The sequence below is a fragment of the Squalius cephalus genome (genome assembly GCF_949319135.1).
Source record: "Squalius cephalus genome assembly, chromosome: 20".
Lineage (NCBI taxonomy): Eukaryota > Metazoa > Chordata > Actinopteri > Cypriniformes > Leuciscidae > Squalius > Squalius cephalus.
In genome coordinates, this window is record NC_137141.1 from 6,555,818 (window position 1) to 6,627,906 (window position 72,089).

The following is a 72,089-nucleotide window of genomic DNA, read 5'->3' on the forward strand; positions in this document are numbered from 1 at the left end:
CTTTCGTTTGGTTGTTGGCTTATTTGTGTCATTGAACTTTACGTTGATCATTTGCCAGTTCCGTCTCCCACGTTTTCCTGAGCCTTTAACCCTCTGAGGTCGGCAAAGGCGCCGGTGCGTTTTGCTGGATTTTCTTCACATTGTAGCACAATAAACTTAAATTACTCCGTCATTTATGGTCATACAGAAAAAAGAAATATGAAAAAAGAATCTGTGAGATGTCTACTTTTGTATGTGTCCACTTACAATCAAATCAAAACATTGTGCTTTTGTAAAATAAAGAAAATATACAGGGTGTGCTCCGTCTCTGTGAACTTTTTTTTCTTGAGCACATCTATAAACTGAAACAAAACTCAGCGAATACTTGTCACACATTTATGAGCCATATATCTTTATAAACATTTAAGTGTGTACTTTTAAATGATCGGATTCAAACTGAAAACAACTATTCTCTGTTTAAGTAATTTGTATAAAACCAACAAGATGTCCAGTTTCTCAACCCCTTGCTCATTATTTTTCATTTGACCACGCCCACACTCGCAAAAGAGATTGACATGCAAATCATCCACGCATCACACGAACGCGCTAGTTACCTCAAAAACAAAGCACCAAACTTCATAAGTCTCTGCTTTTCGTCGAGTTTGGAAGACACGCCGTGAGCTTACATTGGATTTACCTCAGAAGAAGAAGAACGCGATTTGAAGACAAGAAAGATATAAGGCAAGAAATTCTTAATTATATTAGTTAATGTTATTGTCGCATAAACTTCACATTGCAGTTGAAGTGTTGCTAGATACAGTATATGGTGAATATTATAATATTTAGACCCGTGTTTACTGTTAAATAATGTGTTTGTGGATATCTGATCAAACGTAGACATGTATAATATGGTAACCATAATGTTTCATATTTTGGAGCGCGCTGTGCGTTTGAATGTTTCATATTCAAAACGCGTTGTGCGTTTGAAAAGCAAAACGCACCAAACAATAGCCTAGGCTTCATGTTTTTACTCCAATCTCATTTCATAACATCATAACGAATGGAAACATTTGAAGTAACATATGATAATCAATATATTTTTCTCTAGCGTAGTTGTTACTGAAGTGTTCCATTTTAATGATTTATAGGCTGCTATAGGTTATTGTTATTATTATTATTATTTTATGCAGCACTGTGCGTAGCCTATGCCTACAAGACACAACAAACCTGGTGTTCATTATTTATTGTTGGAAACATTTGTGTGTGTGTGTGTATTCTGTGAATTTTAAAAAGCAATTTTAACCAGAAAAATCTAAAATCTAAAATATTCCCAAAATCATGCAGCCCTATAGTGTCTCTTGATATCAGCATGTTCACAGGTTTTATTTTTTTACAGGGACCAGATCCCCCACTGATGAGTCCCGCTGACTTCAACATTCTCATGAGTCTCTGTACATGAACATGGTAAAGTGAAAATCAAACACCTTGGAAATGAAAGGTATGTACAATGTTTTTTAGGAATGGCACAAAGGTCTCTGTCTTTGGATCATTGTTTTCAATAATGTGCTTTTTTTGTCATTTGTTGTGTATCTTTGAATTATGTCGTGTTGTAAATAAATCCAAACAATCAAAAAGCCATTCTTTTTTAAAACTCAGGTTGCTCAGAATGATAGGGCCTGATAGCTCCTAATAGGGCCATTGGGGGAGGGACTTTGTCTTTCTCAGGTGTGAAAATCCATAAATATTCAGGATGTGTTTATGCCTACTGGCATAAAGCTTTCTTACACAAAACTTTTTTTTTTCTTTTTTTTTCACAAACCATGCATAAATGTCATTATCTCAAAACTACAAACTTTTACATACATGCTGCTGACATATTATTGTAGCAGAGTTTGTGCTAAATACAGTGTAATCAGACTTTAGCCATGAATATGTCACACTCACAAGTAACAGAAATAAGCACAAATGTCAGAGCATGTCAGAACCCCTCCAGGGCCCAGAAAACACCTCAGACCCCAGAGGGTTAAACCTTGCAACAAACTGCTCTAAATTTTTTTTTTTTTTTTTTTTAATTCTGGGGTAGGCAAGGTCACCAAGGATCCATCTGTTGTATCATTCATTGCACAGGAAACTTATTTGTATTAAAGATTATGATAAAATTGATCATTTTAAAATATTTTCTTCAGTAATAACTAATTTTGAGATCATACTGCAATCCAGCTCAGTACAAGTAAGAAATGGAAGCTTCCAAATAAAATGTAACGTTAGGCCTGTCGGAACAACTTGGTTTCTGGGTTGTCTTTTATTTTGAAGCACCATTTTTAATATCGCTTAGGTCTACATATTTAGAAAAATGCTATTTTGACAGTTGGAATAATAACAATAACCATCGTCTTTGTCGTTTTTACCTTTTATTTCGTGTAAAAATCTTTTTCAGAGACAAAACGTGAAATTGGTAGTTATCTTTTATCTCGTGTTAAATGTTGATGCATCTGATGGAAAACGTGGTATTTGTACATTTTCTATCGGGCTAACATGGCTGTCTGAAGTAAAATGAGTCTTTTTCACCTTTTCTCCCCGGTTTCAGCTGTGTAGTTATCTTTTATCTCGTGTTAAATGTTGATGCATCTGAGGGAAAACGTGGTATTTGTACATTTTCTATCGGGCTAACCTGGCTGTCTGAAGTCAAATGAGTCTTTTTCACCTTTTCTCCCCGGTTTCAGCTGTGTTTCTTACCGAGGTAAATGTGTCTCCCCTCCGCCTCAGCCTCAGAGAAATTCGCGCCCTTCAGTCAACTCGCTCGCGCGGTCTCCTGGGTAACGGTGCGTATGGTAACCATTGTAAACAACGCGCCCTACAGCACTGAGGTGAACAGCGAACAAAACCAGCCATGGCTGTCTGCAACACCGAGTATTTCGATCAGATCGGAAATATTCAAAAGATCATACACGAACGGTAAGAACGCTGTGTACTTTTTCCTTTTGCTTATTCACAATAAATGCTGTATTGTCTCGATAAAATGTTTGGAAATTGAAGTGGGCCTTGAATGAAGCAGCGCGGTAGATTTCAGCTCTCGCGGACTGTAGCGTTAGCAGCTGTCTGGCTCGGTGAGCAGGAGAGTGATAATAACCAACGGGACAGCGGTGAACGACTCTTTGTAGCTTTTGAAATAACAAGATTTTTTAATAATCACCCGTGATTTAGCAGTGAGCTCAAGTAGTATGTCGGATGTCTTATCTCTCTTTTGGATATCGCCTTTTTCATAATTACTGTATTAGGATGACAGTAAGATTCAGTAAGTTAGCCTATATCACAATATTTGTTCTTTTTCTCTTTAGTTTTTGTGAGGGATGTAAAGTTATACTAAATGTAAAGACGTAAAGAACTATTACTGTAACTTACTATTATAAAGTTCGTCAATTTGGTAACGCTCCCTGGATTCATCTAACGTTACTCAAGCTATTTATTTCATCGATGTAGTTCTTTTTTCTTCTCCTTCTTTATCTAATTTAGTATTCGTGGAGCTGAATGGAAGAATTGTTTAACACTTACTTTTTTTTACAAGTTACTTTTTTTGTTTAGGGAGAGAAGAAGACATGAACTGGAAGAAAAACTGTTTGCCTACTTAAGATCAGAGGAAAGACTGTAAGTATAACAGTAGACCCTTATATTATGAAATTAATAGTAAATATCAAGAAACCTATATATTTGAATGTTTTTAAATATTTATTTTCTGCTTACCAAGACAAAATTAAAAAACAGTAATATTGTGAAATATTATTACAATTTAAAATAACTGTTTTCTGTTTGAATATAAATGTAGCCTAATTTATTCTATCATGACTCCAGTCTTCAGTGTCACATGATCCTTCAGTCCAATATGCTGATTTGCTGCTCAAGAAATATTTATTATTATTATGATCAATGTTGATTTTTTTTTTTTGTAAAATTACAACAACAGCATTTATCTGAAATAAAAAGCTTTTGTAATATCATACACTACCATTTAAAAGATTGGGGTCAGTAAGAATTATTATTATTTATTTATTTTTGGAAAGAAGTGAAAGAAATTCATAATTTTATTCAGCAAGGATGCATTAAATTGATCAAAAATGACAGTAAAGACATAACGTTACAAAAAATTATATTTCAAATAAATGCTGTTCTTTTGAACTTTCTATTCATCAAAGAAAACTTTTTTCAGCATTGCTAATAATCAGAAATATTTATTGAGCAGCAAAATCAGCATATTAGAATAATTTCTGGAGGATCATGTGACACTGAAGACTGGAGTAATGATGCTGAAAATTCAGCTTTGATCACAGGAATACATTACATTTTAAAATATATTCAATTAAAAAAAAGTTATTTTAAAGTGTAATAATATTTCACAATATTACTGTTTGTTTTGTATTTTTAATTAAATAAATGCAGCCTTGGTGAGTGTAAGAGACTTCTTTTAACATTAAAAAAACATACCAATACCAAACTTTTGAACGGCAGTATATATATATATATATATATATATATATGGAGCAAAAAATATCAATACATTTTCAACTTGAAGGCAATCCATGCATATATATATATATATATATATATGCATGGATTGCCTTCAAGTAGAAAATGTATTGATATTTTTTGCTCCATACAGTACTGTTTCCCGTTTATGTATCTATCTACCAACATTGACTTTCAGATGACATTTTAGGGATTCTTTTACAACCTGAAAGAGGTCAGAACGAAATGTTTTACTACAGTATTACATTTATTGTGCTTTCACTTTTTTTTGTTTATTTGTATTTTATTTTATTGAGTCTATATTGTTGTGACATACGTCTTTTGTTGCTTTTATTGTTTCACCCATATAACAGGCTTTCTCCGAAAAATGGTTATTTCAGGATAAATAAGTAGACCAATACACTCACTCATTGATGATTTGGGGTCATCTGTTTCTGGTTAAGTACTTGAGGCCAGTTTGTTTTTATGATGGCTCAATTAAATGCATTTATAAAAATAAAGAATTTTGATATGGGGCCATGATGGTCAAGGATGTGTGAGAGGTTAGTAGATCAGCATTTATCATTCATTTTAACATTTCATCCATCATTATCCATTTTCGCCCTTTGCTAGTCACAAAACTCCATCTTAGCTGTGGAGAATCCATTAGTACTACTGTAAAGTGGCTCTTGACAAATATGTAATTTTTTAGTTTGTCCAGTAATATGCACAGTGAGGAGCAATTAGTAATACTAATAAGCTTGCATTAACCTATTTATAGTAATGGTTGACCTATTTGTTACGGGTTTCTATATTTATTTTCATTAATGCAAAGTCAGTGCAGCCTTTTTCTGTGCAGAGAGTAGAAAAGCTGTCCGTTTCACGTCTGTCTCCTGCTCACAGGACGAAGCTGAAGTGTGCCAAGATGCGCTGCTATTACAAGGAGCTGCACGAGAGAGAGCAGCAAGCAAAGACACGCAACCTTGAGCTTCTGGGGAATGTGGAAAACTTGGCATCGAAATTGAAAGAATTCTCCATTGATTGTAGCAGGCTGCTTCAAAAGAGGGTAACAACCTTGGACGGCCGAATCTGTCCCAACATTCATCATATGTGCTTCTTAAAATAGTACTGACTCTGTGTCAATTGTTATGCTTATTTCACAGTTTGTATCTTTGAATATTTACTTTTGTTATGGTTTAGACCGAATACATCGCTTTATCATTCCAAGCTGTGTTTTGGTTGTTTTTGTAGTTTCTGTTATTCTCATGTCAAAGCACATGTTTGCATTGTTCTGATCATAGAGGTGAAATGAAATGTGCAGTGACCCAAATGATAGCTGCTCGTTACCAAAAATGTTAGTGTAGTCTGAATGTTTGCATTTCCCAAAACTAAGGCATTATTTTGAGGCACTGATCAGCCCACCCCCCACCCCCCACACCCACCGACATATATATTGTCAGAGCCTCAATTAGACCATTGCCATAATCCTGTAATTGTCTGTCTAATTGTCTTCCAGTGTTTAAACTTTCACACTTATTGTTGTTTGGGAACAATCATAAACACTCCAGTACTCATTTATCACTGCACGCAAATGAGAAAAAGAAAACAACAGCTCCGTCAGATTGTCACTTAAAACTGAACAGTGCTCCACAGCTTAATATCAAATTAGACAAATTGTTTAATTACACTACCACAAATTAATCGCCCTGTATTCAGATAGTGAAGTGCCACTGAATTTCCCTTTTTGTGAAAGAAACCCGTGTTCCTCCTTTTTGTGCGTGTTGTGTTTTGTTTTGTTGCTGCAGTGGTAGCCTAAAATTGCAATTGTAAGAGATACCTGCTAATCTAGCTGCCAGTCAAAGAATATCACTTTAATTTCTATTACACTAAACTGAACTTGATTGCTTAATTGCTCAAATTCATACCGTCACCTCATATCGTAAAGCTCTCATTTCTCTTTTCTTCCCTGATGATTTTTCATTCACACTCTGATTTTAACAATGCTAATATTTGTCTGCTTGTAACTGCACGGACCACTTTAGGTGTTATCGTGTGTAAATGGGAACTCTGGTCTCTTTTGGGAGTGCAGATATTGTCTTACGAGAATGAAGTGGGAGGTTGGAGGTAATCCCAGCGCCCTCATCTCTGCCACTGGTTAACTCGCCAAACTGATTAAGAGCCTTGGCAGGCACTATTAAGGGCACTCACAAAGGAATACACACGCTGATTGGTGCTACATTTAGGGGCAGAAACATAATCTTCCTCTTCCATTGCTTTGTTTGTAATGTTTAATGAAATAAGAGGTTATATTGGAATTTCGTAACTGTGGTCACTTTGACTGCCATGTTATTAAGCCAGTGCCGTGTTACAACTAGTGTTTATAAGCGAATATTTTTTGTCGTTTAGATCGTTGCAACGATCTGTGTTAGTAATGATTTGACTTGAATTCATTTCAGTTGGAGTACAAGAATCATATTACCAGACTGAAGAAAGACAAGAAGAAAACGGGGAGCAGGGGGGAATCCGAAGCGGACGAGGTAAGAGAAAATTATCATGTCATCTATGGAAATTACAGTTCAGTGGGGAATTTACAAAGCTATCTCTGTGCCTTTGATAAAACTGCAGTGCTGTGATGGGATCCAATGGAAGTGTGTCTTTTTTTTTTTTTTTTTCAAAAGAAGAGAGTTGAGAGTTGTAGAGAAAAATACCACAACCATTATTCAGCTCAGCCTCCCTCTTCAGGAGACACTTTTGACAGTTTATATGGGGTATCAGTGTTCAAAGGCCACAATTAATTTATAATCAAAAGCAAATTGGAAAGTGCTTGAAGTAATTACTGTTTTTCTCAAATGACTGCTTTGGTTTAACAAAGGAGTATCACAGTCTTAAAACAAAATGATATTACACATTTTTAAAAGGCCGTTTAAAATTAGAAGAAAAAAACACAAATGGAAAAGAGTATTTTTAAAGACTCTTACAGCTAATGCAATCCAACTGATCATGTGTCTTATTTTTCTTTGTGACAGTCTGCGGTATTGCACATCACACGTACGACAGCTAAAACAATATGCGTCCAAACTCTTTCTGTCAGTCCCTCGAATGAAAGTCGCTGTTATGCAGATTGCTCAGCGGTGGTCGTGAGGCTGTTCATTTTCCCTCTCGTATCTGTAGTGCCGCAGGTGTCTAATCCTGGCTGCTTTTGCCCGAACCGACAATGTAGTTCAAGCCCGTGGCTGTAGCTTTCCCTCTCTTCAAGCGACTCGAGCTCTCTCGGATGAAATGTGGAAGACAGCTCATAATGACTTAGAGCATTCTGTCTAGAGCAGTCACTTGTGACTATGCCGTACCCCCCCCCCCCCCCTCCACAAATCCCACCCCCCCTTCCAGCCTGCCGATATTGTAATGAGCAGAGATGGGAGGAATCACTCCATTATGCATAGACGCCACCACTGGCTGCGTGCATGTCCCCGAGGCTGCAGCATTCATTAAGGGGAGCTTACCAGCCTGAAAGCTGGGAAGCCATGATAACGGGATATGATTTTCATATTTAATATATTCCTTGGAAGAGCAGGCGCGTGCCGCAGATTGATAGAAGAATCAATTGCTACTTTAGCGAAACACTTTCTACTTTGCCCTGCAGCTAGCGATGGAATCACTCAGCCAAGAAATTAACTTTTCCTCTCACTCCATTTCTTTTTTCCTTTTTTTTTACTTCCACACTGGATCTGCCAGACAGACCGCGTGGTTTACAGTGGATGTTATTAAGCAGCTAACGGGTTGGTATTTAAGACCCTTATCAGAAAAGAAACAGAAGCCATGTTTTTTTTATTTATTTTTTTATTATTATTATGTGTGCTGATTTTTTTTTTCTGTACCCATCCACCACTCTTCCTCCATAGTGCAGTATTTCTGTCATGAAACAGAGTTTAGGAGCATAGGATTGTTAATAAGATTAAAAGTTAAGACACTGATCTCAGTGCACTCAGCTGAACAGACAGTTGGAAGAAAATCTAACCTTGACCAAAAGAAATCATAGTCGGTCTGTATAAAGCTACAAAAATGATACTTTGAAATGTTTTAGATTAAAGTTTATTTGAAAAGAAGCCACTGTAACTTGATTTGTCAGGGTTGAGTTTTGGGGCCAAGGACTAGTGGAAGTAAAGCAATGAGAGAATGATATAGCAGCCATTTAGCTCCCACTTACTGGCAATGAGGTATCCTTGACCGGCCAATTAATTTTAGCACTTTGTAAATGCCTTGACTCAATGTACTTGACATGCATTTTTTTGTTTTTCTGCAGTTTTACTTCCTTTCATTTTCATGAATTTAGAAAAGTAGTATATCACATTTTTACAGATGTATTTGAGAAATATTAAACTTTTTACATTGGTTAAATATTCCCAAACTCTTCCCATGAGTATTCAAACGGACATGCGTCAAAGGGTTTGTTAGTTTACCCAAAAATGAAAATTCTCTCACTTTTGTGTTTTTCTAAACCTGTATGACTTTCTTTTTTCTGTCGTACACAAAAGGAGATGCCAGGGTATTCACAATATACAATAGAAGTGCATTGGGACTGACTCTAAGGATCTGTGTAATATTCCAAGTATATCTTAACTGGTTGCAACATACCAGTTTGAATGTGCAGAATGAAGGTCTGTTTATAACACAAACCTATCATATGGTTTTAGAAGACCCGAAATAGTACACAAATCTTTTATAATTTTGAGATGTTTGATATGTAAGGGATAATGTAGAGCGAGGCGGTGGTTATAGCGAATACAACCCCTACAGGCTGATCAGGACCCCGACGCGAAGCGGAGCATTGAATGAGATCCCATAATAATTTGATGTAGCTTTACAGTTCTAACGATAAATTCGATATTTTATTATATGATATGATTAATATCATATTTTTAAATATGATGATTTCATTATATCATGTCGTGATTATCTCTAAGGTGGATTCCCAACTTTATATATGATATTTACCATCCGAATCTAACCATGTCACGCGATCGTGTCAAGGATCAGCCAAAATTCCACATGCATCTTTAAATGCATTTTTTTAGAAAAAGGTGAATTTTTGTGCCATCTAGTCCATTAAAGGATAATAAAGGAAAATGCGCCTTTTACCCCGGTGCGCCTTTATGTATGCCAGCATTATTTGCATAGTGCATAAACATTATATTGAACACTTATCGAACTTTTGTTATAATTTTATAGAGGAAAATTATGTCAGGATAATTATAGTCATCGTTCTTGCGCCTAGCCCTAATTGCCATCAACTCCTGTCTGCCACCACTTATATCTACCATATCTATTGTTTCACTTGAACAGCACCTGAGCAGGTTCCAGCTCCCCAGCACACGCGGATCATCACAGAGTGCTGTCATCTTCACGGGTCACCAGACCTCCAGCCGCTCATCAAGACATGATCAACGTTCACCATCTCAGACAGAGCTGATGCCTAATCATCGTTCACTCTCTCCTCTACAAAGTGGCCTTTGTATGCACTCCCATGTTTCAAAAGCCAGTGGCACTGCCATTTTATCTGATAACATTCTAAACTCAGGTGATTTCCTTGAGGACAAATGTTTGAGTGACGTGCATGAAAAGCAGATGGAGTCTGATTGGGACTTCTCTCAGAGGGCAGGAGAGCAGCAAAGATGGGAAGAACGAATCTTACCTCACGTGACCCTGAAAGAAGCTGAAGTGTCCTCTCTATCTGTGACCGTGAAGAAGCCTGCGGACATTGTGTCATTAAAGCGGTGTCCGACCCGCAGTCCTTCCCCAGATACCACCGATCCAAGAGATTCCTCACAGTACATGAACTCTGGAGATGAGGATGAGGAAGTGTCTGCAGAGGATGAAGGTGACTCTGTTCCAAGACTTCAAGATCATCCAGGTTTGAAATTCCTGCTCAGTTACTTTTAATTCCACATTGTTAGTAAACAGATGTATTGACATGACTTGCCAAGTTTCATCAATGTTTGTCACTTTTTAAATTGATTAGCCCAATTTAAGAATTATGCTTACTCATCGTGGTCTTATACACATTTCAGATCACACTAACAGCAGACGTCCCAGCATTCTCAATCCAGCTGGTAAAATTAAACCAGACCTCTCGATGCAGACGGACAGTGATGTTTCAGTTTCACCGAGTCAAAGTGGGCATGACACCTGGAGAGGAGATGATGTAATTCAAGAGGAGAGTGTAATACCTATTCAAACCAACAGTGGCACACATGAGCAGGTCAACACACGGCAGTATGGAAGGCCTGACCCTCTCGAATCCCCCAACAGGTACAGTTGCTTGGATTGCTCGACGGTTTTCTCACTTCTAAAAGCAGATAGAAACTACAGACCTAAAGACTGGCCCTACTGGTGCGTTTACTGCACAGTAACAGATTTCTTATTATGGATGCAATTACAGTCTCGTGTTCACTTATCTAAGTACTGTCATATAGATGCACCTGACTATTAGGCTACTCTAGTTTAGAAGAAATGAAGTCACAATGAAACGGAAGCAAAATTGTAAAAGATTAAAGTGCCATTTAAGATATTGGTTTCCCTTTAAATTATTATTGTTTGTCTTGCCCGATTGATAGTATTTGCATAAACCTAAAGAATTTAGTTTTAAGTATATTTTGTCATTTTTTAGAGGTGTAACGGTTCACAAAATTCACGGTTCGGTTCACAGTGAATGTTGCTGATTTGTGGACGTAAAGCCTATAACTAGTTTATTCATGGCACAATGTTTCTCCTGGTTTCCACGCCAGCACTGTTTGATCTGCTAGAGATCTACAGTTAATAACGGAGAAATTTGAATGCTTCTCACTAGATCTCGCAGCGATGTTATTACTTCTGTGACGAATTCAAATGCTTTCTTTACTGGATCTCTTAGCGCTGTGTAGTAACAGTGTCGCTTGATCAAGATCGTCTCGCGCTGCACTGATAAACGGTCCGTGAAGCACAAAAGTAGCGCAGTTTCATTACGTTTGACATTTGATGTTGGGCAACGTTGTGTGGTCACGACTGCTAACAAAATTTTGGTCACACCGGCAGTAAAAATGGTCCAACGAATCGTTTGGTTTGTAATGCGATACCGAACCGAAAGCCTCGTACCGAATGGTTCAATACGAATACGTGTATCGTTACACCCCTATTGTTTTTACTTGATAACAAGATATAAATAAACAAATAAAATCTTTTTTTGCAGCATGTTGTAGTAAGCATGTTGAAATCACTCAGCTAATGCAGTCAGTAGTAGAGTTTCTACTCAAACCACAACAACAGGGAGGTTTTTTTTCTCTGTGTGTGGTTTTCTGGGATGGGGGATGCGTGTACATGTGCACATCATGGGTGTACAGATATAATGAACTGGGGTTCTGCAGCCAACAACCTCACTCAACGGGGCTCAATTGTGGCTTTAGGACACCTTGTATGGGCGGCTCAGACCCTGAATCCAACATTATTGCCCTAATCCCAGATAATGCTGTAAGGGAGCAATTTTCTCCTCGGGAGATTTGACCCCAAGTCTCAGGAGACTCAACTATTTCTTGACTTCATAGAATGTTCTGAAGAATGAAAGTGTGGGCATCATGATGGCTTCGCTCAGACAGATAGTTAGTAGGTTTGCATGATGTGCATGGACTTATTCTATTTATAGTATATATGCAATACTAGTTATAATATATGCACAACATAAATATGTACTCATCTCAAATGGACATAGAACTTTTGAAAGTAAACTGTTATGTAATCTTATGATAAATTTTAAAATACAGGTGTATTTAATAATGTAATGTAAATTCTAAAAATACAGGTGTCATATTAAATCTATAATTGAATGCCCATATAAAAGCTGGGCCATTTGTATTTGCATTATAAAATGTACTTGATAAATTTAGGCTACATGCATGTCTGAATACTAGAGATCGATTTTTTTTATGATTAGCCACTTTCCGACCAAGTAGTTACAGGAACTTAGTTATAGGAACTGTCCACTTCTAAACAGTTCTAAGAACTACTCTCCCCCAAACTCGGTTTTGCTGTTTGCGTTCGCACTGGCCAAGTGGCCATAGGAACTGGTAGGAGGGGTAAGGGAGTGACGCTTGTTGTTGCGACTTTTATTTTGACAGCGCGGCGGACCTTTATTTTGATGGCGCAGAGAACGCCAGAGCAAACAATGCTCGCATTCTGTGTTCATTAGTTAGCGATCTGTCTAACAGTACTGTTTAACATGTTATTAGATAGAACTGTTATACATAGAAAGTAGACAGTATATGAAAAAAGTTATTAGCCTATGCCGTGTGGTTGATGTCCAGTGTTGCTAGCTGAGCAGAAATATATTATCATATTTGACTTGGTCTCCTCTGTTACGTTGGATTTTCTCTTCAGCATAAAGGTTTAGAGGCCCATCTATCACAGTTTTCCATGTTTGTATAGTTAGTTTTTGGAGTAAATATATAATCTGTGTGTTTACATAGCTGTTTTAAAAATGGCAGGACGGTCAGCGTACACTAACGTCACGAGTAGTTCCTATAGTGCTGGTTTAAACCCTACTCTGAAGTAGGAGCTAAATTAGTTCCTCCAAATGGAGTTCCTAGAACTAAAATCGTTCCTAATCGGCGTGTTCGCAGGAACATCCGGGTACTTTAGCCAATAGTTCTAGGAACTGTGAAAAGGTTCCTCCGGTCGGAAAGTGGCTATTGATACCAATACAGATTATGTTTACACGCCTGTTTGATAATATGCCAAACAGATTTTTAATCCTTTTTGTTTCTAATTTCTCCCTCTTGACACAATATTGAATCAATTTTTTGGGGGACTTATAGGGGACTATATCTAACTGTAGCTTTTTGTGTACCTCAAAATGAATAAGTAACTAAGAGTGTGTTCACACTTGGCATGTTTGGTTTGATGAAAACAAACTCTGGTGCGATTGCTCTGTTAGTGCTGTTCATTTGAATACAGTAAGTGTGAATGCTGCCATCTGAACCCTGGTGCACACCAATCAAGCGTACCGAAACTGCTGAAAAGATAGGTCTCGCTCCGCTTCCAAATGAACTCTGGTGTTATCTGCTAAGGCAACACAGATTAAAGACAGCTAAACGAACCAAAAACGGAACATGATGTCACAAAATGTGACCCTAACAAGGTCAGAGTGCTCAAGCATACCCATTTTTTCTCATCATTGTCACGATGTTGTCCATCACAGTTTGGTACAGGCATCAGAACCGCATCTCCTCGCAGCAGATCTTCGTTTGTGTGTGTGACGGAGGGATTCCTGCCGCTGTTTTGACTCCTTTGCACATTTTATAAGCTCTTCACAAGTTCTCAGCTGGTCAAAACTGTATCATATGTGGCTACGAAAATACAGCGAGTGCATTTAGCCTCGAACACAGCTTTGTTTTGGATGTTCGGTAACTTCAGTTGCAAAATATATGTAAAAAGCTGACTAATCAGGTTGTGAACATATCCCTATGACTTTAGGTTTGATATCTTTAGGTTCGGTGTTAAAAATGCCAATGTGAACTCCAAGCAGACCAGGACTAAATGTTTTTTTTGTTTTTTTTCTTGGTCCAGACCAAACGAACCAAGCGAATCGAACTACATGTGTGAACACACCCTAACTACTGTTTCCAGTAAATGGCAATGCTTATCGGTAGCCTCGATATTTAAGAACCGATTAAGTAGAAAAGTGTGAGTACTGGTTAAAACATATTGGTCAAACGGATTAGCTGTCTATTTCTACTTTTTTTTTGTTTTTCTCCAGTTCCACTCAATGTAGAGTATAAGCAGAGTATAAATAAGATTTGTAAGATTTGCCAATGCATTGTCCCTTCAACCCTATCGTAAAACATGCTCATGTGGTTATAGACATCACATTAGAAAAAGAAAACATGGAATGACATGCAGCATTTAAAACAATGTGTCATGACGAACTTCATAACCCTCCAGGACAGTATATTTTAAGGTTTATACTAATTAATCCAGCTATATCCTTTTTGCTCTTTATTACTTATTTTATTATTTCTGTATTGAATAAATAGATTAATGAAGCCTGCTTAATTAATATTGCCAAGTTTACACATGGAGTGGATTATCCACTTTAATGAGTTGGTTGAATACATATTTAGCACAAAGGTATGCATGCAAATTCTGCGTTTTTGGCAGAATACTTTGTTTGCTTCATGCATAAAGGCCCTGTGATCAAATGAGATGACTATCAAAACAAACAACCCCTTCACTTTAGATGCTAATGCGCATACAAAGCCCCAGTGGTTCCCTATGGAGGTGATTGTAAAGTGTTTCCTAGTAATTTAAGACCTTTCAATAGATTAAAATGACATTTTATTGAAACAACCCACCAATTGGGCTACTACGCTTCCTGCCGTCTGTTAAATGAATATGGTTTGTAGTGACCTCTCTGGCATGTTATTCGTCTTTGTGAATGTTTGCTGTTAAACATGAATGTGAGAGTTTTTTTGGCCTTGTGAAGAGGCCTGGCTAAGAACAAAGCTCTTGTAACGTAATTGTGCGTGTAAGCAAGAGAAGGAGAAACCAATAGTATCAATCGTAGCATTTAGTAAATACTGTGTCACACATTTTGTGATGCGAAAGTGGAGTCAAGGCTATCGTGCGCTCAGGTCTAGAGAGGAGAGTGTATCATTGTATTCTTTCGAGCGTTCCCTTCATGAGGCTGTCCTCTCAGCCTCTCATATGATGGTACGAGTTTGTGTTTTCAAAGATCTTGATGTGCTTCAGTTGATCTTTCGACTAACCCATTGTACTTCTACCTTTGTAAAAGGAGAGACCAGCACTAAAACACCCTGTAATGGATCCGTTGTCAAGCCCTTTCAATGATGCCATGATGCTGCTGTATCTTCACCGATTGATTTGTTAATATATTTGTGTCTCAGTTTGTGTCATTTTCATGTTTTATCTACTTTTCAGAAAGAGTCACATCAGTTCCCTTGTTACATTCTGTCTCTAGGGTGGACTAGAATATATGCTAGTGGAACCATTATTGCTGTTATGGAGAAAACAAATAGCTGAAATATAGAGGACATGCTCCTCATAAATGGTCTCAAGAGCAAACACCTATAGATGTTGCCAACAATATTCTGTAATCAGCTGCTGTTTGGGTGTGTTAGGTGTTTTGAAGAGCCCTGGCGAATACACTGTGGGAAGATGATGACGGAGCAGAGGGATGTATGGGGGGGGGGGGGGGGGGACTTTGCCCAGATGGATTGTGCTCCACAGAATGTCATGGATATAATTCACACAGGCAGCTTAATCAGGGTGTTTCCAGGAAACAACCTGCCAAAGAGAGGCAGCGATTGTTTGGTGGCCCCTGACCCCAGGGCCCATTATAGATTGTCATAAATTCTTTTTGGCCATTTTATATGGTGGGGGTTTTTAGGATTTGGGTTTAGGTTTTGCAGAAGCTATTCTATAAGGGCCACCCAGTGCTTAATACGTCAGTGTGAGAGATATGGATTCGCTAGAACAAAATGAGCCACAAACAATATTTCACATTTCTGCAGCCATCCAATGCCAAACCTAAGAACAATGTGTGTTTTTATTATTATTATTATTATTATTATTCTTTATTATTGTTCTTTGAAAGTGTAAATATAAATGTATTTATGTATATATAAAAAAAATGTTGTACTTGATACAATATGTTTTTAATATACTTAAATTCAATACAAAATCAGAATTGACTATTTTCATTTTCAGTACACATTCCTGGACAATTACTGGGGATCAGTGCATGATATTCAGAAAAAAATGAAAGGGAAGAAAATATATTTTTCTAACCTTGTAATGTAATTAAATGCTCCACTTCTGAAATGGTTTTCTGTGGGCTATTGGATAATGATAAAATTAGGCATTGCCTTATGCTACTATTATAGATAATGCAGCCTTTATAAAATCACATTAATGCTAATTGATTTGAAAGCAATAACAGCAAATAATGGTAGACATAAAAAAGGAAAGGATAAGTCTAGGTGCTGTCGAGGGTCAACTCAACCCTCAGCCTCCTCATCTCGGTGCTAAATTTCCCTTAAAAGCGGGTTTTGGAGGTTTTCTGGAGGAAAGTAGTCCTCCACGATCCACTGCAAACTCACTTTCAGGTTTGAAAGGTCATTCCTTGGAATGGAATGTTCACTGTGATAATGTCAATTCCCAGTGGATAATGCCACCCTATTTTTCAAATTTCACATCCTTATTTTACTCAGAAATATGTTACATTACACAAGTAAAACTGGCTGAAAATGTAGTCTCAGTAACATAAATGCAAGAGGAAAAACACCTTAAGTTAATAAGGCTGTATACAATAACAGTATAAACCAATAATTGACCTTCTTGTTCTTGTTATTGAACATTTCTCCAGGCTCTCCATGGAAGGATTTTGTCTTCTTTTGGACAGCATTGAGCGCCGTCTCGGAGAGAAAGACGTGAACATCTACAAAAGGGCAGTCAATGAGCAGAAACTCAGTGATATCATCAGGTCAGAGAAGGAAGATGTTTTGTCCCCTGCTTGAGTCTGCTACCTCTCATGGTGGTGTAGTGTTCACAGATTCAGTGGAAATTGCATTATCCTGCTTTTAAGGGCTCTCACTATAAATTAAGTGCCATTACTTTGGCAACAACAACACTCCAGCAATAAATCTTGGTTTCTAAGGGGCTTTGGATCACAGTGACAATTTTGCAATGGCGTTTTATTGCTCTCCGTGTTTATTTGTGTAGACTGAAGGCATGGAGAATATTTGTACTAATCTAAAAGTACTCTTACTAATACTGCATTATTAGTGAGGTTTTCAAAGCAGAAGCTGAAATGTGTGTGCCTGCACTCCACATATTGTCATTTTTAGCCTGTTTCTTCATGCCCTCCCCAGTATATGTGGTCAGTGTGGGCGTCTGGATGGTGTGGATCTGCATGCGTGTGGTGCTGTGGTTCTGCAGCAGCTTCCCCTGCTGTCCTGCAGTCTGTCTCATGGATGCCTGTTACCCAGTGATCTAGTCAACACACACTGGTCATCAGCTACAAAGCCAGAACAGATCAGGTATAGTGCTTTGCTGTTCTCTGGAGTCATAGCATCTATTCAGGTTGTTTCACTGTTATGTATATACAGTATACTGTATAGCAAGAGATTGTTTGAATAATATCGTCGGCTAATATTGGCAGCTTTAATTAAATAAAAAAATGCATTAAAAAGTATGATTGCATTCCAAGAGTCTTATTTTCCCTTTTTATTTATTTTGAGAATGATTTTAATTGAGTGTAGTTTTAATGTATTGTTGTTTGCTGTATTTGAATGTGGTTATTTGCATGCAGATTTGTTCAGTGGCTTTTTAAATAACAGTTGATACTTATAGATAATGTTTTTCTTATTTTCATACTGTCATAATTAGATAAGATCATGGAAATTATGTGCCTGTGTTAAATTAGTTTGTCCTGGTTTGGGCTTGTAGGTTGTGTCTGTCAGCTGAAAGCGTTCCGCTGTGGGATTGCTGTTTCAGGCACTTCCTTCAGCTTCGACAACAGAAAATCCTCAGTACTGACCACATCATCCAGCTCTTCACTCCACTCATGGTGACAAGCAGTGCCACCTACACTGACAAGGTCTCTCTCTCACTTGCTTTCTGCTTCACAGCAATCTCCCAAACTCAGCACAGATGTTTTTAATACAACAGGAATTATTTTCACAGGCCTTTTATATAAAATGTTCTACAGCCACGAATCAGTTTGTGGTGATTAAAATGTGTCAAGTTTGAGTTCCCCTTCGTCAGCTCACTATGACGTGAGTCAGAAGTGATTCTGACGAATGAGGATCGCTTGCGAGAGCCTATCTACTTCGAGTGAAACTAAACGAGCCAATACACATTGGCATGCAACAATTGTACCAGCTGCCGTGCATCGCGGCGCGAGCAAATAACGAGCAGCAGGTACATTCGCATCCTTGTCTTTCGCTTTGGAGCCAGACGGTGTATGCTATACTTATCTCCTGCAAGATCTACTGAGTGTCTTCGAGTCTCTGCCAAGAAGAAACTCTGATTCGTGGTGTTGGTGTGACGGCGCTGACAGCGAGGGTCGCGATCTCTGCGTCTTCTCTCTCAGCATAAACAGCTGTTTTAACAGCTTTGTCGGTTCGGTGGGCGTGACGATTGAGAGTGAGTGCTCACACTGGGTTGCATTCCTGGTGTGTAGCCGCGGCTATCTCCCTGTGCGTTTTAGCACCTCAGAGCACTTCTAAAAGAGCTAACACAAACTGTCTGTGTTTTTTTCAAGATGTCATTCAGATCATGTGTTTCTGGATGCGGCTAATGTTTGACTCCGGCTGATGGGCATGATCGCTGTATCACGTGCTTGGGCTATAGGCACGCTGAAATGGCACTCATTGCAGGAACATGATCATCGCGGCGTTACGGTCGAAACTCCATTACCTCGAAAGAGTTGGAGCCTCTTCGCTTATTCCCAGATCTAGCGCTTCTTCTGCCCAGCAGAATTAAGCCTATTTCGGTTAATAGCCTTGGTGACCTAAGGATCACAGTGAGAGGTAACCCGCCGAGCCAGTCTCCTCGGGCCCCTCACTCCTCTGTAACGCCACCCATAGAGCCCCCAAGAGAGCGCGCTGGGCCGTCCACGGCGGTCCCGGTCGTTTCTTTTGGAGCTCCACCGGATGATCAAATGTCGGTCGCTGCATCGGAGGGTGAGCTAATGTCCTCTGGGGATGAAGACTCGGCTGCGCTGCCTCCTTCGGGTGTGCCAGCGTTGTCCAAGTCAGACCCAGAGCTCACGGCTATGCTTTCCCGGGCCGCCGCAAGTGTCAGGCTCGAGTGGAACCCTCCACCGTGTCCCGAACCTTCGCGGCTGGACTATTGGTATCTCGGGGCGGCCCGTACTGGTTCTCAGCGTCCCGCCCCAGTGCCCTTATTTCCGGAAGTGCATGAAGAGGTTACCAGAGCATGGACGGCACCTTTTTCTGCCCGAAACCTTTCTGGTGCCTTTTCCTCCCTCACTACCCTCGACGGCGGAGCGGCGAAGGGTTACGTGGGGATCCCCCCCGGTGGAGGGGTCTGTGGCGATGCAGCTGTGTCCCAAGACTGCTACCTCCTGGCAGAGAAATCCACGCCTCCCCTCCCGGGCGTGTAAGTTCTCATCCGCTCTCGCGGACAAGGCTTACTCAGCCTGTGGAGAAGCTGCCTCCGCCCTGCATGCCATGGCGCTCCTGCAGGTCTACCAGGCCAAGGCGCTCAAGGAATTGCACGAGGGTAGTTCCGACCCAGGTGTTATGCAGGAACTGCATACAGTGACGGATCTCGCCCTCCGGGCGACGAAAGAGCAGACATGCATGAGCCCGACATGCATAGGGCCCTATGAAATCCGTTTTATTTTTTCTCAAATTCCGTTTTATTTTTTTTTTAAATTCCGTTTTTTTAAATTTATTTTTAGCCCTTTCGGATTTTTCGGATTTGCTTGTTTTCTTTTCACTTCTAAGCAGTATTGACCTTTAAAAATTCAGTTACACAAACTCACAATTCAGCTTTTTTATTGAAACTGTTAATATATTCAGCAAAGCACATTCAAAATTCGGCCAAACCTCTGGCCAAAAATAACATTAACATGAAGGTAACAGTTACAAGGTAGGATTGATGAATATTAAATTAAAGATTAAATCAGCCTTTAAATCATTTTTCACAAAAAATGTTTTATAAAAAGATAAATCTCACATATTTAAGCCTTTAAATCATTTTTATAAAAAGAATGAGTCAAAAAAGATAAATTACTGACATTTACAAATACAATGCACATTAGCTTATCTTTTATTATTAATGGTAAAATTCGGTCCGATTTTCCCGTGGCGTCTGTCTTTGTTATGCAACCATGCACTGCGCTCTCCACAATGACAAAGAAGTTTTAGTAGCTAATAGATTTCCACCACCGAAAAATGCTTGCTGTAGCTCTGCTACAAGATTTATTTACGGAGAGGAGAAAAACACCCGTAGTGTTTGTGGTGCACCCCCATCCTTTATGTTGACTGAGCTTTCAATGTTGTTACGGAAAGGGTGAAGTTGATATGTTGGTTCTTGTCACATGAACTGCGGTGCGCTTGCGGCATTCTGAAAAGTTGAGGTGTTTTCATCTTGCTGCGCCTGGAACAAATGAGCATGTCGCTTCAATTATGAGCGCGCTTGCCGCGCGCCTACATTTGAAATAACGTTAACGAACTTGAGCGCGCAAAAGACACGACATGTGAACGGCCCCTTGACGAGCTAGTTACCTCCAATCAGGCCACAGAGACCCCTGCCATAGACAGTAAAAGATACGCAGCAAGAAGAAACACTAGTGGTTCACGCTTGCGCACATACTGAAAAGCACGCTGTTTGCATCCCTGCATATTAACTGTATCAGATGTCTCTCTATATGGCTCTGGGTTTAGTTAGACCTTTCTACGTTTGTTGTTTTAAACTGAAAAAATGAGAAGGAAGTAAAAAAAAATCGTTTATTTAATATGTCAACAAATTACATGCGATTCCGCGCGTATAAGAGAATTCCGTTTTCATGTGTAAATTCTGTGATTCCGTCCGCGTTTTCCGCATCACGTAAATCATAGGGCCCTACATGCAAGTGCGGTTCCTCAAGGCCCCTGTCTGCCAGGCCGGCCTCTTCGGCGACGCTGTGGAAAACTTTGCCCAGCAGTTTTCTGCAGCACAGAAGCAGACGGAGGTGATTAAGCACATCCTGCCCCGACAACCAGCTGCTGCCTCCACCCAGTTGTCGGCAGCGCCTCCGTCTACTCGTTGGCGAGGGCGCCCCCCTGCGGCTGCCTCTGCCCCTGCTCAGCCTAAGCAGCAGCAGCCTCCACCCAGTCAGCAGGTGGACGGTCGCAAGAGGAGCGCCCAGCCCATCCAGACCCCCCCGCTAAATCCGGCGGCAAGCTTAATGGCAAGCGGCCCTGAGACGGGCGACCCAGCAATGAAGTTGCTCTTCGAGAGATAGTGTCCGCACCTATCCCTCCCCCGGTGGAGGACCGTCTGGAGAATCTTTTGTTTCGTTTTGTTTCTGTTCCTCCGCTGGCTCCTCAGTACCAACATTTTCAATAAAAGAGCAATTTATTCCATCTCTGGGTCACAAGAGGGTGCGGATTGCAGTGAGCGACGCTCCCATGCCTTGCCACTCCTTTCCCCCTCTTCCATCGCCAGTGGGTAGCAGTGTGCGGCTCGGGGATGACACCAAGCCTTTTTCAGGCTTGACGGGGCCTCAACTGCATTGGCACATCAATTGCCTCGAGTTGCTCACAGTACGCCTTTTGCTGGGCCGCCTCAAAGGGCAGCTACATGGCAAGCACGTACTGGTCCGTACGGACAGCACTGCGACCGTTGCGTGCATCAACCGTCAAGGTGGTCTACGCTCCCGCCGCATGTCGCAACTCGCCCGCCATCTCCTCTTATGGAGTCAGAAGCATCTGAGGTTGCTTCGTGCCATTCACATCCCTGGAATGCTCAGTCGTGCAGCCGACGAGCTCTCCTGACAGCCTACACTTCCGGGAGAGTGGCTTCGGAGCCACTCAGATAGATCTGTTTGCCTCTCCGGACTCGACCCATTGCCAGTTGTTTTATTCCCTGACTGAGGGGACCCTCGGAACGGATGCACTGGTGCACAGCTGGCCCCGGGGCCTACGCAAGTATGCGTTTCCCCCAGTGAGCCTTCTCGCACAGACTTTGTGCAAAGTCAGGAAGGACGAGGTGCAGGTCTTGTTAGTTGCGCCGTATTGGCCCAACCGGACCTGGTTCCCAGAACTCATGCTCCTTGCGACAGCACCTGCTTGGCCCATTCCCCCGAGGAAGGACCTGCAAGCATTTTTGGTCAACGAATTGTGCCTAGAATTTAGGCCGACCAACTCTGAGTTATCCTGAAACCCCGGCTTGGATATGTGCCCAAGGTTCCTACCACTCCCTTCAGGGATCAGGTAGTGAACCTGCAAGCTCTGCCTTCGGAGGAGGCAGACCCAGCTCTATCTTTTCTCTGTCCCGTCCGCTCTTTGCGGTTATATGTGGACGGAACGCAAAGCTTCAGGACCTCATATCAGCTCTTCGTCTGTTACAGAGGCCAGCAGAAGGGAAAGACTGTCTCCAAGCAGAGGATGGCCCACTGGATAGTGGATGCCATCGCCTTGGCTATTCGGGTTGCGAGCACACTCAACTAGAAGTGTCGCTTCCTCCTGGGCGCTGGCTCAAGGCGCCTCGCTGACAGATAAATGTAGAGTTGCGGGCTGGGTGACACCTAACACATTCGCTAGATTCTATAGCCTCCGTGTAGAGCCGATATCTTCCCGTATACTCGCCCCCAGAGTCCAGTAGTGATGAGGGACCCGTTCTTAGTGTCAGCTTGCAACGCCACTCCCGCCCCCAAGGCATTTAAAGGGAATGGGAGATGAGACTCTGATTGGTTTAACGCACGTAAATCCCAAAACACACCCATTACTCATTAAGAGAATAGGGACAACCCTTTTAGACCATGCGCCTGGCGCGCCGACCATTTTTCCCATCGTTAAAGGGGTAGTACTTCACCTCTGGAAAGATGAAAGTGTATTTAAAATAGGTAATTTATGTATAAGAAATGTGAAATTATTTTTGAATTTGGAGCTTTCTAGACTGAGAAAATCCAGAAAATGTATTTTTGGCTTATGTGGATGAAAGACAACAACTCCCAGAATGCACTTGCTTCGCTGCCCTACGAGGCCACTCCCAAACCACGCCTACCGGTAAGAGAGCGCAGTTGAAAACAACAAGGCTAGGCTACTAGTGAGACTCCGTGACGAGTTTGCCCGGGATTTCGAGATCGCCCAAAATGTCCGGTATTCGGCTTTTGCGTTCTACAGTCGCCATTCATTATGTTTACTGTGGCGAGCAGGACGAGACTGAGGGCCGCGGGAGAACGGCGCGAGGCCGGTGGCGTCATTTCTGAAACGCGCCGGTCTCGTATCTCTCACGGAGGAGTGGGAATTTTCTTAGCAATGTTAAAACGCACATCAACCAATCAGTTTTTTAGCGTTCATGTAAACACTACATTCTGATTCACCAATTGGAATGAATTCAGTTAGATTGAAACAAAAGGTGTGCATGTAAACAATGAATGGCGACTGCAGAAAGCAAAAGCCGAATCCCGGACATTTTGGAGGATCTCGACGGCCGGACAAGTGCGGGAAAAAGAGGATGTAACCCCTACTACTCAGCTTTCTCCACAGAACAAGAGCCTGCTAGCTTAGCTTCCAAAGAAAGACGGCTGACACTGTGTACATTCTGTGAGTGAGATCCGACCCTCTATGGGCGGGTTGAAAACATGCGGGACAGCCCCTAATACTGGCTGTAGTCTTTAGCCTCTGGCCAAAAAATCCTCCGATGACGCAAAATGACGTTTTTTGCGTCATCTGAGGATTTTTTCCAGACAAAAATACATAAATCTCTTGTCTCAGGGGGATATGAGGGTGGAAAGCACGGTAATTCGAAAATACTACAGGTTTTCTACTAATACAAAGCTTCAAATCCTGAAGTATCCCTTTAAACTAGCAATGGATTCGGACACGCCCTAAGTGAACTTGCGCCCTGCGTTTAGACCATGTGCTTAGATCGTTAAAATAGGGCCCAAACAGTTTAGAAAGAAAACACACAAGTATATTGGATTTGGATCTTTGCAGTCTGTCATAAAGTAACAGCATCCAATTTATCTGCTGTCATTATTAATGTTAATCAAACAACAAAAAAAGTGAAAATCTCTCATTGTTCTTGACTGAATCACTTTTGTAACTTTAACAAGAATAAATGTATATTTAATTTATTTTTATACATTTGATTACTTTATGTAGTATTTTGATCACATCGCCCACCATTAGGTTCAAGACTGTGTGCTTAATGGCTTTAGAGAGGGAAAGAACTACAATCTCATGAAGCATTGCATATGACATCGAATTTAAAATGGAGAAATATAAAACTACTCCTTTACAATTACAGTACATTACAGTACAGTACATTACAGTTCCTTGCATATAATATATTTAACTATTTTGCGAGCGTAAAGAAATCGACTCGATTCTGTCATTCGCAGTGCTACATGGGAGTGGGTGGAGCTAAAGAGATATTTCTGATTTGTGTAATTTTCTGTACAGCATCATGGGTATTGTAGTTTTTGATCCTGCAGCCGAATTAATGAAACATTCATAAGATAAATGATGCAGTCACTCTAGCTAGAACTAGTGAGGCAGCACGCACAGATACAGGACGCATACACTATAGAAAGAGTGCAAGAAAAATGTGCAAATGAATGGGAAAGACCACTGTATTTTTCAGACAGGCTCTTTTAAAAGAACTATTTTAACATGACTTGGTACATTTAAACCCCCTTCAAGCCAGTCGCGACGAAAGTAGTCTGAGCGCTTATTATGATAACTACGGTAATCTGCAGGCAGTGCAAAAAGACGGGCTTTGAGGTGTGAATCCGGCCCCAGGAATTCCACTGTTAAACGTGATTATTTTCAAAATAAGCTGAAATAATGCTGGCTGACGGCTTCAGCAGAAGCAAATACCATGGATTTACAGCTTCGTAGCTCACAGTAGGGCTGCCTTTATAAGTTATCATTCAAAATCAATTTCCCCATGGAGAAAATGAATGGAGTTTTTACTTCCGCAACCTGACTGTTGCACTCTATTGCCATTTCATTATATGATGTATGGAACTGCCATCATTAAGTGCCAACATACTGATACTGATAACAGGGCTGTGATTACAAGGATTACACTAATGCCAGTGTTAGACATGAATGTTTTCACGCATCGCAACAAACCTTAAAAAATTTGATTGATTGATTGAGATTTAAATATTATATATTTTGTATTATTATTTAATGTTTCCTATTTATTCCTATTATTATTTAATGACTCCTATCCATTTATAGTTGGATACCATTCTTCTAGAAAAAAAAAGTCTTTAATAAATTAAATGGAAATGTACTTAAGCAGTGCCAAACCTGCTCTTAAAGGTTCAGTGATTCATGCTATTTTCCATAAAACCACTTTTTAATGTTTGGTGGTGTACATGGAGACATTATTATCCTGGAATATGGAATAATTACGAGGAAAGGATGAAGAATATGATGCACCTGGTCCAGTAAAATGACATCATCCTGTAAATGTAGATGGGCTTTGAAAGCAATCTTTCTTAGTGGCATTACATAAATTCCATCTTTATAAAGTGCTCTACTTTTTTGTTAAAATGTGGTCAAGGGGGGTGGTGATACTCTCATGTTGTTATTAGACTGTTATGTGGCATTTGGCCTGTAAGGTGTAAATCTTTTGCAAGGGTATGATAATATGTGACCCCGGATCACAAAACCAGTCTTAAGTCGCACGGGTATATTTGTGGCAATAGCCAACAAAACATTGTATGGGTCAAAATTATCGCTTTTTCTTTTATGCCAAAAATCATTAGGATATTAAGTAAAGATCATGTTCCATGAAGATATTTTGTAAATTTCCCACCTTAAATATATAAAACATTTATTTTTGTGAGTGGATGCAGCACTATCGCCAATAGAAATGGACAACTTTAAAGGCGATTTTCTCAATATTTCGATTTTTTTGCACCCTCAGATTCCAGATTTTCAGATAGTTGTATCTCGGCCAAATATTGTCCTATCCTTACAAACCATACATCAATGGAAAGATTATGTATTCAGCTTTCAGATAATGTATAAATCTCAATTTTAAAAAAAATTACCCATAAGACTGGTTTTGTGGTCCAGGGTCACATATTTGATATCTGACCCCTATTCCTTGTCATTGTTTGTGATAGTTTTATTGTTTGTTTGTTTACCCATGTAGTGACTTTTTGATATGTTTTCATGCGTATTTCTGTTATTATTTTTTATTTTGTCTAACATGTATCTTTTAGCCTCATGCAGAGAAACTGAATTTCTATCTTTGGAACTGACCTGAGGATGACCACTGACAATCTAATTGCAGTTTGAAGTGTTTGAGTTTTAATATTTAGCTGATCTACCCAGATCAGTAATATTAGCATTTTTAAATATTGCTGAAATGAATGTCAGTTTTGAGTTGAGAGTAGAGCTTTAAAGAAAGATAATTATTTAAGTTTTTCTTTTTCCTGGCTTAAGTCAGTCACTGGATTCCATCATGCATTTCATTGCTTGCGGTATCATTCCTCTGATCTTGTATTATTTTAATATTATTTTTATATTTTTATATCAAGCTCCGGTGGAATCTGCAGATTTTTTTTTTGTACTGATTTTTGCTGGGAATTGTTTTGAATTCTGAAGATTTGTGAAATGTGCTCAATAGTACTGCCAACATGTATAATAAACAAACACTGGGAGCTGAATCCTACATGTGAATTTTCTGCAAATTAAAATAAAATCACACATCGTCATGTTGAATTTGGACAGGGTAAACACAGTCATAAGAATCTGAATGGCATTGTCTTATGGTTATGGAAATCCTGAAAATATCAGGGAATTTTAAAACTGTGATTTCCAGGACTGCAAAAGTCATGGATTGCTATTTTTTAAAATGGTCACTGTCATTTTTTTAAAGTTAGGTTTTGCTGTAAAATATTTAATTGGCTAGAAATTACTAATCGTCAATGTAATGTCTATAAAACGTTTTTAAATAAGAAATCATGAATGGAAAATTGAAGAGGTGTGAGAACCCTGAAATGAAGATAAGTCGGTTTTTTGTGTCATCCAGGCAGGAGAGCTGTTGAAGAGGCTTCTGACCCACGAATCTGAGACCCATCAGCCATCAGAAAGTGAACTCTCATCTTCTTGCAGCCTGCATTCCCTTCTGCATGACAGTGTGGGAATAAAGCCCGCTGGGCCTTCCGGAAAAAATCTTCCAACCGTTGGAACACAAGGTAATACGCTTGTTTGACATTTCAGCTGGCATTTGCAAATTCTGCTTATCTCAAATATCTGTTTTTTCGGATTCAAATGAATAGCCTGTAATCCATGTATTATTGAGCAGTTTAAATACACACAGATGTTAAGAGCCGTGCTCGGCCAGACCGAGAGGGATGCCCTAATATCAGGCAAACCGCATTAATGGCTCGTTTTCAGTGGCAAAGCAGAGAAACATCAGCTCGGTGGCTCCATTCTGATGAAGGACCTCGAGTACTCGCAGGATGCCAGAGCTCTGACCCTCATGAGAATACACTTTTGCCCAAATCTCATTTCTGACAAAGCCAGCCAGCCTTCATTCTCTCTTTAAACCTGTCTCAATCAGTCCTGCTGTTCAGATTCGAAAAGCTCAGCCCCCCCTTACCAGATCTTTCTTTTCTTTTCTCCTCTGTCTCACTCTTCCACCATCTCTCTGAGCTGCGCTTTCCTTCTCTTTTCTTTGTTTCAGGAATTCAAAGTGCTGAAGAGGACAGTGCCGACCAAAGCCCAGTGGAAAGTATTCCTATTAGAGGTAAAAAGGCAGATCGAAGAAGCGCCCGTTCGGGAGTTCTTCTGTGTCTGTTTTGTCTTTCTCCTCACGCAGTAGATAATGGGGGTCCCTTTTTTTCCCAACTGGGTGGCTACTGAAAAGATGATCAAGGTGAATCAGAGGTCAAAGTCCCACCTGAAGAGTGGAACAGTTCCTCTAATTATCGGCAGAGAAAACAAACCCGTCTCTTTTCTTCTGCCCTAGGTATGGGTGAAACTGAGATTCTCAGAGCGCATAATGCGGAGGTTTAATTGTCCGCCGGCCGGGTTGGGGGTGCCGCACAAGATCTGTCATTGGTTCTCATTATCTGCTAAACAATGCCAGCCAGAGGCGGACTTGAAAAGACTGGATGTCAAGGCATCCTTTGAAAAGCCTCGGGTAGCAAGTCCCAGCGCCAGCTCAGAAATGTAAAACTATCCATTATTCCACTTGGCTATCTGATTTCAAACTGTGCCTTTCATGCGCAGGGCTAGCCCAAGAGCGCCACGGAGAGAGAAGTCCAGCTTCTCACTGCAACTAATCAAAGGCATTATGGTAGTCGAAAACCGCCTCTGCTGTCCCTGGCTGCTTATGAGCTGTTTACAGGCGGCTAATGAAGACTGCATTGAGTTCTGTTGCCTTTCGTATTGCATCACTTTGCAATCATCCGTGGAAACGTCGTCCGAACGTTGGCCTTCCGCCGTCCTTGTCGGTAAAGCGGCGTTTCGCATAATAGTGTTTTATGTAAATGGCGAACAAAAAGGAAATCTTTAGATGTTGGTTTTTTTTTTTTACATGGCACTGAAGCCTATATTTTGCAGTCATTACACCGGAAGAAAAGAGCAACAAACAACATGTTTGTTGCAGCCATACTACAAATATCTGGATAACGAGATGCTGGAATGTATTTTGTCTTTGGGGATTCTTTGGGGGCATAACCACTTTGCAATTTGTTTGTCTGTTTGCTTTCAACATTTAAAACTGACATATTTTTTTGTTTTACAGGGCACGTTTCTTTCTCTTCGCTCGTTTTCAAAAAGTATTTTAAGCTTGAATGCTCGCTGGTTAAAGATCTCAATTTTGAAAGTTTATTCAACATGAAAGAGTGTTTTAACTGGAATCCTACAAGATGGTGCAGGCAACACAAAAGCCGACGGGGTCTTTTTTTTTTTTTTTTTGTAGACGGCAGCCTGTATGTGTGCGTCTGGATTAGATCAATAGTTTAGTGCTCACTCACTCTGTTTTTCACCTCCTCTCTTTGCTCATCAAGGCCTTAAAGAGCTGATGTTGGTTCATCAAACATCAGGGCTCTGGAAAGTTGGAAGTTGAGGTCTTTAGCAAATATTTGACTAGCTGCTCTCGCTTTTAGTTTTTTGTTTTTTCTGTCTCTTTTTTCTATAGAGACCAAAGCATATCAGCTGCTTAAACAGTCTGTGGCACAAGAGAGGCACTGGAGTGACTCGGAGGAGGATTCGGAGCCGTCAGGTAACAGGGAATAATATCAAATAAATATTCTAAAGTTTGACAAAGCATGTATGAGCAAGTCTTATTCCGAAGACGCTTTGTTTATTAGCATGGAAACATTTAAATGTTTTATATAAAATAGAATTTATTTGGTTGAAACTTATTCAAATTCTTCTTAACATCACTATTCTTGAATTTACTGTAACTATTACAATTATTTCAATTGACTGGAGAGTTAGCAAGTTGTGTGTTCAAATTGTGTTTGTAAATACATTTTTTTTAGATGGCCCAATCTCAGGAAACTGTGCCATTTGTGCCCAAAGTTTCAAGTTCATTGTTCCCCCCACCTCAGACCCAAAGTACCAGGGTCATAAATTCCATAGACGTTTGGGACAACCAAAAAACTTTTTTTAAACAGCAGCTACTATTACCCCAAATTTTAAATTAGTTATGAGTTAATCACTGTCAATATTATCTGCATTTTAACAGAAAAATATATAATGTTTCTATATACATTATGATTACACTGATCATACAAATTAACAGAGTATAAATGTGTAATAATAATGCACCCTTTTCTTTCTCATTTTATTTAAATTATTAATTTTTTTATGCAAAGACATCAACAAATTAAAGAGGTCTGAGGCACTCCGGGACCCTGTAACACAACATAGCCAGTAAGTACTCACAAAATTATTTTTATATAAAAAATCCTTATTTCCATTTGTCCTCTTTTAATAAAAAAAAAAAAAAGTGTGTTTGTCCTTGAAACACTCTTAGCATCATTAACACAAGTTCACGTGGGAGGCATCAGTCAAGCTGTATTTTCATTCAGGGCTTCCTCTCTCATCATCGGCATTATTTGATTGCTTCAGTAAATCAGGACTTTGAATGATGAAAAAGGATCTTGAAGGTACATTGTTTAGGTTTTCACATCAACACAAGTTCACACAATCAGCTAAGACACGCAAGCCCTCCCAGCAGTGCCTCTCCTCCATGAATCCATTAGGGCAGGTAATGGATGGGTAAACCTTGTGAAGAGTAATCGTCTCTGATTTCACATGCTTTTCAGAGCATCACGCTGACACAAGGGTCGAAAGTCTCTCTCCCTGTCTCTCCGTCTTTTTTTCCTGCCCAGTCTTTATGCCCACTCTTTGCCCGCCTCCCCCCGCGCTCTCTCAGCTAGTTTACACTATTTGCAGAGGAAAGGGTATAATGATTGCACTCTGACAGAGCTCTCTGATGGATGCCACAGTCTGCCCAATGAATGGCCTCATTAATAAACATAAGCCGTGTCTAGTGCGAGATGCTTTTGGAACATCCCAGAACCTGGTAGTCACACACAGCTCCTGAGAGAAGACCCTCTATGAGGTTATGATGGTTAAAGATGATGGTTAGCATTGCAGCATTCGCTTTGCTTTCAGGTAAACCATTTTGTGGCGTGCTGAAGAATTCCTCTTGCCAGTCACTTCTTGCGCTTTATTGCCTCTACAAGTACCCTGCACTCGAGCACCAGTAGAACACTACATGTGCTGTTCCCCCTCTCTCGCTCTCTCTTCTCCGTCACTTACTGTTGTCATTCTGTCACTGAGCCGATGGGCACATTAAAAGACCGTCTGCTTCGGTCCAAAACTCACAAAAAAAAATTGTAATAAAGCAAAATAAAATAAATCAAGTGCCTCTCTTTCTTAGTCATAATTATGATTTTGCGCTTAAGCCGGGACCGTAGCTGAAGAATCGGAGTTTAAAGCAGGCACTTTGGAGCAAAAAAATGCATTTATGGGCCTTTGTGCGCCTCCTCATTATGTGTGGGGCTGATTCATTAAGTAATTGGTTTGCAGTTGTTTACATGAGTATTAAGGCCCCCTATTCAGCAGTCTTTGAGAGATACATTGTGCAAATGTTGCATGTTATGAATGCCCAATGAGAGGCGGGGGGCCAGGCCTATTGGCCAAACACTGCGCTGGGCTGAAAAGACCAGAGAAAAGCGTCAGGCGCTGCTTTGCATAGCAATGACTCGCCCATAATAAGCTTTCCAGATTAAATACATGCAGTCCATACAAGATGCAAAGAGATACTCTTAACACATTTATGTGTGTTCATTTCACTATTATAGCACTGAAGAGAATTGGGGTCTTTCATATCCAGCCCTATTTTTTCTTTTTTTTTCTCCCTTAATTCCCTTCCCTGCGCCTCTCGTCAACGTGCCATTTTTACTGCTAAATACTTTTATGGAACACAGCGTTTTATTGTGTTATAATTCAGAGGCTGTGCGGACGGTATTTGTTACGCCTGTGTGCTGCAGTGATTCGGGAAGGGGAGAGCTGCAATAAGCAGCTGCACTCCATGTAAAGACCTCTTGTTCCTGCGCTTTGTTTAAGGCTGCATGCCACAGCTTCCTCCTCTTCAGCGGCTATTGTGTCCTCGGCTACTGCAGGCATGTAGTGCAGGTCTCGCCCGCTCGCTGGATCTTAGTGTCCCGCTCTGTTGCTTTAGGAAAAATAACAGGTTAGGAGTAGTGATGGGTTAGCGTGAAATCTTCACCAACATTTCTTCAATTTAAAACAATTGTGCTTGTGTAACAGCAGCGGGAGGTTAATATGTAAAGGAAGCCGTTTGTATATAGACTTTTCCCAGTTTAACAAATTTGCATCATCGAGATACTATTGTAGTATTTTTTTGTTTTTAAATATGTCTATATATTTTTATTATTTTTATTTCAGTTTCAGTTATTTTAGTGCATCAAGTTAAACTAAATGAAAATGAGAAATGTTGCCTTGATTTTTGTTTTAGTTAACTAAAATATCCCTGTTACGGGTGTCTTCTGTTGTCTAGAGTGAATGCAGGGGTGGTGGTGGGTGGGACGGGGTAGCACTAAACGGCAGTAGCCAGTGGGGGTCACTCTCTTTCTTTGTGCCTCTCATCATCCGCCTGCTTTGTCTAACAAAAAAGAATATCCTCTGTACACATATCAACATTTATTTCACTGAGCCCTTTTTTTTTTTTTCTTTACCAAGAAGAGGTCTTCAATTTGTAAACTGAAATAATACAGGAGAAAAAAAAATGCAATGACCCAGTTCTCTTGAGGTGATGTCTGTGTGTACACAGCACATTTAAAAAGAAAAGTCCCCTGCCTGTCCTCCTGCAGTTCTTGCTGTTTGCCAGCAGAGGGCACTCATATTTAGGCCAGCTGTGTGGTACCCAACAGTGGCAGCTGGTGGCACGTAGAGGGCGCTCTCTCTGCTGCTCTGAATCAGTACCTCACTCCAGAGCTCTTGGCTCTTACAGGGGTCCAATCAATGGTAAATCAGTGCTGCTGTGGGTCACAGCTGGGACGGGTGTAGGAGGTGCTACTGCTACCTTGCACAAACACTGATCCAAAGAGCATGTTCTATTAGCATAGATGTGGAGGCGTATAGATGTTTATCTATGTTTTTATATGCTAAATTCTTATGATAGGTATAGATCCTTTTCTCATACACATTGGTGTAGAAACAATTTTCCCTCAGAAATTGCTAGTAAATTTGACAAGTAATTACAAATAATTTTTTTTACTGTTTTTATTTAAACAACATACACACTCACTGTCAACTCAACCAACAACAATACATGTGTAAAGACATTGTGCTTTACTTAGTGTACATATCAAATATCTACACACATTTATATATAATATATTAATAAAATAAATAAATAAAAAAGTATAGTAACATCAGTGAATTACAGGCAAAACCAGCCATAAGTATGAATTCATCCCCTTCTGCTATAACTAATTTTGAATATAACTTATGAAAGGTTCCCACATGACAGCAAACTTAAAGCCGGAAACACTTAAATTAAGTCTTAAACATGACATTTTTAAGTGGAAAGGCTGTGAGTATTTTCTTGTAAAACGTACTTCAATAATCAGTTTTATGTACAACTCAAAAAATCACAATTAATTTTCAACCTTTATTATATTTATTAAATATAAGTGAATATCTGTAAAATTTCACATGACATGCATATTTTTTGAGCGGTTTAGTTTTAGAGACTCAATTTCTTTATATGATGAACAGATTTAATTTAGGCTTTTATTCACATTTAAACATTGATCAACGAACATAAACAGAAGCTCAACCGAACCTGCTTGACGCTCGAGAATGAACCTCATTGATTCTTGTGGAGCTCAAACCTGCTGCCTAACACGAGAATGAACCTCATTGGTTCTTGATGAAGCTCAAACGTGCTGTGTAACACGAGAATGAACCTCATTGGTTCTTGCAGAAGCTCAAACGTGCTGCGTAACACGAGAATGAACCTCATTGGTTCTTGTGGAAGATCAAACGTGCTGCGTAACACAAGACTGAACCTCATTGGTTCTTGCAGAAGCTCAAACGTGCTGCATAACACGAGAATGAACATCATTGGTTCTTGCAGAAGCTCAAACGTGCTGCGTAACACGAGAATGAACCTCATTGGTTCTTGTGGAAGATAAAACGTGCTGCGTAACACAAGACTGAACCTCATTGGTTCTTGCTGAAGCTCAAACGTGCTGCGTAACTCGAGAATGAACCTCATTGGTTCTTGCAGAAGCTCAAACGTGCTGCGTAACACAAGACTGAACCTCATTGGTTCTTGCAGAAGCTCAAACGTGCTGCGTAACACAAGACTGAACCTCATTGGTTCTTGCAGAAGCTCAAACGAGCTGCGTAACTCGAGACTGAACCTCATTGGTTCTTGATGAAGCTCAAACGTGCTGCGTAACACGGGAATGGACCTCATTGGTTCTTGCTGAAGCTCAAACGTGCTGCGTAACTTGAGAATGAACCTCATTGGTTCTTGATGAAGCTCAAACGTGCTGCGTAACACGGGAATGGACCTCATTGGTTCTTGATGAAGCTCAAACGTGCTGCGTAACACGAGAATGAACCTCATTGGTTCTTGTGGAAGATCAAACATGCTGCGTAACACAAGACTGAACCTCATTGGTTCTTGCAGAAGCTCAAACGTGCTGCGTAACACAAGACTGAACCTCATTGGTTCTTGCAGAAGCTCAAACGTGCTGCGTAACACAAGACTGAACCTCATTGGTTCTTGCAGAAGCTCAAACGTGCTGTGTAACTTGAGAATGAACCTCATTGGTTCTTGATGAAGCTCAAACGTGCTGCGTAACACGGGAATGAACCTCATTGGTTCTTGATGAAGCTCAAACGTGCTGCGTAACACGAGAATGAACCTCATTGGTTGTTGCTGAAGCTCAAACGTGCTGCGTAACACGAGAATGAACCTTATTGGTTCTCGCACATCAAGCGAACATGCTTGAGCTTCCATGTACCACAACTGATGTGTGAGTTGATGAATGTTTATATGTGAATAAAAGATTAAATTCAATATGTTCATCATAGTGATCAAGTCTCTTCCGAAAATTTGGACTAACCACTCAATTCATATGGATTATAGTTTTACGATCTGTTTATGAACTTTTTGAAGCATCAAGGTGGTAGTTGCATAGCTGTCAATGGAGGGACACAAAGCTCTCAGATTTCATCAAAAAGATCTTCATTTGTGTTCTGAAGATGAATGAAAGTCTTTTGGGTTTGTAACGACATGAGGGTCAGTAATTTTCATTTTCCTTTTTGGGTGAACTAACCCTTTAATAAATATAAGTGAAGATCAGTAATATTTGACAAGACACACATATATTTTTCCCCTTTATAAACAGAATATTTCAAAAGGAATGATATTGCAATGATACACTTTCATCAAAACTAATAGCAGAGCTGTAATCGTACGTGATCACAGGTATTATGAAAATAACTTTGCCCAGACAACAAATGCAGACTAACTGCAGTCTATTTACATGAAGCATATTGCTACATAGGATGCCGAGAGACGTCTTTTATTCATAGCTCAGATATCATAACAACAACCCACACACCCCATATATTAATGTATCAAATGCTTGCCTAAAAACGCACAGGGGCACTTTTCATCAAATATCGCAAATACATCCAAATGCTCAAAACAACGCGAAACAGAGGGAGAGCGGAAAAAGTAAACGCTGGTGCGGAGGGAAATAAAGAGAGGTTGCCGTCAAAGCAGTAATTTGCATCATTTTACACATTACATTCACCTCTGTGTGTGAGACGCAGCCAAACAGTGGCCAGCCCTGTCTTACATATTCAGATTCGTTGCCTCAATTAAGTGAACCTCAGTGCAAGATGAACTGGCATAAATGTTTATGGAAATGGAATATTAGATTGGAGGGTCAGTGCATTCACAGCTCTCTGTGATAATAGTGTCTTGAAATCAGACTCGTCACTGTCTGAAGTGGCCCAGCGGATAGAGCATTCCCATGGCAAGCAAGTTATATAAAAGAATAGCCCTATTTACCCACCAAAACATGTATTTATTATTGAGCTCATCATGACTAAAGGGGGGGAAAGCCCTCAAATTTTGCTCTAGCGTTCAATGTTCATAAAAGAGAACGGCCTCCCATATTTACAATTTGAACAGAGAAAGGGAGATGGAAAATTGGACACAATATGTTTGTTTGTTAGTTTATTCATTTTTGCAGACAGTTTAGTATTTAAATTTACATAAATTCTAAAAAGCATTTTTTTTTAGCATAATTATTTGAATAATGTATTTTATGTCGAACTCTCTAAAGCAATTTTTCTAGTTTCAGTTTATACACCAGGACATGACAAAACTTCATCAGTAGATTTTTTTTCAGTACTTTTATTTAGAAAGGATGCATTTAATCAAAAGTAACAGTTAAACATTTATAATCTTACAAATGATTTCCGTTTCGAATAAACTATTTTGACATTTCTATTCATCAAGGAATTCAGAAAAAAGTATCCTGATTACCACAAAAATATGAAGCAGCACAACTGTTTTCAACATTGATAATAATCAGAAATGTTTCTTGAGCATCAAATCATCATATTAGAATGATTTCTAAAGGATCATGTGACATAAATTACATTTTAAAATACATGAATATAGAAAAGAGTTATTAAAATGGTAATACTATTTTACTATATTATACTGTTTTTACTTAAATTTTGTTTGAATGCAGCTTTAAATCTTACCTAATGGTGATGAATGTATGGAATAATAAAGTCAGTCGATTTATTATGCAGCTGCTTGCCAAATAAATAAACGGACATGAAATGTTGATCTGAGTCGAAGTTATTTTATAATGCAAAAATTTAATCTACCTAATTTAATCTAAAAATGATATTGTCAGTCAGCATTAAAAAAAAAATGCCTATGAAAAGTCGTAACTGAGTATTCCAGAGAACCATGCAATAAATATTAATATATGCTATAACAAATAATGTGCTTCGCTAAAACGTGTCTGATGCTCATCATGTGTGTGTGTTTTGAATGTGCTGCCAATATGCTCTGTCTATGCAACACAAATACCACGTATTTATGTCGATAATATTTAATACAAATTGTGCTCAGTCCATCGTAAATGGCCATTTTGAACAAGATAATAATTTCTGTTTTAATAATTTAATAATTCAGCCGCCAGTATCTGTTTCAGAAAAGTTTTTCATGGGTTTATGCCAGTCATGTCCCTTGACCTTGGGACTGAATACGTATCTGTCAACTGTAACTATACTTACACTTGCATCAATAGAATTTCTGAAATGTTGTGCCTTGTACAGAGATGTTCTGGAAACAAAAGAGCTAAGCTGAATTATGTGAGAGCCAACCTAATTGAGTTCAACTACGTCTTTACAGCTCCTTTGGTCAGTGTCAAGGTTGAGCGTACGACATGACTGGATTTGCTGTCAGGTCGGCGGGCCACGTGTGAATGCACATACAACCGCTGTTTTATCTTTTCATCCAAATCCATCAAAGGAAAACAAAATATTCTTACTCTTGCTCCCTGAATCCTTTAAAGTACATCAACGTGAAAACAAATTCAATGATATGGATATATGAAGACACGGAGGGCGAGAATGAGGGTGAAGATGAAGACGTCATTGTTGAGGTCTGAATAGCCCTGTGCTGATGTAAATGAAGAAGGAAGGCTGTATGAAAAGTAGCGCGAGCTTTTGCATATGCATCAATGCAGATCAAAGGCTTGTCAGGGGTCATGCATTTACATAGAGATATCAGTGATGCTATGGGAACCCAGGAACCCGGCAACCCAGCGCTCAGTCCACTTGTGAATAGAAAGCCTTGACCGGGTCCTTCAGTGCCATTAGAAAATAAGTCGAGGAAGTTTATTTGGCCGATCACCCCATCTGAGAACAGGCTTAGAGGGGAAATGATGTTCTTCAGGGTTTGGTTAGTACCTTGCAAAGAAAAGACGATGTTGTGTAAGAAATGATGGCTTCCGGGAGCATGTTGTTGTCTGTTGTGGCTGAACTGATGATTGTTGAGCAACTGATTGAATGATATGGTTTGTACAGAGATTTTAATTATTAGTGTGTGTTTTCATTTTGTTAGATAAAATATTGTTGTTCATAATTACAAACAAGTACGAAAATGTGTAGTCTCACAATCTCTTGTTTTTCATTTCTCACAGGAAGAGTGCAAAAAGTAAAGCTTTCTCTGCTGTCCAGTCAAAGGGTAAGACCACTGTACAAATGACTAAAATATGTTAAAAAAATATATCCTTTATATTTATGCTTATGTTCCACAATCAGGTAGTACTTATTTACTACTTAGATTTACTGCACTACTTAGATTTTGTGAATACACTACCAGGCAAAAGTGTGGAATAATTCAATTTTTTTAATGTTTTTTAAAGATGTCTCTCATTCTTACCAAGGCTGCATTTATTTGATCAAAACTACAGTAAAAACTGCATTTCTAAAGAACTGTTTTCTATTTCAATATATTTTAATATATAATTTTATTCCTGTGATCAAATCTGAATTTTCAGCATCATTACTCCAGTCTTCAGTGTCACATGATCCTTCAGAAATCATTCTAATATGCCCATTTCTCAATTATTTTCAGTGCTCAGTTTTTAATAGTTTCATTAACGTTTACTGCTTAATATTTATGTGGAAACCATGATATATGAACCAAAGAACAGCATTTATTTGAAATGTTCAATCTTTACATTTATGTAACATTATAAATGTCTTTACTGTCACTTTTGTTCAATTTAATGCATCCTTGCTGATATCTTTCAATCTTCCTTACCCCAAAACTTTTGAATGCTAGTGTATTTTTTGAGCAGCAAATCAGCATATTAGAATGATTTCTGAAGGATCATGTGACACTGAAGACTGGAGTAATGATGCAAAAAATTCAGCTTTGATCACAGGAGATTACATTACATTATTTAAAAAAACATAATATAATATTATTTCACAATATTAATGTTATTACTGGGCGCATAAGAGACCCATTTCAAAGACATAAAAAAATCTTAATTATTCCAAAATGTGGCCAGTATGTCTGGTTACCACATGCGTTTAGTTTTTAGTTTTTATTTGTTGTTTTGTTGTTTTTTTGTACCAGTGTCTCTGGAATTATTTACTTTGTTGCAGATCACGCTCCTGCACAAATTCATTACTTCCCCCTTATTGCAACAGAATGTTAATGGTGTGCGTACATATTTTTGATTGCAGCATTTTGGGGAGAATCAGACGACAGCAATTCTGAGATCGAAATGGCCTTGCGTCCTCAGTCCCGCAACACCAGCAGCCATGACTTTGATGATTTTTATGATTGATGTTTATTTTTTCGGAGTTCACACTGTCACATTTTTTTTCCCAATGAGCAGTTAATATGTTTGAAAGAGATGCCTTTATGCGATCGCAAAACAAACAGAAATCTTCACCGAGGAATGAGTGCGACATTCCATGAAAACAAAAAAGAGCCATCCACTTTATTGTGGCCAAAGACTGTGAAGGGTTTTCAAAACATGTTGGTGTTAACCCTGCTTGAGTCTCTTTAGCTGAACAACACTTGGACCTGGTTGAAATAGATTAAACTTGGTTTTTAAAGTGATTCCTTTGCACTGTGTTGAATATTACGCATTTTAGATGCTGCAGGTATCTGGCGTTGAGTTGGAGTGGAATGCTCTGAGTCAACTCCTATGAAAAGCCAGTGCACAATGGCCACTCTGCATGCTGCTAAAACACCTTTGAACTCACTCAAGTACCCATGGGCCATTTAGGAGGACAAAATGCGTTGTGCTCATCTCAATATAGAAACAAACGCTCTCTGTATTTGCGCTGGTCGTCAGCTGAACGCGACAGCGTCTCCCCGACTCTTTTACGCCAAGGATGTGCGCCCACTTCAGAATTCGACTGTTTTTAAAATGTGCTATTATTCATTTTCACACGTTATTCTCTGGTTGCTTTTTAAGCATGTTGCACTTGCATCACAGACATAGACGTTGCCGTACAAAATATGTGACGTGCTTGCTTCGATTCTTTGTTAAAAGTCTTTCCCTCTAATGCTTATTTTTAGACTCAAAATGATAGTTAAAATTATGGATAATTATGATTAGGCATTGAAAAGAGCACCGATCAAACACAGCAATATCATTACAGTAATAACGGTTATTTTTCCCAAAACAGCCAATCAGTGAGAACAACTGTAACCCTTTTTCTAATGGACCTGAAAATAACATTACAAACTAAAATTGCAGTTCATGGATTTCCAGATCTGTTTCCCCAGCCATCAGTAATCTACATCGTCAGTGACAGAGGATTGTCAATTTTGTCTGTGACTCCCAGGTTCATTAGGTTTCATCGTTGTGCTGGTATATTTAACATGCACACAGGCATGTTATCCTGTAATGATACAAAACCTGCAGCATTCTATCCATCAGTATGATTCCATTAGTTAGCTTTTAAGTAACTTTATGAGGCCGAACCTGCTAGAGTAGGACTCCACTCTCATTAGCCGTAATGGCTCCAGCCAGCCTTGACCCGCACGCGTCAAAACGCGCCTGCATAATTTGGGGATTGCTAAAAAGCTCCCCTCACATAATAACTGTGTTAAGGATCATGTCAACAGATACTTGTGTGATGGAGAGTTACATTGTGCCGGCCCGTAACAACGCGATAAACACTTTTTAAAGGAACTGTCTTCCGAGCAGCGTAGCCCATGGACTGGGTAATGGAAAAAAATAATATTAAAACCACAGAGTGTGACTTGTAAATGATGTCACATCAAAACGGAGAGTGTTTTGTTTCAAAATAGACCATGCCCAGATTACTTTTGCAAAAATGTGTGTACTTAGCCACTTTATAAACATGCATGAAGGTCTCCCAGCAGGGAAGGTCATTAAGCATTCAGATTCAGAGACTTTCTCAGTTTAAATGATCTGTCTGAATCTAATGGCGTGTGTCGTGCCCTATTTCAAGGCTCAGTTTGCAACATCCATTCATTTAACGAATAAAAGGAGTCAAGTCTACATGTTTAAGTCTGTGTTACTATCCGCGTTTCCATTACCCTTCAAACTGCGCAAATTGAAATTGCGAATTGAAAATACGCCCAATGGAAACACGTCATTTTCGCAAAAACTCCCATTATCGCAAAAAAGTTTTTACGCTCACATGAGGTGGTTTTTCAGGCAAATCAAAAAAGAAATATTTCGCAAAACTGCAATGGAAACCGTTTTTGCGCATTTACAGGTCACCTGACGTAGATGACGCGGTGTGTTTGGACAGAGTTCTTTATTAAATTCATAAAAGACAAAAGAATTACAGGAATACTGGATTCTAAACCTCAAAGAAATGCCACAATCAAGACCTCGAAGCAGAAATGAGGGAGAAACACCCAGAAACACCTCATATGTGCCACTCACAAGTATAGGCTAAGGGTCTTTCCTTGCCATTAATGCTTGGATAACACACGTATACGTCTTCTTTGATTAATAATAATGGCTAGTGCGGTGGCTGGCATATACATAAACCTACCAACGTCCGTCACCATGTTTGTTGGAATGACTTAAGGCCCTTGCACACTGAGTCCGAAATTTTCGCACGTTAAAAAATAAATACGACCTCATGTTATGTCAATAACGCTTGCACACTGCCTCCGAAACTTTCGTCCGTCAAAAAAAATTCGAATCAGGTTCGATTTTCTGCATTTTTCGCATCCGTAGCAAGCATTTTGAATGGTGTTTTGACAATTCAGAGCCACTGAATAAACGCATGCGATCATTTCGGACTCGGTGGGCAAGGGCCTTTATCGCAAGAGGAAAAAATGTTTTTAAAAAAGTCTAAAAGTTTTAGTCGCATAACATCGGTTAATGGAAACGCCGTCATTTCGCAATATTGTTTTATTGACTTAAGAAAATATCACAAAAGTTTTGTGCAAATCTGTAATGGAAACCTATAGCTATTGTCTGTGTCATGCATGGGATGTGTGTGACAATGTCACTCGTAACCCACAAAACTGCCTTCTTTGGCAGAATGATGAAATATATAATATATGTTATTATTATTCATTTTTATAGTTTTATTATTAATAATTGTATTATTATTAATTGCAATAATAATTGTTAACACTTTATTTTAGTGTTTTTGTTACATGTACTTACTGTAGTAATAGCAATAAATTGTGAATAATTGCATGCAACTAATCCTATATTAAGTATGTTAATTCATATTTCCCAGTACTTAATATAATTAGTGTAGCAATAACACCTTAAAATAAAGTGTAACCTAATAATCTTATTTTATAATTAGCTGAAAATTATTTAAAAAAAAACATATATATATATATACTTTGCTGAACTCTTTCTTTTATCACATTATTTTAGCTATAAATGTTAACATGATTTTTTAAGGTCTCAGTTATCATGCAGTTCTGCTAATTGAAAATTTTAAACTGTCAGCGTGTTTAACTGGAGCCTTTTTAAGTGGCTAAATTGCTAGCATCACTAGGCACCTAAGCTAAACTTGAATTCTGCTGATAAACAATATATTATGCAGCAAAGGCCAGACATGTATGGTTTTGTTTCTGGAACAATCTCAGACAATAAAAGAAAGGAAGACCTAGATGAAAGCAAGTAGGGAAGTTAAACACTCTCATTAACAATGATATGCCAGCATTGTGCTATTTGCATATTGCATGTTTGTGTAATTTATTCACGCTTATTCGACAAGTTGAAGTTTCAAGTGTGTCCCTTCCACTCTCCCCCTATCCACTTTTATTTTTATCAGGGAATAATGATTTAAAACAAGGTCATTTGATCTTCTGTTTCAATAGACCTTAATGAAATATTCATTTACTCGCCTGTGGTTTCTCTGACCGTGTTTCTGAGGATGTTCAGCGAAGACACAAAGGCCGCGCTTTTCATCATTCAAACCCACGTTTCACATTTTGATTCATACAGATACTGATAATTATACCTTATTTTACTTAGAAACCTACAGTTTACCTAACAAGAGGGTTTATAGGCGTCCAAGCAAAAGCCATTTTGTAATATGCCAATAGGAGAGGGGAATTTGGGCTGCACATATTGAATCTTTTTCTTAGGATTGTAAAGACTAAATGTACTGTAGTGTGTTCTAATACATCTAATACATGAACAATCATTAGTGCAATATGAATGTCGTGATCTCAATGAATTAACTTTCCATCTGACTGCAGTTAGATTTCTTGGACAATGTTGCATATTGTGGCATGTTTTTCCAAAGAAAAAATCAATCTATCAGCCTGTCTGTACTGAGTCTGCATTTCCCAATGTACAGGTCATTTTATGCAGTTCATTGAGCAAACGTTTTCATAAAAAGAGGCATACCACGCATTCAAGGTGTATATTTTCCATTATGCCTGTTTCCAAGTCTGCATGGCCTTGGCAATAGACATAGTATACATTTTGAGCATTTTCAAAAAATATTTCAATATTTATCTTTTCTTTGTATTTTAAAGATTTTTTTTAATCACTTTGGAACTATTTTCACAAGAGTAACATTTCAAAACCCTCTACAAAAATCCACACTGATCACACTCAAAACAACTTCTCGTTCATTTAAAACCTGCTTTTGTGCTGTTTTTTTAGGGTTGTACGTTTCCTTTCACAATACAAGAGGAATGTTTCAAATTGCCCAGTGCTGTAATGTACAGTCATCATGGGTTAAACACTTACATTACATAAGCAAAATGACAAATTCCATGATAAATGAAGACACTGGCATCGTTAAAAAAAAAAAAATGCAATTTAAAATATTTTTTTTAAATAATGCAATGGACAGCACAGCCTGCAGCCTACATGTTATCTTGATAAAATGTTCTTCCAGTATAACTGAATTGGTACTGTATCTGACCTTTTGACCTTTGGGTGAGGTATAGTAATTTGCCAGCCTTTGATTATTATGTAGCCTACTGTGAAATTATGACTTCCTATCATATTCTACCTTTGAATATTTTAAACAGGTACAATATATTTTAGTGGTTATTAATATTGTAATACCATAACAAGTATTTATTATGGTTGATATACACTTTTTTTTTTTTTTTTTTTTTGAACATGTAATTTAAATAATACAAAATAATCAAACCAGTTTAAAATGTATAGGTCTACCAAACAATTTGTTGATCAACATTTAAAATCAGACTAAATGATAATCAATAAATTAAAATGAATGTGAACATTATGAATCATGCATTAAAAGCAACAACTTTAAATGAAAGGTACACTGTTAAATGTCGCTGTAGATTTAGCAGCACAGTACTGTAATAATTTTGGGTATTGTGGGTAATTTTGTTTGAGCGGGAACATTTTACAGTACATTTTAGTGTTGCTGTAACCTGGCTGTAACCTGGCTGTAATATGCAAAATACAGTAAAGTACTGTTTTATAGTTTACAGTACTGATCTTGTGTACTGTAAAGTAAATTACAGTAAAGTTGCTGTAAATCAAAATACAGTAACTTGCTGGCAACCTTGCTGCCAGTACTGTACTGTAAAAATACAAGAAAATTGTTAACAGTGTATGTATTGATCGAACACTATAGTAGAGTAAAAGTTTATGATATGGAAATATCGAGAAGAAAAAAAACTTGTTTCACCAACTTGCTGGTAACCAAAAGGAAAATGCCTTACTGGCTCCACACTATGAGCACTACGAGGCATCTGTATGAATGAATTTCTCTATGGAAGAATGTTCTTTTACAGATGTAGGCTTGTGCATTTCCCCTAATGCAACAGTAAGCTGTAATGCTATACGTCAAGCCGTAAGCTACATATGTAACATATAGATGAGAACACATCCCGGCGGGCAGATCCATAGCAGAGGAACTCTCAGCATCACTCAGGACCACTGGGCCCTTCCATCTAATGCACAAAATCAAATTATAATTAACCACATTTAAGTTGGAGCAGCAAGTCCCTCCTTATAGGTTTCCTGTGATCTCTGCCTCTTTTTTCCGCTTCATGCCCATGGAGTAATTAATATGGTAAGACATCATGTTCGGTGAATTCCTTTGAGATGGGTTTGTGAAAGCTGTTAAAGCCGAGAGGCTGAATTAGTATTCATGCAGATTTTCTCGCTACTAGTCCGCTCTCCCATTGGGACCGAGGGCTAGATTGGGTAGACAGACAACGTTCATCCTTGATTATGTGAGCGGAATGCCACCCGGCTGCACGAGTGAAGCGGGAAAAATGCCGTTCCTTGGGCAGCAAATCAATTTCTGTGATCTGCTAAATGGAACGACAACAGTGTGATACTTTAACCCCACACATCAGGGCACGGAAATAAATAAATAAAGGTGTACTCTGAGTTAGGATGATTACTGCCCATTACCTATAGTCTGGGTTTCTCCATCAGTTATGAACCATTTAGAGTGAAATTTTACATATGCCATGATTGTGCAGTAGCATTAATGTACTGGTCATATCTCAATTAGTGTGAACTCCAAATCCAGCTATTATTCAGAACTAAAACAGCCAGCCAGGTTTCGTTTTGCAGATAATTTGCTGATAATTGGCATCACTCAAGCGATATATACTGTATAACAAATCTCAACTGGTTGACTTTTATTTTCCCGCAAAATGTAACTATATTATCACTCTGTTATTTATATTCAGTTGGATATAAAAGTATGTCCAACTTCATCTGTATGCATACAGTATTCTATGCATACAGTATTCTATTCAGTATTCTTATATAAACTACATAGCAAATCTCAATCATCTGCTTTTCTTAGGAAAATGTAACTATGTTATCACCAATCTCTTTATATAAATATGTCCAGTTTTATCTTCATATACATACAGTATACACATGTAGGCCACTATATAGCAAATCTCAAATGCTTGATTGCTTGTATAGTTGCGAAAAGTAAACTATATTATCACCCAGCTCTAATCTGCTAAGTGCAACTATAAGGCATTAAGATATTATAGACATCAATATAATGCTTTGTAATAAATGTGCATCTGCTGCACATGCATTCCGTCAATTGGTTTCGAAGGCGGATGTGAATGTTTGCCACAGAATGTTTGAGGGCTTTCTTCGATGTGGATCTGTTGTGCACCCTCTGATACCTGCTCTCGTCCAAGGGTGACCCTGCCCTCTTGTTAAGTAGCCCAGATTGTGAGCTTTGACTTCCTTTTGGATAATTAACCCAAAGCTGAGTCTTATTACAGCTGTCTGGCAATCTGGCACAAGGTAATTCACTGCTCCCTGAATGCAGGGCCAAAGCACTGGCACCTTATGCTCCATGATTGAAGACAATCTCCTGAGATGAACAGAATTAATAATCACGGATAAAGGAGAACTAGTTTTTCTTGTGCCTCTTTGGCGTGCGCAACTATTGACTCTTCACTCTGCAGAACAGCGCAGAAGGTTCAAAAGGGGTCACCTCTCGCATTCACCTGTCATTTGCGTCCTGTGCGCGGATGTGATGGTTTGCAACGTGTTTTTAACCTCTGCACTTCAGGCGCAGTTCATAACCTGCCGTTACATCGGTAGAATTTCACTTCATCCTTCTTTGTCTGTCCTACCACAGGGAATACAAATGTTTATAGACTGAAGGGTGCAGACTCCATCTGGGAAAGCAGAAGTCACATTACGGTAATCTCTGCCTGGATTAAATCTGTTGTTCATGGAGATGTTAACAAAGGTGATAAAACAAGATTAGCCAAGACACACAGAGCAGGGATTTTGGAGTGTGTTCTTATTAGCATTCACTGTGCTCTGGAGAAGAGAGCACGCTCAACTCTCCTCACGGGGGGAACAGGGTTCAGCCATTAGCATGAATAGGAAATGCTAATTTAAAGCCTCAGACACCTGCTCCTCAGCAGCGGTCCTAGCTACGCGTAGTGAGAGCTTCTAGCTCAGAGCAGTTAAGGAAGTGAAAATGTTTCATGAATGTATACAGGGCACCACCATTGGGGAAGCTTCTTTGAAACCATGGCTTCCCAAGCTGCAAGCTAACAATCTGTGAAGTTACTCTTTTGAAAAGTTGCTAGTTACCAACAATGCTAACTACACTGAAGCTATTTAAGGGTACAATATATTTTTAACCATATAACGCCTACTACATAATTTTTGATATGCACATTTCTAAGGCCTCTTAATTATCAAGATGAGCAAAACTTTGCTTAAAACTTTGTTGTACACAATCTACTACATTCCTTCTATCAGAGTCCTGCATGGGTCCTGTTTGATAAACCCACACCCGCAGTAATTAACATAACATCCGACCCGATATCCGACAGAAACACTAATTTTAGTCCGTACCTGACCCGACTGACATAAAAACGGCGGCCAGAACCGTACCCGCATTAAATCTACTACATGAGGTAGACAAAAATAATTTTCTCATGTAGCCCAACACAAGCAATAAAACCAACATTAGGCATTCTGAGTCAATGCAATTAACATTGCATTAAACAACACAAGTAAAATAATAGAACAAAGAATGTTTAGTAGGCCTATTTAACTGTAAGCTTAAAGCTAGTAAATATTTTAGCAGATTCACTTAGAAATTTAAACGCGATTGTCTCTTCTGAAACTTAGCAGTGTTTACCTGGCCGCTGGTCCTCTTTGTAGCAGCACAAAAAAATAGGCTAAAACTTTTACTCAAATTGTGAATATATTTAAGTACATAAAGTGAGCAAAGCGCAAAGCTTTAATATAATCACTATAGCTTTCAATCAGATGCAGCGCGATTGGTTACAATGCTCAGCGCTGCAAATCCTGCTGTAATTAGAAGCCTTTAACGGTCTTCAGACAGAACGTGAACACAAATAAGCACGGGACCATTTGAAAGCAACTGTCAAATGCACCGAATTGAGTTGAAATAGTCTTGGATATTGGACCCGCAGTCTGCCCGTGTTTACCGCGCGTCCGATCCTCACCTGACACGTAAATATTATTCCACTCGTTACATCAAATATTAGCAGGTCACCCATCGGGTACCCACCTGCGTGCAGGTCTCTATCATCTGATTGATAGTTAAACTTTTTTACTAGCAAGTAAAAGGCCTTTTTCGTATAATTGCACACACTAAATTACAACGATAACCGTCAAAGGACATGACCAATCCGGGTATATAAATACAATGAGAACTAAATGAGACAGCTGTGGATAATTGGTAACTATAGAAACAAAAACATGACATAATTGGAAACCAAGGAAACCTAAATTAAACAGAGCAGAGAAACAGGAAATTTAGGGATCAGAACAGAATATCAAAATTAGAGTCCATAGAACAGATCCGAACTGTTACAGTATTCCCCCGTAAGGCACACCCTCGCACCGTAACAAACCTAGTCCAACAGTGGTCCGAACCGAACCTGGGGAATGACTGATGGAGGTGGAGCTGGAAGTGATGGAGACCCAGGCGAAGTCGAGAGGACGACGGACCAGGGCGATATTGATGAATGAGGTTTTTATATTGTGCATTGTGCAATATAATGTGTAATACTTTGTGTAAAGTACAAAGTGCTTTACAATCATGTCAGGGGTCTCTCCTCAACAACCAGTGTGCCGCATCCACTTGGATGATGCGATGGGAGCCACAGTACAACAGCGCCAGCTATAGGTGGAGAGAAGAGAGCGTGATCGAGCCAATTCAGTTGATGGGGATTATTAGGACGCCATGATTGATAAAGGCCAATGGAGGGAATTTGGCCAGGACACCGAGGTTACACCCCTACTCATTTAAAAGAAGTGGCTTGGGATTTTTAATGACCACAGAGAGTCAGGGCTCTCCCCATCACTATACTGGGGCATTAGGACCCACACAGACCACAGGGTAAACATCCCCTGTCAGCCTCACTAACACCTCTGCCAACAGCAACCTAGTTTTCCCAGGTGGTCTCCCATTCAGGTACTGACCATTCTCAACCCTGCTTGAGCTTCAGTGGGCAACCAGTCTTAGGCTACAGGGTGATATGGTTGATTTAGCCCAGAAGCCCAAGGTGGTGCCGCTGACTCATGGGACCAAGGTGCAGATCGGTGCGACACCAGAGGGAGTGAGGATCAAGGTGGAGCCGGAGGAGTTGAGGAGCCCAGTAAAGCCAAAGGGCTAGCCAGACCTCTGAGGGACCAAGGCAGAGCCTGAGGGACAGGGAAGCCCAATGGTGCTCAAGGGCTGATGGACTAGGGTGGAGCCAAGGGAGCATGAAGGAGCTAGGAGACTGGACGGTGTCATCGAAGGAGGATGGACTTCAGGCGGGATGGAACATTTAAACAGTCGGACAAGACAGGCGGAGAAGGAAAGAGTTCGAGAGTGGGACAAGGTTGGGAATTGGCTCTGTTGTCTCCAAATTGATGAGCCAGACCTTGGCTTCTGGTTCGAAGATGGTTGTATTTATTTCCGCGGACTCTATAACTAACATGGTGGCAGGCTCTGGCCTTGGGACGAATGTATTAACCGGCTCTGGCTGGTCTCGTCCTTTCTAACTGGGACTGCTTGTATTGCTAATCGCTACTTACCTGCATCTACTTACCTGTATCGTCTTCCTGTGCTCCATTCATCTGTGTTCCCGCTTCCCTGGATTCCGACTCCTCCATTATCGTCTGTTCTGCTCCTACAATGATAAGAGAAATTGTTATCTTCATCTTCAGCTCACCCACCAGGTACCATGGAACAATGAGACATTGAAAACTGTCTTTGGAGTGGTTTGGACAACCAGCTGTTTCTCCAAGCACCAGCATGTACTACCCCAGGTACTCTGGCACAATACATAGATCAGGTGCTGTGATTAAGTGGTTCGTCATTCACTGTTGGCGAGGTTGCGGAAGTCACCAGCCCTACTCAGTTGCTGTCTTCCCAACCCACTCCAGCCATCCTGGTACTGACGTTTTTTCCATCTAGCCAGTTCCAGCCTCAGAGTTCCGTTACGTGCCTGTTCCAGCCCCAGAGTTCAGTATCAAGCTCGTCCCGGCTCCTGAGTCTGCATTGGAGCTCACTCTAACCCCTGAGCTTGCATCAGAACCTGATCTTAGTCTGTTGTGATTGGTTTACCGCATACAGTGTGCTCGTCGAATACAAAAACGCCCATTGCCATAACGTCAGCTTCCTACACTGTAAAATAAAGACAGTAACGAAAAATGACATCGATTTTACAGAGTATTTTTGTAATATATTGCGGTGAACACGTGGAAACTGTATCAATAACAGTGCATATGTATACATTAGCTGAGCTCTAGCGTGAATGACTGATGTAACAAACATTGGTAAAACAAATCTTGCTCCATGCTTAATCTTTCCTCAAAGTAGTGAGAATGACAGACAATCTGCATTAATAGACACAGTTATAGGTAATAGTGGCCCATAAACTGATTAGCATAAGTATTTAAGTAAGACAGTGATAATGTGAGTTAGCCAGGAGACCTACACAATATAAAACTCAAAACTAACTATTTTGAACACCATCTTTCAAGAGCAAGCGGTTTGTGAATCCTGCATTGAACTCCAAGATTTGAGAAGCAGTCGTCAGTGAAATATAGGGAACACAGCAAAAGTTTAGGATTACTGCTGTGATATCATGGTAAAGATGAACTTTAACCACTGATTCTTCACATGCTCGTCCTTGGGCAGAGAAAAAAAAAACTGACTTTACCTTCACAATGTAGAGCACAGCGTCTTCTCGATATGATGCTATCCAGCATCCACAGGAATCAGCTGCAGGTTTGACATTCCAGTTTTCCCTGGTGTCTGCGCGCTAAAAAGTGGGCGGGCAATATGCTAATGTTTCGTCTTGACGTCACAATGAAACGGCTTATGACCAAGCGGCAACCTCCCCGTCTCTCTCTTGAAACCAACACGGAAGTGAGTTAAACTGCAATTCATTAACTGGCCGCTTGGCCTGGCTGCAGAAGTGAGTCAAATCTGTATCTCCCTCATGTTAAAATTACCAACTTTATAGCAGAAAAAAACATGTTTACAGCCTGGTTCTCTCTGTGGCTTTGGTCTATACAGCTAATTTTGCCCTTCATAACAACTGTGAGGGGGGTGAATTTTTTTATAACTCATCCGTTTAGTTGATTAATATTTAAATTTAAGGGTGTGGCCACTTGAGTGACAGGTGGATTCCCGCTGATGTCAATGCTAGCCGTTTGTCTGCTGTTACTAGCCGTCACTTCACCTCAGCAAATGTTAGCTGCTGAACTTGCCTTCTCTGCAGTGTTTGTGCTTTTTTTCGGGATTATTTCATACAATTTAATACTTGGGTACAAAGCCCACGTCTTTGGATTCAGTCGTTGTCGTCGAGTATCGTTCGAGAGAACAACCAGCGCTGTATTTCAGTTGTTTTCCTCTGTGAACATGCACTAATGGATGTCTGACAATTTCGTTGCTTTTTGGGGTTTTCAAATTTAAAACGTCAATAAAGGCTCGTTCGTTCTGCTCTCACGGAACAGATGGATTATATGTACCGTCAGATGAAATCATGCAGGCGTCGGCGCTTTCTCCGTCCGTGCAATAAATGCACATCCATGAATGAGCGCGGATTTTCTAGCGCATTTACTTGCACTTCAAAGGCAATATATCTATGGTTTAACGGTTTAACCCATTTGAGAGGCGGCCAAAATCAGAATTTAAAATGGACTGAATAAGCTCTCTACGAACTTGAGCGATGCCGCGCTGACGGACCATGAAAGAGTGACTGACATGTATGCACATAAATCACTGTCACACACAAACACTCTCGAAGTAATACACAGTCTCACTTGTAGCCATGTATTTTAACTATTATAATATTTCGAAGGGCAAAAACAGGAACTTTTAATTGTCTTTACATCATCAGCTAACTCGATCACGTCGAGCTAGGTGATTTCAGATAGCCAGGCTCATATCTATGGCCAGGCTCCTCAGCTCCACTCACGCCCCGCCTGTTTGCCTATTTTCTGTTATCCGGGAGTGACGCAAGGCCAAGATGGCGACGGACGGCTCCGCCCACTTTAGGCTTCAAAAATGCTCTTCAGAAACCTACGGGTGACGTCACGGACACTACGTCCATATTTTTTTACAGTCTATGGTTATGACTCGTTTGAAAAACAATTAATTTCACTGACTCAGAGTCGACTTTACTTTTGAAAGACAATAACTTTATATATGGTGCACTTTCAGATTTAAACCTTTGCAGGATGTTTTCATTCACTTAGAGCTATGTCACACACTACATGAAAGGTCACTTTCAATAATAATAATAATAATAATTAGTTACATTTATATAGCGCTTTTTCTGAGACCTCAAAGCGCTTTACATAGATGGGGGAATCTCCTCAACCACCACCAATGTGCAGCATCCACTTGGATGATGCGACGGCAGCCATATTGCGCCAGAACGCCCACCACACACCAGCTTACTGGTGGAGAGGAGACAGTGATGAAGCCAATCAGTATATGGGGATGATTAGGAGGCCATGATGGACAGAGGCCAAGGGGCAAATTTGGCCAGGATGCCGGGGTTACACCCCTACTCTTTTTCGAAGGACATCCTGGGATTTTTAATGACCACAGAGAGTCAGGACCTTTCAAAAATCCATGATAGGGGCCCTTTAAATAACATAAATACACTTTATGTATTAAATCTCACTTTATTACCAATGTCTTTGCTGCTGAACTTTGATGATCCAATTCAACCAATAAAATAAGCAAAAATTACTTTAGTTAAACATCACGTTTGTGTTTTTTTTTTTTTTTTTGGTGAAGTAAGAGTGTTCAACTTTCTTCTCCTGCATCCTGTTCTTCTGCAATCCAGAATGGCAGCACTGCTGAAAGGTTTGTTTGAGTTGCACCCTCTATTGTACAGGCATGAATTTGCATTTCCTTCAGCCTGAGGCTTATTCATTTTCACTTTTAGGGCCCTATTTTAAAGATCTGAAATGCAAGTATAAAACGTGAAACGCAAGTAACTTTGTGGGTCGGATCTCGGCAAATCTAAATGGGTTGGTCTGAAGTAGCTACATTACTCATAGGTGTGGTTTGGGCATAACGTGAAATAAACCAATCAGAGCGTCATCTTACATTCCCTTTAAGAGCAGGCGCGCTTGTTCCATGGCGGATTGCTATTATAACAGTGGATTTGCCAGGCGCACGCCAGGAGCAGTTCACAGCCGAGGAGACCGACGTTCTCGACAGGGACCGTAGAAGACAGAGAAGTGACATTGTATGGGTTTGGGAGAAACCCACCTAAATTAGCTTCGGTTAAACAGGCGTATAATAATTTGGGTAAATGTGTAAGCTAGATTTATGCCTATTTTTTCACATCTTCATGGACACCACAATGATTTCCCTCGTGTGGAATATTTTTCCTTGTAATTATATATGGTTTGCAAAAATGGCAACTGCTGCGTCTGTGTAGATGAGATAAGCAAAGTGTATGTGCGTTGTGCACACGCTACATTATGGCCAAGCATGCGCCTTTAAAATAGCATCTGAATAACGCGCCACTGACTTTAGACTAGGTTTTTCCTGGTCTGTGACGGAATTGTTTTCTGGAACTGCAAAATAGCACCAGGGAACGTTTGCGCCGGAACACGCCTCCTCTTTTCGCTGAACCGCCCCCGGAAGCGCAAGTTCATTCCCTAATTTACCAACGTGCATCTGTGGAGGGAAAAGTCTGCTGTGCGCCGGGTGCAAAATAGGAATGATACAGTGTACAAAGTCAATTGACCTATGGCTAAGCCACGCCCCCAAACGCGATGAGCCAATCACAGTGCGCATAGCTAACCCAATATACTCAGACATTCTCTGCTTCCACGTCCATAGGCCTATGTCACACTTCCTGCTTCCGGAACGCGGAGTAGGGATTCAGAACTTCCGGTCAACAGTATTTCTCGATAAGGATTTAGATTATCAGCCATAATGTCTAAACCATCCGAGGTAGACTGACCACGAGCTATGAGGTTGTGAAACGAAGGTTTTTGCTCCTGTAGAAGCTATAAGTTCGTATGAAATCAACCTTGTTTTAAGAAAAACATGTTTTATCTGCGATCTTATGAAAAAAAACTACACTACCCACAATCCTAAGCGTAGCAGCAACGTCTGCTGATTGGTCCAACTCGCTGTTACCATAGAAACGTTTACCTTACTGGCGAACGGCTAGAGCTATAACAACAATGGTTCTCCCAGAAGAACTTGTACCCTTTCCTCAGTTTTGACGTTTCCACTTGAGAGTTTTCAATTACCATCCGAACCACATCCTCATTATGTGACTTCTGGCAGGTTGAGGAGAGATTTGGTCCAGTGGTATCTATCGGACTCCGCCATTGTAAAAAGCTAACCGGAAGAGCCATATCCCTACTAAAAGACGTACTTCCGGTCTTCAATTTTTTCGTGACATAGGCCTATTGAAATGCATTGCAGTTAGTCAGTTTTCATGCAGTTTTTTTCTTGTCATTTTAAGTTTAAAATGGTCAAACGGTGTGCATGGGGTACATGCAACTCCGACACTAGGTATCCCGAGAGGCTGGGCGACGGTGCGTATTTTTTACCCTTTCCCAAGCCACATCTCAACCCGAGATAAGTGTCTGCTCTGGATTAAGTTATGCGGTAGACCACAACACCAACGAAACGTGAATAAATTAAACAAGGATGCTTTAGCAGAAGAAAAATCTAGCTATGCTTATACGGAGCTTTAAGCTAGGTTTAGATAAAAAAATAAGCTAGTAGCAATTACCATAGCATATTTTACAAGTCAAGTCAAGTTATATTAATAAATTGAAAGTAATAATAATACATTAATAAATTGAAAGTAAATCACACTTCTTACCCTGCAGTTGTAACGCAAAGTTGAGATGTGGCCCAGAGAGAAAAAAACAATAATGTTAGGTGTCGGAGGAAATGCACGAGAGACGAGAGATGGCGTATTTTCCTAGCCTGACTACGTCAGACTTCTTACTTACGCTCAATTTCATTTCGCTTCTGTACTCAGTCTGAGACAGCGTAATAGCTTTCCGTTTTCCTCCGGCCTGAAAACAGCCGGCCAATCAACGAACAGAGGGCGGGCTGAGAGCCGTGACGTAGACACTGATTGTACCGTGGATGCGTAGATTTACTTCACCTAATCTGCAAAAGTCGCGCACAGCCATGTTCACTCCGGTATTTCGCTCGATGGTTTTGTTTTCGCATCATACATGTGTTTACAGTGGAAGTTAGATGCGGCTGAGCATGCGCATAACACACGCCATAACCAAACGTTATGTGAGTGGCTTACGGGTAACCAATGATTTTAAACTTCAGACAAGCGCCCCCCCACGAGAAAGAAAACGCTTTTCAATTATGCCATGCCAGACTCTGTCTACGAAGCAAAGCGAAGTAGCAGAGTTTGGTATTACCAGGCTAGTATTTTCCCCCGTGTTTAATAAAATTACTCAAACGTTACACTCATCCGCATACATGGGGATCGAGTGAGAAAAAGTATACAAACAAACATCCAACTCTGGTCACAAAATATAAAAGGAAATAAAAGAAAGAGTACAAAGGTCGGTAGAGTGGTTATTTCTTCTCCTCACCTGACACTCTACACACATGCGCAGTTCTCATTTTACCTCATATTAACTTAAAAACACAAAGTGACCGTTACAGAGTGCATGAACAATGCTGATCCTCTATCTTGTTGTCTGAGATGGTGATGGCAACGAGATGCGATTTATCACGTTTACAATGTGACCTGTAAATTTTTGCCTGGAGCTGAAGCATTTCATCGACCTACTCGACAATAGAATTATTAATATAACCCTCCAATGCATAGTTAAGGCCCTTTTGGCGACTTCGAGATGATATATAATCTTTCTGTCTCCAAAAATCATCAATTGCCTCCTGTGAAATGTCTCCTACTGTGACAGCTGCCATAGCGCCTGTCACCGAATGTTGACTGTTTGTCCGAGTGAGTGGAGGGGGGCGTGGCTTAGCCATAGGTCAATTGCGCTGGGTGCAAGATAGGGCCCTAATAGTGTGAAAGTGCCTTTACATTTGCCAAAATATATATATTTTTTTTGTTTGTTTGTTATTAAAAACAAACAAGCAAGCCCGGGTAACGTGAGAAAACGTAACGCAAAAGTAACATTACATTAAACTATAACTTAATATAGAAGGTGTCATTATTACATTGTAATTACACAGTAAGTATCGAGTAAAATGGATTGACAACATGTAGCCTAATTTCTAAAGAATTATGGTTTGGTTTAGGGGGGATGCTTATAAACTAAGCATCATTTATATGTGTATGTATATACATACAAAGTGTTAACAAAAAACAATGAGGATATTTTAATGAATAAACAATGAATAAATTGAATAAACCTATCAAAATATTGTGTAGTGATGAACGGCAACCTTAACCTCATAATTTTGCTTTAAGAAGAGAAATGAATCTTTTTTAACTTCTTCATTAATGCTACGAAATATCGCTAAAATGAATCAGACATCCCAATGCTATTTGAAAGAGGCAGACTGCATTTGATTTTAAAGCTGTTAAAATGTGACATGAAAATCAGCAATGACGCTACACCACTAATTCTGGAAAAGCTAAAAACTGCTGAGCTACTGAAAGATGTAGTTAAGTTAGTAGCTTTGATACTTTTAGTTAGAACTCCCCCTTAACTGCATGAGCAATATATCCACCTTATTCCTACGCCCCATGACTCTTTGCGCAAATTATGGTTGTGACTTTTAAGCTGTAAACAATCAGTGAAACGCTCTCACTCTATGAACACAATACATTAAAAAAGTGTCACAATGAGATGACATTATTCTACTCACCCTTCAACCATCGAACATTAAAAGGAAATTTAAAAGTGTAAAAGCATCAACAAGGTATTTCAACAGACCAAAACCCCAAGAGTCTTTCCACAGCAATAATGGACGGGTTAAATATCACTGTAGTAATATGTGTATTATGTAACTTATGTTCTCTTAATCAAAAATGTTCATTAACTTCAGGATTACGTGATATTATTTCAAAGTGATATCCGTCATTTTGACAGATTATAAATTGCATTTACCTGTGAAAACATCCAGTGAATTAATAGAATATATCGTAAATTAAATCGGGAGAACTGTACACACATGTGCAGGATATGTTGTCCTTTTTCATACTTTTAAAGTGGATTGCAAAGGGAAAAAAGAAAATAATTATGACGAAAAGAATGCAGTGACTTAAAAAACCTCTTGCCATAGATATTCTTGTTATAACATGTCACGTTAAAATACCAAGTGTAATGTTATTCTCATGATGTCTGAAAATAAATCATGAAGGAAAATTGACAGCGCATTGAGTCAAACTGACGGATCAGCTTTATTTGTGGGCAACCTTATGATTTGAAATGATTCGTTTCAGCCTTTTTGAATGGAAGTTCCTCAAACCGGAAGTGCCACCCATTCAAAACGCAGTAAGGTCATCAGGAATGAGGAGGATTAAAACATTTTTATGGATAACATTGCCTTCACTTAAAAATATCTCATGGTATAGTTTAATATAGTAATTCATTATACTTACTGAAGTTGGAAGCATGTATTAGGTTGATTATTAAATAACCATTGAAATATATTGTCAGAATTCCCCCAAAGAGGAGTAAATACACCCAGAAATGTGTTTACCCAAGTGTTTACCGCAATGCATATAGGTTATAAGACATTGTGCCCAAAACTTTGAAACATCACCCATATGACTTCAAAACATGTTCTCCCAGAATAAACGGACTCAAGGTGCATGTGTGAAGAGAAGGGAAGCACAGAAGCAAACTGTTCTGCACCGTACTTGAAATGGGGAACAAGTGCTCTCAAGTTTCATTGCTTTCCATGTACTAAGAGGCCACCAATGTTGAATTTGTATTTATGTGAATATCACATACTTTGAATAAGACGTGAGCACGATCGGTTTCCTTATAAAGGACCCACATCATCTTACTCGAGTCAAAGAAATCTTAACACTTGACTGATGCAATGGGGTTAAGACTTGGAGGAGGGACACTGTTGCTGATCATCCAATCAGCAACATTTTAGTGTATGATTGCAGCCACTGAGTATGTTTTTGTTATCCTAGACATTAATTCCATATAAAACAGCCATCAGGTGCATATTGTTCTCACTAAATATTAATCTGTATTTAAAGGGATACTCCACTTTAAAATGAAAAATCTGTCATCATATACTCACCCTCATGTTGTTTCAAACCTGTATGAATTTCTTTCTTCTGCTGAACAGAAAGGAAGATATTTAGAAGAATGTCAGTAACCAGACAGTTTCTGGTCTCATTGACTTCCATAGTAGGAAAAATATATACTATGGAAGTCAATGAGACCAGAAACGGTCTGGTTACTGATATTCTTCTAAATATCTTCCTTTCTGTTCAGCAGAAGAAAGAAATTCATAAAGGATTGAAACAACATGAGGGTGAGTATATGATGACAGAATTTTCATTTTAAAGTGGAGTATCCCTTTAACCTTATACAATGTGGCTGATGAGGTTGAATTTTTATTGAAATTAGAGGAACCAGCAAAAGATGCTCCAGTTCATCAAAAATATCATTCACCTTGCATTCAACTACACATCGAGCAGAAGCAAGGCCACACATTTTCAGTTCACATGATTGAAATAGGATTTGAAAAAGCATTTTGAAGCATTTCTTTTGCGACCACCGCTGGATAGCTGCTTGTATGGTGTGTTTCAGTTGCCAGTGATAAAATTGCGAATGGTTAGTCCTCGAGCGAGAGTGTCTTTCTGTTCGTATACACACATATCTGTCTTTTATTAATGATGGACTCGTACAAGAGCAGTGAAAACATGCTATTCAGCTTATGATAAAAGACCATCAAGCGATGCCGAAGCAGAAAGAAGGCCAAGTCGCATTCATGTAGTTGAAGCGCTGACTATCTACTGTTCGGGTTGCTACCTTTCAGCTGCAACCATTCTCTATAAACTCATTTCATTTCCATTAAACAGAATTTAATGTAACTCCTAAAATTAATTTGTTTCCATGTTGCCAAACTGTTCTTCATCCATGTTTCTTCTTGAGCTTGACTCTAAAAGGAAGGGTCATTCATGCAACATCTCAGTTCTCGTATCTTGTTTTATATTTTCTCAGTTGGAAGTCTTTTCTGAGCATCACTGTTGGAAAATAAAATTTTATTCATGGTGTTAAACTGACTGTAACAGGCACCAGCAAACAAAACATACAGTATTTAGTTTCCAGTCAGTAATTAGATGAATGCGGTGTTGTATTACACCTCCATCTTTCCTTTTTTCAGGACTGCTCTTGTCTCATGGTCTCAAAAAAACTTCTTGTAACTTTAAACTGATATTTAAATACTAATATTAGTCATGGTGCAGAAATCTTTTTCTCAGTCTGCTAAAGTGATCAATTTCATGAAATGTCCAAACCCTGAGCAGTATATCCTAATTTTATAAGGAAAAACGGGGCCAGATTTCATTCGCCGTCTAAATGGCCATTATCTGAATATAACACTTGTCCAGCAGGCAAATAGGCCTCGGTAGGGGTTTAAGCGTTGTAATGTCGGTGAAGACTCTGGAAGGGCAATGCGGTCAATCAAAGGCCACCTAACATCTCTCAGCCCCGGTGTTGGGTTTTCTTCTCCGTAATTCTCTGATTTGACTTTGATGTGCCAATTTGCTGCTGATGAATAATTGTCTGGTTTGCTGATAACTTGTGGGAGTCAAGAGCATTCTGGTGGCACTTAATGCAAATGGGATATTTGGGTTTGGCAAATCAGGATCGTGTCCCCTGCATGTCTACCATGTGATTCGCTGGATAACCTTACCAATTAGCGGTGTTTGAAGAAGCTATTTTTGATTAGAGCAATCAGTAAACAGCACAGCCTCTCTGTGATTGTCCTTGTGATTAGATGAGTTGTCACTTGAGAAGTTGTAGGAGATTTTAATGTATGGCCTTATAGTCCTGGAAAGTACAGTAATTACCTGATCTGTTTTCTGCAGCACAGCACTCAGAATGAAATGTGGTCGCTTGGAAAATTCTGACCACCTCATTTCGCCTTTTTTTGGAGGAGCAAAGTAATTGAGCGCAGTTAAAGTAGTGTCTGAGATATTAAATTCAGCATTTCCTAGGGAAGAAACTGTGGCGTATCAAGTTAGAAACAACCCAGGTTCATTGGAAATACGTTGCTTTGGGTACAATTTGCTGCACTTTTTAGGTGACACGTCCACAAGAGGCCCTATAAGCAGTATCATGTTTTTCTCCATTGCAAGTCAAGTCAAGTCAAGTTTATTTATATAGCGCTTTTCACAATACAGATTGTATCAAAGCAGCTTCACAGTATTAAATTAAAATAATACAACAAGGTTTGTTTCTAGTGAGATTTATTGATTGATAAAATTAAATTAAATATTCCCAAAATATCCCCAACTGAGCAAGCCAAAGGCAACAGTGGCAAGGAACCGAAAAAAGATTGCACCATTGCAGATGCAGGTTAATTAAACAGCCTAGTGTCATGGAAAAAAAAGTGCATTTCTTGTATCATATTTCAATGTCCAATGACTGGCTCTAAATAGCGTGCTAAATGTCTGAATGTTTTAATTTGCAAATCATGCTCTATGGTAAAAGTGTTTTGAGATCATGACCAGTGTTGGGGGTAACACAGTACAAGTAACTTGAGTTACGTAATTAGATTACTTTTTTCAAGTAACGCATTACTTTTAAATTTACAGCAAAATATCTAAGTTACATTTTCAAATTAGTAACGCAGGTTACTTTTTCTTTCACATTTATTGACTGCACCTATCCTGTCCCCATGTTGAGAGAAAGGAGTATTGGCAGGAGTAAGGGCAGATGCGTTGTGTGTGTGTGTGTGCATTTACTCATCTCACTTGCAAAAAAAAAAAAAAAAAGATTCAGTATTCAGAATGAATAAAAACCGTGTTGGGTCCGAGTCCACCTTTGTCGAGTTCGAGTCCAGTCCAGTCCAAGTCCTTACCAATCGAGTTAGAGTCCAAAGGGACCCAAGTCAGACTTGAGTCGGAGTCCAACTCGGAGTCCAGTCCGGCCGAGTCCACAAAGATTTAAATTATTTGAAATTGACCTTTCACAAAGACTCACCCCTTCCTGTGCTATGTCCGACAAGCCATTCTGCTCTCACTCCACACATCATGTTGTCACACACAATGAAAAATATATTGCGGAGCAAAGAGGACAGGAAAAAAACGGCAGGAAAAAAAATACACACACACAAATACACACACACACACACACACATATATATATATATATAGAGAATAAAAGGTTGTGTGTCGATTCAATAAAAAATCCACAAATCACATATTTTAAAATATTATATAATTCGTTGAAGCCTGTTTGTCATGTATAATACACCGACCAATCGTCATCTGGCACAAGAAGTTCAAATTTCATTGGACAATGTGAAGTAGAGTGGTAATTTTCCGATCATTTATAAATAAATCGTTTGAAAATTACATGGACAGACGAATTTATATTTATGAAACAATCTGAATTTGCGTCGTTGAACTAATGGATGTTAATTTACTACAAAGCACTGCACAAAACCAGCACCAAAAGTAGCGTTAATGGTAAGTATATTCAAGTCACTTATTTAGTCTATATTGATACACCATTTACCATTTGATGAAACTATCATAGTTTGTTAAATTTAGTCCAGGCCCTACAGGTTATGTGAAGTGTAGGCTGACAGCAACATGCGAAATGGTGACTTTATTATATTTATATTTTTGATAATTTTGGAGCAATAGTATAATAGTAGCCTACAGTACGACTGGTCAACAATTTGCACACACATTAGTATTTTTTTAAATTATTTTTTAACCCTTTCACGCATAGTGATCACTACAGTGGATAGCTATTAAAAAAGCATTTTCTTGAATTTGCACAGGTTTTTATGGCAAAGTTGCACATCAGCCTCTTCATTGGACCCTGGTGCATCATCCTATAAATTGCAACCAAGTGGCAAGCCTTTGTGTTTTGATTTTTTCCCCCTCCAAACCAAGATGGCCAAGGGTCAGTCAGACATGCCAAGTTGCTCCGAAATATCCACCCATTCCTTCTATCCTAGGAGACTCTTGTAGGTAAAAAAAATATTGCAGCATCAAGCAATATCTAATGAGTCATATCACAGTAAAGTTTTCCAAGTTTTGATTTTAGATTGAGAGAAAACTCTGATTAATCACATGTCCACTGTAGTGGATGTCATGCATCAACTGCTATATTTCAGCTACAATTCATAATTATAATGTGAATATTGTTTTTGAAATTTAAAACTTAAAAACTTAATATGCATTGACTTTTTCTACTGTAAATAAATGTATTTGTATTATTAGAATGTCATTTTCATTGACCGAAAAAAGTCATGTGATTACATAATGTATGACACTTGTAATGCATTACTTTACTTGTTAGATCAAAAAGAAATCTGATTTCATAATGCACGTTATTGTAATGCGTTTTTTTACTCATAACATCAAAAAGTAATCTGATTACGTAATGCATGTTACTTTTAATGCGTTTCTTTACTCATAACATCAAAAAGTAATCTGATTACATAATGCATGTTACTTGTAATGCTTTTCCTCCCTCATAACATCAAAAAGTAATCTGATTATGTAATGTGCGTTATTGTAATGCGTTTCTTTACTCATAACATCAAAAAGTAATCTGATTACGTAATGCATGTTACTTGTAATGCGTTTCTTTACTCGTTACATCAAAAAGTAATCTGATTAGGTAATGCACATTACTTGTAGCTAATTATTTGTTAGATCAAAAAGTAATCTGATTAGGTAATGCATGTTACTTGTAACACATTACTTTACTTGTAACATAAAAAAAGTAATCTGAATGGCTTATGCATGTTACTTGTAATGCGTTACCCCCAACACTGATCATTTCAGATGAGATTGAAAAAACGTATCGCTAGGTTTTCTCAGAGGAGGGCTATGATAGAAATGTGCATGTCCATCTTGAACATAATCAGAATTATCAGCTAATAAGGGTAAATCTCCATACTCTGGTGCACTGGAGGGAACATCTGAGTGGTTTCCACAGTTGTACCTTGACAGGCTGTAGAAAATTCTGATGGAATCACGTCCTCATGTTCTGATATCAAAGATACGTGAAGTGCAACTTGTATGAAGTTGTATGAAGCCTTTGCAATATTTTGCATTTATATTTTTTGTATATATTTTATAGTTTTCACATGATTTGATATAATTGCATTGATTAGTTTGTTAAATTCACATACTTTATCTGTTTGATTATTGTCTTATATTTAATACAGTATATCTTCAGTTTAAACTAACCACATGCAGTCCACTCAAGTGGACATCTGAAGATCTCTTTGAAAAATTTGTAAAAAAATAAAATAAAAATCAATTCTTGTTTTTCATGCCCTAAGAGCAATAAAAACACATAGGAAAAAAATCCTGACTGAGGTTATCATAATTCATGCATGAAAGGGTTAAATAAGTCCCTCCCTTATGCGCATAAAGCCTGCATTTATTTGAAATTATTACAATTTAAAATAATGGTTTTCTATTTTTATATATATATATATATATATATATATATATATATATATATATATATATATGTGTGTGTGTGTGTGTGTGTGTGTGTGTGTGTGTATATATATAGGCTATATATATATATATATATATATATAGGCTATACAAGTGTATCTAAACGTATGACTAAAGTGTAAATGTAACAAAAATCATAACATTACTAGACGCGAAAATGTTGCTATGTTATCACGTTCTCATGTTACCATGTTACTATGTCAATCATCGCAATGTCATGACTCACAGGACTCGTAATGACCATAATTTAGCGGATTCACTCCCACATTTAAATGCAGTTATCACTCCTTAAACAGTGTGAACGTAACCACTGTAGAGCCCTGCACGGGCCAAAAACTCCAGCCCTAGCCCGGCCCTGGCCCGTGGTGTTCAAGCCCTACCCGACCCCAGCCCGACAACGCCTGCAATTTTTTCAGCCCGAACCCGACCCGACCCGAGACCAACATCAATCACTTTTAAGCTCTCTCTGACGCGCGCGCTCTTTGGCGCGCTCTCTCTCTCTGACGCGCGCTGTCTCTGCTACACACGCAAACACACGTCGCGTGCTCTCTGATGCGCGCTGTCTCTGCTACACACGCAAACACACACACATCGCGCGCTCTCTGATGCGCACTGTCTCTGTTACACACGCAAACACACACACGTCACACGCTACTAAGAGGTAAACTTTTATTATAGGCCTGAAACATCATGCCCAAAAATATTGGACAAACCGTCCATTACACAGAAGCATAAACATGAAGGGAGAATATAGTGCTACGGGATCAAACCGCAAAAATAAGTAAATAAACGGCCTACCTTTCTTTGCTTTTCAGTAACTGAAGTGTCACCTGTTTAATGCACGTGAGTGACGCGCGCGCGTTCGTGTATGCGTGTTGCGTTTGTGTTACTTTCTTAGGTGATGTATAATATTTATAATATAATCAATATAACAATATTTCATACACACTTCGTGACGTGTGCTCTGCTGCACGTTAATTATATACACAATGAGGAGAGAAGCTAAAATAAGCCCGAGCCCGACCCGAGCCCGATCTGTAAAAAAAAAAAAAACGGCCCGAGCCCGGCCCGAATGGGCTTAGCCTGTCGGGCCCCGTCGGGCCCCGACGGGCTTGCAGGGCTCTAAACCACTGGTCCTCTAGATAGAAGCATGAAAAACAAAACTGTTTAGATCAATAGCGCCATCACTTACCGCGTTCTGCACTCTCCCTAAAACTCTCGTCATAAACACTGATGTTGTCCACACTGCACAGTGAATCTCTTATTTACATCGCGTCTGGACTTTGTTGTTTATGTGGGGATTTGCGAAAGGATAAAGCTCGTGCTGATTCTGAACATACAATTTTGAGCGAATTATCTGCATGGTGACTCTAAATCGCCTCTGATTGGCCACTGCGTTCATGCGTTTATGTCTGTGATTGGCTACAATACTCAACGCTGAAACAACAGTTTTTGAATAATACTAGGCTATATCAGAGCCCGTCCATATTAGACAGTTGCTGCGTTCCAAACCGCATACTTCCCTACTATTTAGTATGGGAAAAAGAGTAGGCGAGCGAAAAAGTACGAATCCAAAAGAGTAGGCGAGAATTACCTGGGTGACGTACGAATTATCGCGAGATTCGGACTTAAGTGCGTTCCAATATGCCTACTTTCCTACTATATAGTAGGCGAAAACAGTACGTGAAGGAAGCAGTACGTTCGAAACATCAGTATTCATAAAAGAGTAGGCGAGAAGTTCCCGGATGGCTTACTTCTTCCGGCCAGATTTTTGAGTGCTTGATGGTGCGTTCAAGTCATCTCGTATAGATCGTATTTACGAGTTGAACGCACATGAACGCCACCACAATGTCGTAAATACCAGTGGGGAGCTCGGGATTTTCTTTAAGCCCCGATCTGTACGAGTTGGGGGCGTGTCAGTGATTAACATGGCGGAATACACAATACGTAAAGGTATTTAGCTGTGATATTGTCAGGCTTTTCTGTTTACAGAGCAGTTAGCTAATCGCCAACACAGAATATGATAGTATTATAATATAACAATGCAACATATAACGATGAGCTGGCAGTGGCTTCATAAACTAATTAAAAACATAATAATACAAAGTACACCTGATGCACATTTCTTTGTTCTTCATTTTCTAGAACAAGAGTTTAAGAATCTTACTGTATTTTTGTGTAATTAATTAAGAGAAAGTACTCCGCCATCTTGCTCCGACGAAAGTGACTTGAACGCACATGCCGTTATAAGCACGACTTCCCACCTCGTACGTACGAACTTCCCAGGAGGACTTGAACGCACCATCATCCGATGGATACTCTTCTATCCCAGGAGGCCACGCGAGAGGATACGTCATTATAAAACATCGCAGAGATCAGCGACGCGGGTGCTTTCAAATGTGAGTAAACACGGTTCCTTATGTTAAAATTGCATGTGTTGAACTACTGTAGAGTAAACTGTTGAATTGTTGAAGGTGTAAAGACGTTACACAGTATCTATAGTTGTGCTTTTGCTGTAAAAACACATTTTATTATGTATAACGTTAGCTAACAGGGGAGCTCCAGTAAAGACACGTAAGTTATGTCTCTAAAGTGGATTTACATAAACAAACCATACATCAAAGACGCTTATTTTAAATGTCTATTTACATCTGACAGGAAAATCTTGAAATATCACAACATGAAATAGACATCTGAGTGAAATGTGTGCTATTATGTAGAACAAATCTATAAAGTAACTAACGTTAAACATAAGTTATCTATTTTATTTGTCCATTACTGTTGATAAATTGAGGAACATTTATGTTGGATAAAAAGTTAAAACAACCTCAACATGTAAATGTAGTGTTGAGCTCATAAATCACAGAGGTAATGTGGATCTTGTCTGGATGTTACAGGGTCAGATGAACAGATGTGTGTTTATCCGGTGGAGAGTGACTGAAGAAGGCTTTGAGTGAGTATTCTACAGAAATGAATAACAACTATTTAAATCTTAAGTTGTAGTTTATTTTAATTATTGTAATTTCAAACAGAGCTATTACATCACCTTTCTGATTCTTGATTTCTGTGCATTTGCTGCAGATCTTTTGTGGTGGAGCAGGACCTGCAAGGGAAGATGATGGCAGCATTTGTGGAAAAAAAGTTTTTGTCTTCTAAATAATACTGAAATCAAATGACATTGTGCGGTTAAAATTACTGCTTTTGTGTTATGTTTGTGCATTTTGTAGGATCTGAAATGTCAGCAGGCTGGTGTGAGCACTGAGGATGAAGAGCACAGAGCTGAATCCTAGAGATGGTCCCTCCATCACTCCACTTGCCTCAGATTGTGAAGCACAACACATCACGCAACAACCTCCGGCACGAAGGCACGGCTCACCTCTGGCGGTCAGCTGATTCATAAAGCCGCAGAATGGGAACCGCTGTGTTGAGACGGCAGAAGGATGTGGGGTTCAGCGCCAGTAGCCTACTTACATGATTGTAGTTTGAATAAAGCTTTGTTTCATGTGTTGACTTATGCATTTGTTTATTGTGTGATGGTGACTTTCATTCATTCTTTTACTAATTTATTAATATTTCTCATTGTTGTCAGTAAATAAAATATAATTATTTAATTAATGTTTTATTTAATTGTTTGAAAGAAAATGTAGATATGTTCATTATATACACATCTAGAGTGTATTCAATCATGCATAGCTATGTCATATGACATACATTACAATTTGTTTGTTTTATTGAATTATATAATTTTAAGTAAAAAGTCATATAATTAAGTACTGGTCAGCATTTATCGTTGTTATTGTATGTTTTGGGGTGGGATAGAAATGCAATTCATTCTGAGGTAATATTAATTTTTAATATTAATGATACTTACATTTTTCGAGTATAAAATCAACAGTTTTCCTCCAAAGGCAAATCTTCGCACAGCTGCCCTTTGTGCAGACATTACAAACGCTGAGGAAACCCGTTCTAGGTAGGGCTGTCGAGTTACTGATGTTATGAGATCTGTAAAAAATCTCATTATGTATGCAAACCCATAATATATATATATATATATATATAATGGGTTTGCATACATAATATGAGATTTTTTACACAGGAAAAAAGAACCTACAAGGTTGAATATCTTAATATATATTTTCTTAAATAATTCATTATAATACATTTTAAAAAAGCATTTTTTTTTATTTATAGGCCTGAGAGATGAAACGACAGTTAAATTCAACAAGAAAAAGAGGAAAACATAAAGCAGTAAGCCACTTTTGCTTGTTGATGAAAATATTTGGATATAAAAAATTAACAACATATTCAAGAGATGACAATTTTGGGATTTCGTAATAAAAATAAATAACATCGTTAAGGATAAAACGGTAGTTCACATTAGTAGGGTTAAATAAAATAACTTAAATCAACCCTAAATGTATTCACAAAATAAATGGGCAGCAGTTTCTTCAAAAAGACCACAAAATGAGCAAGTTTAATCAATATCAAGATTTACGGATAGATGAATTAAACGTGTCCGTTCGAATCTTTTAAGTTGTTGCGCGTGTGATAACGCGTCGTAGGTCACATGATAACGTCAACATGGCAGATGTCCGGTTCGCATTCATACTCAACGAGATTTGGCTATAAAGTACCTACTCTTTTAGCGCTCGTTAAGTAAGTACTCATTGAAATTAAGTACCTACTCATTGAGTATGCGGTTTGGAACGCAGCCTCTCTCTGGCTATATTGTGTCCTCGAGTGCCCGGACTGGACTGTACTCGGAAGATTTTCCGAGTCAAGTCCGAGTACAAATTCACCCGAGTGCGCGACAAGTCCGAGTTCATTACAAATCGAGTTCAAGTACCCCAACTCTAAAAAACTGTGAAATGCAAACTCAGAATATTACACAAACCTGCAACAATTAAATATGAAATTACACAAACATACTTTATGTATTTAATCTCACTTTATTAAAGGGATAGTTCACCCAAAAATGAAAATTCTGTCATCAAAATATGGAATATGGAATTCTATGGAAATCAATTTTTGATTACCAACATTCTTTAAAATATCTTATTTTGTGTTCAACAGAAAAACAAAACTCATACAGGTTTGGAACAACTTGAGGGTGAGTAACTTATGACAGAATTTTCATTTTTGGGTGAACTATCCCTTTAACCAATGTCTTTGCTGCTGACCTTCAATGATCCAATTCAACCATACTATGCAAAAAAATAGATAAACATCACATTTGTTAAAAATCCCATTCTTCTTCAATCCAAAATGGCAGCACAGAGGTTTATTTGAACAGCGCCCTCTACTGTACAGGCGTAAATTTACATTGCCTTTAGCCTGAGGCTCATTCATTTCACTTTTGGTGTGAGAGGGCCTTTACATTTGTCAAAAAAAAGGAACTTTTTTGTTGTTATTAAAAACCAAACAAGCAAGCCCAGCCCAGGTGAGAAAAAATAACGCAAACGTAATGTAACACATTACTTTTCCTAAAAAGTAACTAAGTAACGCAATTACTTTTTTAGGTAGTAAATCAATATTGTAATGCATTACTTTAAAAAGTAACTTTACCCAACACTGGTCATGACATAGTATTCAGCAAGAAAAAAGTCTTAATCGTCATCTGAATCGTAAATCAAAATCTGAGTGAAAAAAGAACAAAAGTTGTTGCTGGTTTACTGCCTCTGGTGACATTTCTGCAAAACTGAAATTAACACTAGAGTCGTGCATCTCCAGTGAGCCTGGGTTAGTTAGAAAAGATGACATTTTAAAACTGACCATCGCAATTAGCCTACTGTCTATTTGCAAATGCAAACCCATCTATGTTAATTTTTTTTTATGTAAATAAGACCTGAAATGATCTTCCGTAGTGTCTCAAATTGCTTCTGGTGAAAACGGCCATAGAAAATCGAAATCCTGATGATGCTCAAAGCAGCTATTGATCAGGAAAAAAACGTCCCATTCTCAATATAGAATCTAATTATTAGGATGTACACATCTGAGCAGGCACTTATGACTTAATCAATACTACGAGAAAGTGTCCATCTCTGGTGGGAGTCGAGGAGGAAGATCAGGAGCACACATTCAGGATTAGGCCTGATTAGGACAGGTTTAATGTGCTGTGTAATGATTAGGGAACTGCCCAAACTCGGCTAATTAACCATTAAGTGCGGCTAGACCGAGGATTTGTGAAACCTGTGTTGCATGCCAATCTTTGTTTTCCCTATCATCACTGACCCCCACCAGCAAAAGTGAATGCTGAGCTAAAACTTCTTTAACTTTCTCTTTGAGTGTGTCGGTACCCCCTGTGAAGCAGGGTGAATGCGTCCAAGCCTAACCTCCGTGACCATCTGCTTAAATCAGGGCAAGCAAACACTCCACCGTCTGCCGTGGCCAAGAGGCTAGCCAGCTGTAGCGCACCTTTGTCTCATGCACTTCCTGGCCTAATTGGCTTTATTTGCATAATATACATGGGTCGTGTGCATCATATTATTATGCAGGTTATAGATAAACGCAGCAGGGAATGGCCCTGAAGAGTGATGCAGGACGCACAGATACATTTGCATACGATCAGATGCTCACTCTTTGTTTATATAATTGTCAAATAGTTAGGAAAAATGGCAACAAATAGACAGAAAGAGTTTGAAAGGGTGCCACTGTGAGTGCACTGCAGGAGCCGTGAAGAGAAATCTTAATTTCTTTCGGTCCGCAGCTCAATCCTGTGTTCTGCTGATTAGCCAGCTCTCAGCGTTTGACGTCCTGGGTGACTTAGGAGGAGGAGCAAGAGACCGAACGCGGGATTTGGGGTGTAATCCTGTTTGTCATCCGGGGAACATGGACGGCCAGCTATTGATTCCGAGCAACAGTCTAGAAATTTATTAAGGGGAACAACAGGCATCTAATTGTAATGCCCTCTTTGGAGTGGTGCGTCTATTGATGAATTGTGAAGAGTAGACAGGTTGTCGCAAGATGATAATTGGAAAGAGAGTGGGTGGTCCTGCGTTGCTCTTTGGCCTTGTGTACGCAGCATATTAGGCCTGTCTTGCTCTGTTTGTATGAGGGGATTTCACACAATAACAAATGTGCCAACATTCTTAGGTTCATCTCCACTTAATGAAGCAAGCAGTGGTCTTTTAATTTGTTAGACTTAATTAAACTTGATTAAGCTTATTAGTGGACACAAGCCATGTGCAAACAGATAAACAGTGTCTTTAAATGAATTAGCCATGTTCCCAGAGTGATGGACTCACCCTTATGGGTTAGGAGATACTGGTCTTGTGTAAATGTAAACTGACAATGTCATGTATTTGTAGTTCTTTATTATGTTATATGACTTATATTTTTCAAGGGGTGAAAAGATCTTTTTTTTTTCTTTTTTTTTTTGTATAAATGTTTTACTTTCAGGGGTACAACATCTTGTTACTCGGTCAGTACTCTCAAAAGGACATCTTTGTACCTTATTTACCTCTGAAGGGTTACTAATATGCACCTTTCAGGGATAGATAAGGTGCAGATTTGTCCTTTTAACCTTATAAAGCCTACTGTATCATATTTGATAGGCAAATTTCTAAGATCAAGTTGATTCAAATTTTGGTGAAAACCTGTCGCACACAATCTACTACATGCCTTCTGTCGTCTGATTAATAGTTTATACTTTTTTAGCACGTAAAATGCCTTTTAAGATCATTGTAAAAACGTCCCCCTTCACCCCTTCTTTTTTCATTTTTCTTTGTGAAATCTTTACTGATTTTTATTAAGTAAATATAAGAATAACTTTGATATTGTTCATTTTTCAAGATGAACACCTACTGGACTGAAGCAACGTAGGTTTACTTGATTGTGTTAAAATGCGAGTATCAATTATGATCATCAGGCTTCTAAGGAACATTTATTTGTTCATCTCGCAGTTAATATATGATATTTATATGCATTTTACTTAAGTAGGCTGCTATACTGTTATAATGATCTCATTGATTTACATTAGCTATCAGAATTTCATCTTTCTTTCTGGCCATATAAATATCAGCATCTGCACCAAATTCTGTATTTTTGCCTCTGAATAAAACAGGTGTTTTACCTCCTTGAGTGTGAGCTCCATATTCTCACTATATCTGCCATAAAACCCTGATATATCAAATTTGATACTTAATAAAAAACTCATATGCAAACTTTATATATATAAACACATAAAATGTTGACTATTTTCTGACTATTATTTCAGGCATTACAGGGTTAAGGGTACTACCCCAATGACAAGCTGTTTTTTTTCAGACAGTGTAGGATTGTGAAATTATGAGAATCATAAAGCTTTCTTGGGGTTCTTTCATTTGACTTCCTGAACTAACTTTGCCATGTCATAAAATGTGATAACTGATATTTTTATGAAATGCTCAGACCTTGAAACACAAGCGTTAAAGTCTTCTCTAATTTAATTTTATGTTTTACTTCTCACTTGACAACTCCTACATGTTCTGTTTTCAAAATATAATTTTACAGGTTTTTTTTTTTTTTTTTAAACTGCTTTTTAATGAAATTTTAAATACAAGACTATTTCAAAGATTTTTTTTCTTCAGGCTTTTGATGAATACCACATTTACACCAACCATGTTAAACTTTATGCTCTACAAACATATTATCAAAACATGTTCATTATAAAAGATGTGATGTCATTTTCTGTATAACTGCAA

General features: G+C 39.0%; 1 protein-coding gene across 2 annotated transcripts; it reads left to right on the forward strand.

Moving 5' to 3' along the window:
• The first annotated feature begins 2,777 nt into the window (after positions 1-2,777).
• Positions 2,778-39,411, forward strand: kiz (kizuna centrosomal protein). 2 transcript variants are annotated; one of them, XM_079852618.1, is made up of 15 exons: positions 2,778-2,934; positions 3,562-3,624; positions 5,383-5,545; positions 6,936-7,016; positions 9,820-10,387; positions 10,545-10,785; positions 16,889-17,005; positions 17,394-17,561; positions 17,971-18,121; positions 27,259-27,424; positions 27,916-27,978; positions 29,377-29,460; positions 30,059-30,116; positions 37,973-38,016; positions 39,030-39,411. In XM_079852618.1, the coding sequence occupies exons 1-15, from the start codon at positions 2,870-2,872 to the stop codon at positions 39,131-39,133; spliced, it is 2,136 nt and encodes a 711-aa protein (XP_079708744.1). In that variant the 5' UTR covers positions 2,778-2,869; the 3' UTR covers positions 39,134-39,411. The 2 variants fall into 2 exon arrangements, with proteins under 2 accessions (XP_079708744.1, XP_079708745.1); XM_079852619.1 differs by lacking the exon at positions 27,916-27,978.
• The last annotated feature ends 32,678 nt before the right edge of the window (positions 39,412-72,089 follow it).

Excerpts from the sequence above, each read along its gene's own strand:
- kiz (XM_079852618.1), top strand. The coding sequence starts at position 2,870 with ATGGCTGTCTGCAACACCGAGTATTTCGATCAGATCGGAAATATTCAA. Across the intron at positions 27,425-27,915 it reads TCCAACCGTTGGAACACAAG|GAATTCAAAGTGCTGAAGAG; the intron begins GTAATACGCTTG and ends TCTTTGTTTCAG. Across the intron at positions 38,017-39,029 it reads CTCTGCTGTCCAGTCAAAGG|CATTTTGGGGAGAATCAGAC; the intron begins GTAAGACCACTG and ends TTTTGATTGCAG.